Source organism: Argiope bruennichi, chromosome 8 (genome assembly GCF_947563725.1).
Source record: "Argiope bruennichi chromosome 8, qqArgBrue1.1, whole genome shotgun sequence".
Lineage (NCBI taxonomy): Eukaryota > Metazoa > Arthropoda > Arachnida > Araneae > Araneidae > Argiope > Argiope bruennichi.
In genome coordinates, this window is record NC_079158.1 from 41,468,029 (window position 1) to 41,540,117 (window position 72,089).

General features: G+C 27.3%; 1 protein-coding gene across 1 annotated transcript; it reads right to left on the reverse strand.

The window, feature by feature from the left end:
• Positions 1-16,124: 16,124 nt before the first annotated feature.
• On the reverse strand, positions 16,125-51,692 carry LOC129981862 (beta-1,3-galactosyltransferase 5-like). The gene is made up of 2 exons (XM_056092896.1): positions 51,475-51,692; positions 16,125-18,376 (listed from the first exon to the last, which is right to left on the reverse strand). The coding sequence occupies exon 2, from the start codon at positions 18,320-18,322 to the stop codon at positions 17,096-17,098; it is 1,227 nt and encodes a 408-aa protein (XP_055948871.1). The 5' UTR covers positions 18,323-18,376; positions 51,475-51,692; the 3' UTR covers positions 16,125-17,095.
• Between the last annotated feature and the right edge of the window lie 20,397 nt (positions 51,693-72,089).

Consider the following 72,089-nt stretch of genomic DNA (forward strand, 5'->3'; position numbering starts at 1 on the left):
GAATATTCTTGTACAAGATTAATTTTAAAATAAAATCCATGCTTGTATTCGAATAGAAGAAAGATATTTCGCATCATAAACTGTATTCCTACATGGAAAGTTTTCATTTTTGAATGTATGATATATAATTTTTAGGTGAGAAAGAAAGAATGTAAAAATTAGAAATTGATTGTGCATTTTAAAATTTCATATAGAGAATTATAAAAGCAAAGAAATAATAGTAATATGGTTTCTATGGTATTCTTTTGTTATCAGTAGCCAGACAATTTAATCCATCATCTCGGTATGAATGCAATAACCATGTATGAAATTTAACTTTATTAATGATGAATTCTATGAAAATAAGTATATGATATTTATTTCACGGACATATATTATGGGCATTTTACATTGGGGAAAAATTAATGTTTTCCAGAAATTATGGCTCTAGTATTGAAAATTATTGTTCTGTATAGTTTTTGCCATCTTAATGAAACCCTAATAATATTCAAAAGGAGGAAAGAGGCATTTGCATTTTGCCCTTTCATTTTAATATTATATAAAAATATTGACAGAATTATAATAGAAATAACTATTAAATTATTTAATCCATGTATTTTTATATCCATTACTTATTGTTTTATGAAAAATACACTTACTTAAGATTTATAATGCTCTAAAGAAATGTATGAATTATTATGAGATACAATAATTTTTCATTATTTGTTTATTCCAAATAATCGAAAGTGACCGAAGTGAATTCCAACATTAATTTTCATGAACACCTAAATTAATATGAATTTGATTAGAATATTTTATTTAATAATGTGTTTGTTTTAAAACTCTGCCATTTCGAAATCATTATTGAATCGTGCAATCATCAAAATCAAACTTATCGCTTCAAGTTGTTGTCTGTTAATCGTCATTAAAAGTATTCAGGAATCATTATTTGCTATACTAATCCTTTTCTATATGTATTTTATTAGTCAGATGTATTATATATTTGAATAAACATAGAAACATTTTAATATGAGCAATTTCTAAAAGTTATAGTTTTTAAGTTAGTTTTCAATGGCACACGTTTTTCTATTAGCCCTATTACTTTCCTATTATCATTTTTCATTAATATTCTGCACATTAACGTAGTAAATAAAATAATATGCAGACTTTCTACTCTAATAATATTTCGGTTATTGTATGATTTTAAACTGTTGCAATAATCGTGTCAAAATTGTTACCCAAATTTTAGATATTCCTATGAAGAGACATTGATTGTCTCTAAACAATGAAATTCAAAGCTTTATAATTTGTTCAATTCTGCGCATGTAGGATTAAATATCATTTTTTAAAAAAGGTTAATGTATCGAGAATATTTTACTAAATGTGGCTAATAGTACTGAGAAACTATATAAAACAAGCTTTTCACAAATTTTTCATCAATACATTTATTGACTCACATAACACAAATCATACTGCTTTATATTCTTTATAAAATTTTTCGAAGTATTTTCCTAACTTTAGAGGTTTGGAAATAAGCATTGAACTGTAATTAGAGTGGACATCCAATAAATACATGTCTATCTGTCTATCACAAGTTCTCTTGCCAAACTTTGAACATTTAAGACAGAAAATCGGGATCAATCTAGAATCTCTTTCTATGTCATATGTTTAATTTTATTCTGTTCATTTCAAAGGAATTTGATTCTAAAATTTATAAAATATATCTATCGTCATAATTTCTTAAAAATAATGATAATTTATTTAATGAAAAATCTATAAGTATAATAGGAAAAATAAATAATTACATCGTTATTTTGAGTTCAGATTAGCTATGCAACTATTTATATTCCCAGTTTCATCCTGCGTATTTCAAACTAATCAATACAGACTGCCACGAAATATTATTCAGACCAAAAAAAAAAAGATTTAAAATGATTTTTTTTTCAAAATTTTATAATTAATATATAATATCAGGATAAAAAATTAATTATGATGCACACAGAATGCATTTAAATCTATCTGGAAACATGATTGTAACGTTATTTATAAATAAAATCTGTAATTTGTTAAAAATTCCACATGCCTCAGTTTGTTCAGCAATCGGATGCACCGCTTAATTTTAACTATCCCTAACAATTCTTTATAAGTAACCATCAATGGTATGTTCGAAGTCTGCCAATGACCAAATATTTCGAATCATTTATAAAACTATTTATAATATTTTAATGTTTATTTTATAAAAATATCAACATCGTATCATTTCTATTTGCATCAAAAAATATAAAATATCAATTTATATACGACCCCTTACATCATTATGGGGGATACCAGTGTTTCAGTTGATCCCACAGCTTTATTTTCAGGAGGCTTCGACTTCACAAAAGAACACGTAGTGAGCGGGCGGAGATTTGTGTTGAGGGGAAGCTTTCCGTAGACTTTATTTTAGACAAGATATGTATTTTATGGGTGGAGCGTGTCCAAACATGCGCTAAGAAATCTCCTGGTACTCGTAAAGGGTATTAGAAGACCATTTAAAGAGAAACTTTTATGGAGTGCATTGAAATATGAGAAGCAGCAAGAAACATGGAGAAAGAAGCAGGCTGTTCGAAGAGAAGATGATAATATTGCGAATAAAAAGTCCAGACTGCTTCAGTTAGGTTATTGGATAATTAACCATTATTGATAGTGTAAAATTTTATATGAATTTCTCATACAGATTATGAAAGAGTTGTTTACCCTCTGTTGTAATAGACTAAAAAAATGAGGTTATAGATATAGATAGAACAAATTAATAATGAATTTATAAATGTTGATGAAGAAGTCAGTTTTTAGGGGGTTTAATTCAAGAAACTATTGTGTAACACTTGAAAGCAAATTCCTATTCAAAGACAATGATTTTATATTTATGAGTGAATTAATAGAATTCTATACGTATAGATTGAATTAATAAATAATAAATTGTTTTATATATAGATAAGAAAGATAATTTTTAATGATGTTGCTAAGAGAAGCTATAATACTATTAAACGAATTTATCTTTAGAATAAATACTATTAAATTTAGGAATGAAATAATATAATTTTTATAAGTACAAATAGAGCTCATAAATATTGAATTTTATAATAATTGATAAGGAAACAAATTTTTAATGGTTTTTAATTTAATCATAAAAATCGAAAACAAATATATCCGTAGAGACAATACTTTTAGACTTACAAATGAAATAATATAGTTTTATACATATAGATAAAATTAAAGAGTGAAAACTTTAGTTGACATATGTAAGAGGCAAGTGATTTTTGTGTGTGTGTGTGTGTGTTTAAATTCAAGAAGTTATAATACTTTAAAACAAGCTTCCTTCTAGAAAAAAAAAAGAGATTTATATTTAAGAATGAACTAATAGAATTTAGTTTTATTGATAGAAGTAATGAATAATGAATAATGAATTTAAATGTGCATCTCGGAGTGATGAGTTATATATCTATCAAAATTGGAAGTTTAAAAATATTTTGATGATTAGGCCATAAAGATATATTTACACAAAATATTTAATTGAAATTTTTACCAACTACTAATCACAGAGAATTAACTTGTTGCCAAAATCAGTTACATAATATTCATAATGTAATGAAAAGGTATGGATTTCATTCAGCAATGAAATCTGTTGGAAATTGTGCAAAATACTCTTTCATAAATTTTTCATTCTGAAAAGAATTATTCTATAAGTACTAATAGCATTAATAAGCATTTTTTTTACTTTTATTTTTTTTTAATTCTGTTTTATGCAGTTATATTTTTTGGAGTGATCCCAGAAAACGAATAAAATTTCAAAAAATCTCTCTGATTTGAATATTGGCATTATCCAAAAACTGTTGCCGAAAAGGGGTTGGCTCTGGGTCCAATGGCTCATTTTTTAGAGTGCCATCACACAAACATATTTCCTTTATTATTAGTAGAGACAGAAAATTGCAACAGTGCAAAAGTAGAGGCAATATGACGGATGTAGGCTTGACATTCATCAAGGAGTCATTGAATTGCTTCCACTGAACGTCCAAAATATATTTGATGAATCTTTAGATTCCTTCCACTAATGTTTGAAAACTAATTCCACTAATATGTGGAAATTGCACCAGTGCACAAGTAGAGGCAATATGGCGTATGTAGGCTTGCCATGCATCAAGGAGTCATTGAATTACTTCCACTGAACGTCCAAAATATATTTGATGAATCTCTAGATTCCTTCCACTAATGTTTAGAAGCTGCCACTTTTATAAAAATTTCAAGTTTAATGTTGGAAATTATCTTAATGAATAATTTTCGAACTATTGATAATCATGTCTTTCGTCTAGTTGAAATGCCATAATTATTACTCTTTGTAAGTAAAGAAATAATGTTCCGAATATCGAAGCAAAGATGTGAAAACAAAATTCTTTAGGGATGCGAAGGAAAAAATGGAATAATTTCAAGTTTGATGTTAGCAATAAGAAAATTCTCAAATTAAAACCTCATATCTTCTTCCCATTATTAATCATTTTAAATAATCTGTCACAAAATTTCGTAAATCTAGGTTTGCTATTTTTTTAAGATGGATAAATATTACTTTAAGATGGATGAGGAATTGTAATATTACATAACACAAAATGTTATACGCAATAGCTGTGATTCAAATCTGAATTTGACATTAGTTCTCTGCAATAAGTCTTTTAAAAATAGAATTCTACATAAATAACCTTAATCATTCTTTTTCTAAGAGGGATTTGTATTAAAGTGTTCAAAAATGTAAATCCAAAAGAATAAAAATAAATATCTACATAAAAAAAATATGTTATTGATCACTTTATTAAAGTTCTAAACAATTCTTATGCAACATTTGGCTTCGATTTTTTATGATTAGTTATATACCTTTTATATCTTAGGTTTCAGATTTCATAAATTTACAAGCAATTCAAAACGTAGAAATTCTTTCAACAAGCACAAATAAATATTAATTAATAAGAAAATTTGAAAACTTTTAAGCTAAACATTTGAACATTTTAGGATATTTTATAGAGGGGCCAGTATTTTTTTTTAATATTCTTCTGTCATTTTTTCCTTGTCATCAATTGAGAATCAATTCATTTAATATATATATATATATATATATATATATATATAATGTATATATGTATATATATAATGTATATATATATATTATACTTTAATATAATGTTAGAATTTTCTGTGAGTGGCTGTTTCATGTATCAAAATGTGTTGATAATCTTACTGTAATTTAATTTTTTTAAAAAAAATAAACTTATCGGTTAATCAGATTAATTTCCCATAAATAAAGGCAATTCAATTTAGCAGTTATTTTACAAGATGTTGTCAAATCAAGGAGGAAACTAATTTCATAAAATGTTGAATTGTAATATAATTATTTTATGTTTATATTTTATTTCAATTCATTATCACTTATTGATGACCAGCTGATGGCTTCCTGAGAAAATATATATATATTTTTTAATTTCATATAAATTCATTTTAAACTCATTCTCAGCAGAAAATAGTAAAATTTTGGTAGATGTATAACTCATTGAATCTGGCATAGTTTTGTTCTTTGTGCTGTATATTTTATTAATGTTCTTTCCATATCTTTATATATCGAATTACACCACATTGTTTGTAGCATTGTTTAAAAATGGAAATATTTTAAAATTTGCTTTTTTCTGAAGTTACCTAAAATATAAGGTCAAAAAAATTAAAACTTTTACAAAACACATACTTTTTTATAAAACGAACTCAACATATAAGGTCAAAAAATACCTTTGACCTTATATTTTAGGTCAAAAATACCTTTTTTGGCCTAAAATATAAGGTCGAAAAAATTAAAAACTTTACAAAACACATGCCTTTTTATAAAACGAACTCAACATCAAAAAATAAACTGAATCTCATATTTTAATCATCAAACAATTTAAAATAATTTTACGATAATGTATTAATACCAATAATGAAAGCGTTAAGAGTTTTGCTTTAATAATGAAATATTTTGTTTCAACTACGTTTACAATATATTTTAAATTCCTTAAAAATAAAAAAAATAATATTGCAAAAACTGGTATTATTGAACGTATAATGTTTTAAAAGCTTGTAAAAATTCATTTTTTCTGTATTATTTTCGAAAGTTATGAATAAAAAATATCAACATTTGGATTAATTTTAATTAATGAAAATTCTAAAATTTCAAAAAAAAACCGTTTTCAAATCCAGGTCAAACAGCCTTTACGTATGTAAAGGCTGATATACACTAACTCTTATAAGTAATTAAAAAAATTATCTGCCTAGTGAAAATGTTTAATAATATACGTATAACATTAATATTCCGAAATGTTAAAAATCATATATAATTCTTATTCAGATTGGTTTTTGTAATATGTGAAATAAGATCTCAATCACCATGAAGACATTATTTTCGGAAATAGAGAATTTGCATAATACAGACGGAAATAATATTTTATACATAATATAATATATCTATTGATGATTTTATGAAATATATATGTTTTCAAAATTCGTTGAAATAATTAACGACCATTTTAAGAAAGTAACCATATAATTTTTTATTCAGATGGAATAGAGGACTATTTCAAATACGAAAAAAAAAAAAAAAAAAACTCTCGAATTAAAAGTATTATAGTAGCGACATCTTTTGGTAAGAAGGGAAATTATTAAATCACTATTAAGTTATGAGATAATATTTTCTTGGGAACGGGAAGTTTTGTTCATGTTTCGCTTTTTTTTCCCTTGCGATTGCCTTACTTACTTTTGTTAAATCGCCAGACTTTACTTTTAGCATTTGTTATTTAAATCAGAAACCGGATGTATCATAAAGAGAACATACACTTCATTTGCTTTTTTTTAATTTGTGTTTTAAAATTTTTGATTTTTTTAAATGTTTATTAACGCTATCTTAAAAGCATGAACATAAATTTTAGAAAATCCTTGATTTTACCAAACATTCTGAATAAAAAAAAATTAAATTTCAAAAATAATTGATTGAAGTATTTCTTTTACATTTTTTTTGTTGTTATAGAATATTGTAATGAAATTTAATGTTAAAATGCACTTTGTCTTTTTTTCGTTTTATAAGCATGATTGTTAAAATTTAAATGGTCTTTCTGCATTTGTTACTTTCTGTGAACCTTTTAATTATTTTCTGCTATTTTATTACATTGAAGGAGCTTAGCAATGTTAGCGAAGAACCTCAAGAAGCAATCGCATGAATTTTTTTAAGAAACTATTATTTGATTTGAAAACAAAAGTAAATTTTCTTAAATTATATACTATGGAAACAATTTTAATTACAAGGGATTCCATACACTTTCAAATAAATATCAGTTACAAGAAATAAAACCTCGTTATATTTTCATAAGCCTTTTTTATTTCATCTTAAAATGTTTGAAATTCGCCTTAAGCACAAAGCTATATACATTTATAATCATTATCAGTGTTTTGCAAAGCCCGTATGATAACATCTAAAAATAGTTTTGATGTATTTAAAAATCTTTCAAAAAGTTTATGTAAATGTTTAAGATGCTTAAAGAAAGAATGGCACGGATTGCTTACTACACGATTACTTTTGAGAGGAGATGCAGGTGAGGAAAATAAATTCTATAAATAATATTTCGTGCTGCCATCTATTGACAAAAATATGAACAATTTATATGGAAATAAAAATTTACGAATTGTTTATACAGGAAATTTTGAGGTTAGTGGAAAATAACTTAATTCCTCTATCACAACCTCACCGTTAGTGGAATTTTTTTTTTCCTGTAGTATATTATGTCATTCGTTTATTTCAGTATGTATATAAGCCTTGCTTACTTTACTTCAGTACGTACATAAGCTTAATAAGCTTGTTGCTTAAAGTTAAAAGCTTTTATAGGATTTCCTATGTATCTTGCTAAATATCTAACTTTGCATTATTCTAATTTTTTTAAAAAAATATTTTATTCTGTGAACCGTAATTTAACAGACAATTCTGTATATAAGATACAAAATTTTAAAAATTCTTTTTAATTATATTAATAAAACTGGATTCTTAGGTGGATATTGAAATGCATCATGTGATTTGCATTATTAAAGTATGCATTATCACACCTATTTGATTATCAAAAAATGGGTCAGCTTTCTCATTTCTGTTTTTACTATTGATTTAATATATCAAGTCTATTTCTCTTATCAGACGGTGATACGTGGATGACAAGTTGCAAAATAAACGAGCAGTTTCTCTCAATCCACATAATCATAAAAGTCACGCACCGTCAAATTCCAATCTGGCAACAGAGCCTCATGGCCGTTAGTGGACGCTACGATTCCACTCTCCGTTTCTACCTTTACTATTGCGATTACAATCATTAATTTTTCCACGGATGACTATGCTTGAGAGGGTGGAATAAACATTTGTGAACCTTTGTGTTCGATTTTCACTTCAACCGTAAAGTTACCTATCATAAAATAAAACTTTGCTCATCCCTCCTGTTTGACCTTGAAAGTTTTACATAAACAGCAAACGAAGTTCTTATAATCATACTTACAAAGTGTCTTTAATATATATCATCACTCAGGACACTCAATTTGGCAGTATTATTTTTTCTTTTCTTTTTCGCCCAGACTCAATACTACTTTTTTTTCATTCATAGCACAGTACAATATGGAAAACTGATTGAGCTACTGATTGTCTTCATTTTTACTATTTAAGCTCAAACTCTGAGAGCGATTTATAATTTTGAAAACAAGACTACATGCTAAACTTATTTAAATTTTTATATTTTCGAGTTTATTTGGTCATATTTTGACAAACATATAGATCGACAGGCAATCAATAGATTGGATCCAAAATTGAAAACAAAGTTGCAATTCCAATTATGAGTCTATAAGCTTAATTTCAGGCATATAGATACTTGGTTTTTTTTAAAAAAATTATTGTAGGCATCATTATTGTATCGATACAAGATGAGGTAGACTTTTCATAGACATGTTTCATCATACATTTAGTAGAAATCAGCAAATTTTCAATTTTTTACTATTTGATGTTTTCTATTTATTTATTTATTTATAGCGTTTCTCTGTGTCAAGGTGGTCTGAAGTATTAATATATACTGAAATTTCTAAGTCTAATTGCTCACATATTGCAATAATTTATCTTTATATACTTAGCATGCAAGAGGATAAAAATTGATGCTTTTTTAATAACTGATTTTAGAAACATAAACGTTGAAACTGTGACATAGATCCCTTTTCCTTTTTTTCACTTTAAAAGATTTTCCTTTCTTTTCTGCTAAATTGGTTTTGTATGCTTTATGGTTGATGAGGAATACTTTTGTAAATGTGTGAGAATTTGGAATATCAAACGCTCGAAATGTAGTCTATTTTGCATGGTTCACAGATCCCGCATTATTCCCAGCGGTAATTTGGTCATTTACATTCATCTACTGTCTACTAGACGGGCAATTACTTCAGGACTGATATTGTTTTTTTCAGTATTACTAATCACTGTTTGAAAACAACTTCAGCGAAAATAGCAGAATCAATACATGACATTTAAAGAGAAGAATTCAGTCAACTGGATTGAATTTGAAAATTTCTTATGAACTCTGAAGATCGAACAGATTTGCAGAAAATACTTAAAACACATGAAAGTGAATCTTTAGAGTTTCCTCAGACACATCTTATAAATCTAATCACGCCCTTGTAAAGGCTTACTTCAAAGTGTGTTTCATGAAAACTGTGGGGGAGGGGGGTTAGAAATGGTATTATAATGAAGTTAAATCCTGTGATATAACAAAAATGAAATCCATTCACATCTGTCACAGTCAGAATATGGTCGTTTTATTCAGCGTCACAATTAAAATACGGCTTATTTTTATGTTTCACTTCTAAAATGAATTCAATTCATCGACATCATGAAAATGAAGTCAATTCTTGCGCTGTCGCAAGCATATGATAGACGTAGAAAATATTAAATAGGGATTTGAAAATAATTATATTAGCGTTTACTGAGTGCTATTTAAAACTAAATCAATTCATATAACATCACAGTCGTATGACAAACATAACTGCGCATGAGCCTATGTCTAATTTAGAAATACTTCTTAAATTATAGTTAAAAGGAAGTCAAGTCATGTGCGTCGCAACTAAAATTAAGACAATTCATATGTTTCATGGCCGAAATGAAGTTATTTCATGAGCATAATATCTGAATGAAGACAATTCATGTGATGTTGCTGGCACATTACACAGGCGAATGAACCTAATGTATAATTACACATACTTTTATTTTCTGTTGAAGTACCAAGTAGTTCTTTTTGTATGATATGTAGAGAGTTCAAAAATTGACATATATCACGTGAAAATTGATTGATCCCTGAAAAGATTTTATATAATTTATTTTTGATTCTGTTGATACCCTTCTACTTTTTATGCATGTCTTTTGATCTTTTGAAATGAATAACTCTGATCATATTAAATTTAGAATAATTTTCATCTACTCCTCAATGGCATGCCTCATTGCCTTTAGAAATTTCCTAACTAAAACTGAGACTTAAAGAAATCGTTAATAACACCATACTATTTTGTTATATTTCGGCTCAGTAAGTACATAATATTCCAGATTTTAATTAAAACATATCTGATTCCTAAAACTCTTGCGCTGTTAAAATATTCTTTTAGGAATTTCTTATAAGTCTTTCTTGAAACAATTTCTATGTTATTTAAAATTAACGTTATTTAAAATAGTTAAAAAATAAGCAATAACATTACATTTTATGCAATTTGGTGTCTGATGAATAATTTTATTTTTGTTAAAATCTTATAAAATCCATCTGGACAAAAGTGCTACAGTCGGGGTTGCTTTTAACAATCAGACATTGAGAAAAATGTACTTTCAAAACATAAATAGGAAAATGTATTATATTCATTGGCATTTCAGTAACACGGTATATGTACTGAATGTAAATAAGATTGTCATCAATCATATAATTAAATTATATAATTAATTCATTGTGCAAAACATTTATGCCAAAATATCCCTTTAATTGAAATCATCTCATTAATATGAACAGATGGTGATATTAATCTTCCCTTGATGTCAAGTGTCCAGTGACAAAAAAATGAAATTAGATTGGCGATTTAGCATCCATAGGTGATATTGAAGGATACCAATTAGTAGATTTTAATCAAACAGAATTTAAATTTATGATTTTTTTTCAATGTGTATGCTGATGTTACCTTATAAAATGACGCAATACTACTTTATTTTCTATCTTGCAAGATGTAGGATATATTTAACTCAATATAGCATTTGATGTGTGTGAAGTCATTAAAACTAAGTTTATTAAAACACATGTTGCTATTGCATCTATGCTGACAAAATTAGGCGAATTTATTCCAAAGAATCAAGTATTACAATTGAATTTGGGAATTTATTCATGATTTAGCGAATGGCTGCATTAGTACTATAATGCAAGTAAATAATTATCTCTCTTATGGAATCTCATTTTAATCTTTTAATTATCTTTTTCTTTTTATAATTTATTATTTACTTCAATCAAAAAATGTACCGATATATCCCGAAGATATCACAAAAGAAACTAGATACCTCGATTTTGATGAGAAAAAGTCTAATCAAGGCTAATAGTTTATTTTATTGATGTTTCTTTAAAGTCCTGCATCAGTCTTCTAATGGAACAAATAATTTTACTCTGCACGTGGAAGGAAGAGAATTTTTCGGTCTTTTAGATGGTTCAGTGGCATCAATAATGGGATGTAATTGTTTAAAATAAGAACGATTCACACGGAAATAGTGGCTTTATTTCCTTATTCTTGTACATCCTAAAGCAGGAAAACCAATAAATTCAACGGAAAAACTGTGTCTTCATGGATGTATTTTCGAATGAAAAGAATCGCTCTATCTAATCATCAAATCTAAAATAAAATGCGTCATAATTTTCCACAGTAATCTTAAAATAAGAAGGGAAGAAACTGCAATTTTACTTAATGACAATTGAATCTTTTTCTTTTTTTTAGAAATATCAGTATGACAAAAAAAATCGAAATTTAGTTTATATTTATTACTTTTTTTATAAGAAGCAAATAAAGGAAAAGTTTTACAGTAGACAAAAAATTCCAATTCGAGATTTCAACGAATCTCCACGTTTTAGACCTTTTTGTGTTAGATAAATACATTTTTAGAATTATGTCGCTCCGTTTGTCTATCAACAAACATTTAAATGAAAAATGCTCATCCGAGATAAATGATATTGCTGTGGGTTTTATGCCAAATTTATAAATTATCAAATTTTGAATGAAATTTATGCAGCCTATTTTTTTGTTCCATTATAAGTGATCGACATAACTGCAAATTGTAAAGAGCAAGATACATAAAAGCGGATTTAACATTTAAAAGGCACAAGATTTTGTACTATATCAGTCAAAAGATTGATCTGGATTTTACATGTATATAAAAGTGATAATGAAAAACTCAACAACTTGAATAAATTGCATTTGTAGACACTTTTAAAACCTAAATTTTTAGATAATTTTAAATTAAATCTGTTAACTGTTTGATTGCATTTCATCTACGCTTTTGTATGCATGGAAAGTCCATAATTCGAAACTACAACGACTTAGTTACATTGAATTTTGTATACAATTTTGTTATTAAAATTGTAGTTCTGTGACAAATTTTGGTCTCAGTCGGAAGAAAAAAAAACTATGTCAAAAATGCCTACTGGTCTTTCTTCAATATATTGCTGATCAAGACACTGAAAATAAACATCTGATTGCTCATGGTACTTAAGGCTTTGTCCGAGGTCCTCTTCTTTTATACGATGGAAGAACTCCAGGGGGGAGGGAGCACCTCGAAATAAGGATGAGATGGTGTTTGGATCTCGCCACCCAGGAGGGTACACAAAGAGGTAGGGGATCTGACTCCTTCCATCGATGACGGGTCGTACTTGATTAGGGGAAGGTTGTACCGTAGCCGGTGATGACCCTTAGGACTAAATCACAATTCCTGCCAGTGTTGCTGTTGCGGCTGTCCGGTCATTTAGTTGTACGATTTAAATCCGTGTGCCTTCGTGGCGGGTCGAAGAGTCAGATGTATGACTTTATACGATGGGAGAGGGTTATAATAAAAGTTAGCAGCATGCGAGTAAGTTAACTCACTTGGATACCTGCAGCTGATTGATAAATGATCCGCTTAATGTAGAGACAAACAAACAAACAAAAGGTTTTTCATTCACAATTTTCGTCTTTGAAATATTCATTTACAGCAAAATCACCACAATCTATATCATTTTCAGTGTTCCTGCGGAAAAAATTTATAACAGAAGTATTTGTGGGATTTATAAATTGATGACTGAAAGACTTAACGCTGCTCGAAATGCAATTTCCTCAGAAAATATTTTTACCAATAAAAAAAACTGATGGTTTTATTAATTAGAGAAAACTTCATTAAAACCTTTCTTATACTTCAGAATCTTTTAACAAACATTTGACTATTTATCGCATTTGAAATTTTAAATAAATAGAAAATCGCAGCGCGGCCACACAAATTATCCGACATCTTATAAGAATCGGAAATTTATATCATCTAAATTAATTAATTAATTTTCGGCCTAAGACTTTATTTCTGTAAACTGAATTCTGGCAAACAATCTCAATCGACGGGTCTCAAATATCATTTTCATTTCTGTGACAGTTACCAGCTGATATGGCCTGGTTGGCAATTCTACGATTAAAGCATCTTAACGTGCGTGGCACGTCTTTCCATTGCAAGTGGTAAAATGACAGCTATTTGCCCACGTACTTATAGTATTTCCCATTGGAACTGACTAGACCATAAACAAAGCTATCGTTTAAACAATATTTATATATTTAAACTTTTAAAGATTTCTATATTTCTAAAATTATGCAATGCTATAAGTATTTGTACTTTTCACAAGCAAGAGTAATTGAATAAAAGATATTTTGACGTTATGCTGTCTTTTAAATAGCACCAAAGAACGGAAATCCAAGTAAGCAACATGAGCTTATAAACGCATATGTAAATCATTGATTCTCAAATGGCTGCTCGGGTACGGTCTCGGTTTCGAAATCGGTATTCCCTGGGTAAGAGACACGATTTCGCTGAAGAACCGCTATGTAACTAAAGGGTTGGGAGCCAAATGCCCTCTCGCTAACATTGTGCAGACGCCTGGGGGAGGGAGAGGCAAATCAGGGTTTATTCTTATCATCATGCCACAATTGAAATTATGACATCCGTCCAAAATTGATTCTTGTGTTGTCTTAACGAGGCATCAATGTAACTAAGCGTAAGCTTGTTTTTAAACATTCTTAATAAATTTGACTTGTTTCTGTCCGATTTTTTTCTTCCTTGAAAAGATGGAATATTATAATCGAGTTTACACTCTCTTCTAATTTTACCAAAGTTTTGAAATTTCACTTCTATGCTTTGATTATAATATAATATTTTAACACTTTCAAAGATTTACTGACCGTTTATATACTTAAGTTTGGATTCCATTATAACGACAATTTAGTAGCGAAATTGAAAAAAATATAATTTAAGATTTTGTATTACAATTAAAACAGAAATAAATTAAAAATTAAAAAGTCGAAGTGAGTGAAATAAAAAAAAAATTCTTATTTAGGGCACAAGCGTTTATAAAATTTATTTTTATCAATTTGCTCCACCAAAGAATGTAATTTTTTATTTCATATTATTTGATTTATTTTTGAATGCAAAGTGAACGAAGTGAAAATGTTGAAATCAGAAAACTAGACTTGAAGATTTTTATGAATATTTCGATTTAAAACTTTCTTGATTTTGACAAAATAATTTTTTAATTATGCTTGTTGTTCGTGAGAACCAAAATCTCAAAAATATAATATGTTAGATGAATGGAACTTGGACCTTGTTACGTCATGGCATACAAGATCACAATTGTTATAGATGGCGCTCTTGCATGCCATGACGTAATGTTATCGTTGATTAAAAATGGATGTATAATAGAAGAAAGTAAGGATGACGTTATAGTTATTAAGGCTTTATTTTGTGCAACCGCTCTCAACGAGTTACAGCATTCGAATGTACAAGATCACAATTGTTATAGGTGGCGCTCTTGCATGCCATGACGTAAGACCTTTACATAAAGCTGTTACAGTTCAGTTATTATTATTATTTGAAATTCATCCAAGTCATCTCTCTTTGCTTATTCATTTTAGTGTCTAAAAATATAGTAATTAAAGAAGTAATTAAATAAAATTTTGCGTGGTTTTTAGCATTGGAATATTGTCAAATTCTGTGCCACATTTATTTATGAGTTGGCTCTCTGTTGGTCTGAGCGTTAGCGAGTGTGCACAATAAACTAGAGGATGTATTATATTTTTATATGAAAAGTGTTAATATTTGTGCTAATTCGTATCTGAATTAAAATCTGTCAAATGTAAAAATGTTTGTATGACAAATTATAGGTCAGTGAAGTAAATGAAAAAAGAACAGTAAATTATGTACTAATAATATTACTATTTTTTTTCTCTGAAATTATAAATTTGTAACATATTATGGACCCAATCTATCATCAAGAAATGATTTTTAAATGTAGGGTCGATAATTCTCTTAAATATACGAGGAAGCTAAATATAAAATTATTCGTCTTGCGTAAGAAGCAAGAAAAGCAGATGGAAGAAAATTCTCCCCCGTTGTGTGAGAAGTGTCTCACTTGTTACTAAAAGCAACCTTTTCTGTGGATAATTTGTTGTTCATAAGCACTCTTTGAAAATACACAGTAATTATAGATGTATGCACATAAAATAATAATTTTGTTGAAGAAAACTTACATGGGCGTGATAGAGAATTTACAAATAATAGTTGTCTGTTCGATTTTTATTGAATCAAACTAAATTTTAAATAACATTAAGAAAGCTAATTTTGGAAGTAAGTTGAATGCATAGAATATGAAATAAACATGAGTCCAGTGACATTTTTGTATAAGACCTCTTACTTGACTGCATAAGGTAAATTCGTTTTAAAAGATTCGATAGAGATCAAAGTAATTATCGCTTTGAAACACCACAGCAGGAAACAAAAGTACAATAAAAAGTTATATAATAAATATCAACACTAATTTTATTGACGAAGATGATAAGAATTGACTACCTGGTTACAATTAACATACATTGTCTCAGATATTGGTTTGATTTCACTCTTTAATTCTAAATGACATTAATCCTAAGAGATTGGATATTGTATCCTATAACTGGAAGTTTTAAACCAGATGTGATTTGAAATATATTTCATTTTGCTTATATACGAGGTATATATAAAATTTCATAAGTTTAGAATCCCTTCAGAAAATTTAAATTATCTGTAAAATGCTTTATTTTCTTAAAGCAAATATATATAATATATACTTTTAAATCCAAGAAAAATTTATATGAAAAAAGAATTTTGCTTTGCATTCAGAATTAGTAGTTCTTATATGTTGAAAGGAATTATTAGATGAATAAAAAAGATTAATAATCATTCTAGAATCAGAGAGAACGAAGATTTTTATTAAAAGCTATGCTTTCTAAACTGTTTTGTTGTAATTTATATATAAATGCATGCTGAGCTTTACATATGAAATGAGAAACAGGATATTCATATACAGATTCTTTACAAAACAAATAAATGCATTAAAATTTCAAAAGACATTTTCTAAAATTTAGATGTTATTAATAAAACGTCTATTAAATTTGTGGAGCAATCTTCAGCTTTTTGCAATCCACCACGAATTGACTGCATTATTTTTTCATCAAAAATGAGTTAATGTAGTTTCTGATATATAATAAAATATACACTTCCATTCATATGGAATAAAGAGTTTAATGACATGCAATACATCAAATCAAATTAAAATACTCTCGATTTAACCAAAGATTTTCAAGTTTTTTTTCAATGATTTCATTTTCGTAGCAAACACCCAGATTAAGGACACGTAACATTAAGAGCAAATTATGTGACATGTGTATAACAAATGAATTTTGCTTTCCGTAAGTCCTATTTTTTGCTCATTCCTTTCAGTAGCGAAAGTCAATTAACTCTCTTTCGGAGACTAGAAATCTCATTTTTAACCGAGTCAAATTCCTTATGCTTGTTGGCATAACCAAGTAATTGAGGACAGAAGAATCCTTGGGTGTTGAGTTCCACCCACATTAGGTTAAGTTCATCAGCGCCTACTTCTTGTGAAGTGATGCGACCATCTCGAAAACTACACGAAGCCTGGTGAACGTTAATCGGAGGTCGAAGGGTGATGCCAGAATGTGGTTTAATAATAATACCCGCCTTATGACGACAGAAACCAGTTAAGTAAACGTCCTCAATGAAGAAAACAGGCGTTGCCAAACTAGCTTCAAGAAGTCTGTCTCTAGCAGAGCTTGTGAACACGTAGGCCATACCAGAGCAATAGGGTGGGTAATACTGTCCAGGCAATTCGTTTTGGGAGACCTCATATTTGTGGTAACTTAATGGCAGATCTGTGCGATCTAGCAGTTCTTTGCGAAGAATTTTTCGCATTCTGTTTTCATGGCACATCAGTAATGAGTCGGCATTTCTATAGCCCTCCAAAGCTTTGAGTAAATTCGGTACATGCACCAATATATCATCATCTGTCTTCATCACAAAATCAGCCTTGGAGCAATAGTTCTTTGACCAGTGTAGTCCTGCCACGGACTTCCGACCAAGATTTCGAAACGATTCGGTTAAATTAATTTGGACTAGATCACCATATCGATATCCTTCATGTTCTATCTCTGACTGAACATCATTGTCACCTTTCCCTAGAAGGAATACTATTCTATAGTTGTAAGCATATTGCAACAATTTCAGACCCCAAGTGTTGCGTATGGCCTTTCGCTGAGCGAAATGGTCAGCACTAGAAGCTACGAATATCAGCAACGTCCTTCTGGAGGAATCAAAGTCGTTGCAAATACTTTCAGCACTGATTTCAAATGAAATATCCATAGGTACACGATCATCTCCATCGTGAACAGTTACATTCCCTGGGAGAACGATCCAACCAGGAGGAGATACACGATGACGAGGAGTTGCAAAAATTCCTTGAGACAGTTTTCGTCTCAGAAAGCTGTTGCTTTTCGTGAACGAATAACCTGCCTTGCTGGCAATAGTTCTTTCAGCATCTTCAGGAAAGATATTTTCTTTGTCAACTTTTACATGAGTATTTGAATGCAAAAGATGGAAAGTAAGGGCTGTGGATGCCAGCAGAGTGACCGCATACTTGGCATACCAAAGTCGTCTCATTTCTGAGTCAGACCAAAAGGCAGCATTCGCTAGATTATCCAAAATCCAACAATTCTGAAACGAAAAAAAGACGGATAAATAACCAATATGATAAATATAAAATTACATCTTGGGGTGAAAAAAGTACATATATTTAACTTTTAATAAATAATCTTAAGGCATTGAACAACAATAATAATAATGCTAAAAAGAAATGTAACACTTGTGTAAATTTTATGTTCCTCTGTTATGACAGGCTTTCAAAACATAACACAGCTTTAAAATAAAATATAGAAAAAATATTTTTATTGTAAATATAAGGGCTAAATTAAAAATAAATACATTAGATTTGGTTCAGTCAAGAAATCATTTGTACGGTTATACATTAATATTCTAAAATAAATTTATCATCTATTATATGTAATCTCGAATGGCCAATGTATGATTTTATGAAAATTCAAAACAAAACATGCTGTGTTGTTTGGTAATAATGATTAGCCTTCTAAAAGACATAAACCTGGTAAATAACAGGCCAAGGATTATTTCCATTCTCGCATGGTGGAAAGTTGCTACTGATTAAAATCCTACAACATCGTCTTCAGAGTTTAAATAATTTGTGCAAGCCTACCGACTCCTATAACATATGGCTAAAAATGAATATGAGAGTAATGAACGTTTCAGTAAGAAAGACTTTTGCTAAATTCAACAGAGTTATTTCTTCTTCATTTATCCAACTCTAGAAAAGATTATTCCTTTAAATGTGGATTACATAAAAAACGTTTCTCTGGCTTTTTTTTTTTTACTTGCGTATTCCCTGATTTATCATATCTACCTCATGTGTCCCGATTTCACCCCGTTATGAATAATTATTAACATCTATTCGCAGGTACAGTAATAAAACTTTAGTACAGTGATTTTTTTATGTTTGACCAGTATGCAAAAATGGTATATACTGGTAATTATACTTATATATCGAAAGAGTTCGGGATATGAAATATAATTGAATTGGAAATGCCAGTTTATTATAACAGCTTTATAACTTTACTTTTTATGTTCAAACTACCAGTCAATATCCACCGTTACATACCTCTTCTGTGTATCTCTGAGAGCATTTCATATGTCCCCGGGATTATGTGTACCACAGTTTGAGAATCGCTGATATAGAGCAATAGTGAGATTCACGAAAATTCCTACAATTCCTTCTTCATTTTATGAATTCTTGAACACTTGTCAGTAAATATGATTAAAAAAATCATTAGCGTCTCTCTTCATTAGCTGTCTAATATGTATTTTGATTCAATTTCATTTTATTTCTCTTATTACTGAATCATTAACTTTCTAACTTTACTTTTTATGTTCAAACTACCTGTTAATATCCGCCATTACATAACCTCTTCTGTGTATCTCTGAGAGCATTTCATATGTCCCCAGGATTATGTGTACCACAGTTTGAGAATCGCTGATACAGAGCAATAGTGAGATTCACGAAAGTTCTTATAATTCCTTTTTTTTATGAATTCTTGAACTCTTGTCAGTAAATATGATAAAAAAATCATTATCATCTCTCTTCATTAGCATTTGCATAATATGTATTTTAATTGAATTTCATTTTATTTCTCTTATTATTGAATCATAATCTTATTTGTTTCCCAGTTTTTAGATTGCAAAAATTTTATACATCAACTGAAGTAAATAAGATCGGCAAAATTTAGGCCTCATTTTATCACTTCTACTATTTCGATTTGAATATAAAGAAAAGTTTATAGCGTCTTATTCTTCATCTCCGAACCCAAATCTTTTAATTTCTTAACTTTGAAGCAATAAAAATTGTAATGACTTTCATGGCACCAACATACGTTTTCATTTTAAAACAAGAAATATTCTAATTCTTTTATCAACAGCTATAGTAAATTTTATGTTAGGTCCAAACAAAATACATCATAATAAAAATACTCTACAGTGCATAACCAAAAGCGAAACATCATTTACGAAAAAACTGATACTAATAAAAATTAAATTAGGCTTGGAGACTTTATCAACCATAATCTTCAGGAAGGGATATGAACAAGAGATTTTTTTGTGATTGGTCATCGATATATTAATGAATATTTAATACATCGATGAATGAATGTAGAATTTAATGAATATATCGATATTGTCATTCATATTAGTGAGAATAATATTTTTGTGTAAAAATAAAGTAGTTTTCAAGCAAATAATATTTTCACTTTTTGAATGAATGCGCAATTTTAGAAGGCCACATAAATAAAACAAAACTATATATCAAAACAGCTGTTTAATCCAAGTGCAAAAGTTCCAAGGTTTTCTTATTCATACTTAGAATGCATAATTAGGAACAAAGGTCTTTCATTTAGAAATAAGGCGTTAAAAAAGTTGAAAGGATTCTGTCATCTGATAATAAATGAATCGTTTACAGCATAATAAGTGTCTAATTTCAGTACTTTCACTGTCAGATTTTTAAATACAATGAATTACCTTCATTCTTAACACACTTAATTCTCTTTAAGTTCATATGTACTTAATTAAGTAATTTAACATTTTTCTATCAAAAGTTGATATAAGTTAATGAATGCTGAACTACATAAAAAAATTGAATTAAGTAAATGAATGTTCAAGTATTGCGATAATTAACTCACATATTAAGACAGAACAGACAAAAGAAGTCATAAACTTTGCTTTCTTATATGTGTAATAACTTTTGAACAAACGCTGTTTATTGCTCTAACGTAAATGAAAACTATATTTTTATTTGGCAATTCATGACATTTACTTTTTAAACAAACAAAAAATCAATCAGTAAGCTCCAAATCCTTTTAATACTGTAAATAATTATATTTATGCAATTAAAAACTAAATTTTATTGTAATAGTATGTTATAGAAGAAATACATAAATTTTAAATAATCACAGTGAGAAATTAAAAATGCAGACAAACACAAGAAAAAAAAATTTCATACGTAATAAATATTTCAGTATAAAAGTACAAATCAAAAACATCAATACAAAAAAAAATCATATTCAGTTTGAATGATAAAATTTTTTATATATCTTTATTGTAAGTGCTTTATAAGGAAAATTAATAGAAATTGAAATAGAACTATAAAAAACATTTTAAATTAGTTAAAATCTTCATAAATTGCCTTCTTTGCTCAATAACATTTTCAAATTATTTTCTTTATCGTTTCAAATGCTTATTTAATCTCGCATATGTTAAATGATCTTTTCTTATGATACAGATTTTAGAAAAAAAAATTATGTATTAAATTTTTTAATATAAACAGAATACGCAATCTATAAGCATAAAAGAGGGCATTATTTAACATTGATTCGACGGAAAAATTTTTGAGCCTTCGGCTACTTCAGAAAAAACATATATTTATAAAAATTAGAAATTTGAAAAAACGCCGGAAATTTATTATACTTTATAACTATATTTATTTACATTTTAATTCCCTTGAAACTTAGGAAAAAATTGTTAATTGTCTAAAATTATATTATTTATTTTATTATAAATTGTAAATTATAATTAAAATGCCTTTACTTAATCATTCCAGATTAATTGCAATTATTTTAACCAATAATCATGCAAGTAATAATTTTATGACGAAAACGATAACAAACATCACTAAATTTCAATGGTAATATCAAAATAATATCACAAAATAAGTGTAAAATGATATGCTGTAAACATAATTAAATCTATTATAATAATTCTTGGAATGCAAACTCCAAAATCGAGTAACGACAAATTTATATCACGAAAAGAGTGGTGTGCTATATTTTAACCCTTTAAAGGGCCATTTTTTTCTAGTCGTATCATATTAAAATATTTTTAGGCTTGAAATTAGAATAAGAAAAGGGATTCATTTAGCTTATTAGATAAATTTAATTTGATTAATTAATTAATTTGGTTAATTAATAATTAAGTCACAAGTCAAGACACGTCATTTTGTCTGAGTTAAAGAACTGAAGCATCTAAGTTTCTGTCTTTCTAAAAAAATTTGTCAGAACTTATGCCAACTTACCTAATTTCATACAAATATTGATAAATTTGGTGGGAAGTATATTTCCCACGGCCCTAGAAAGGGTAAAAGTGTAAGCAAATTTATTTGTAGTGCAGAGAATTATTTTTTTGCTAAATCGAAGATGTTCTATACTTTTGAGACATATTTCTGTCCATTATTTGCTATAGTTTTTGTTGTTATTTTTCAATAAAATTTTGGGCATGTTTCTTGTAATAGTATTTTGAATATAGTATTTGGAGTGCCACGCATGCACAATTATATAAACGAGGGATCACAGGAGGAATTATTTGAAGTGAGCGAAGTGTAAAGTGTCATCACAAACATATTCATTCGCCAGAAAAATAAATCCCTTCCAATTGATAAAATTGTGATAAAATTGTTAATTTCTCTATTGATGATAAAATTGTTAAATTTCAAAGCTAAGTCATTAATAACAATAAGAATAATTTTAAACAATAGATTATAAGAATTTTACTGCCACCTGACATTACTTCCAAAACCCTAGTCTTTTTTATTAAAAGAAATTTCGTTGTTGATGACATAACATGCACCGTTAACAAAAATTTCTAGTAATTAATTTTTATACCTTTATTATTTTATGGTATCATAGTGTAGATCTTTTTTCGTTCCCACATAATATTGTGTAAGGATATAGCTAAACAATCAGTTTGAAAATTTGCAGTGAATATTATTTATTTTTCCATTCGTATGCATTATCACATTAAGGCTTTTATCTTCATAGAGTAATTTCACTATGTAAGGGAATAACTATGAATTCTCAATGCAAATAACCATTAAATGCTATTTGTGCTTTCTTAAATATGCATCGCCGCTTTCATAAAAAGAAGAAAGGAAAATAGTTCCCTTGGGAAAAATAAACTTTTTCTTTAAAAAAATGAAATGAAATCTTATTTTTTTTTACAGAAAATTGTGATTAGCTTTCCTTGAAAATGGTGAATCTTATGATTTGAAGCAATCATGAAGCTTAGTCTATATTCCTCATAATAATAGCATAATAAGCGCTTCGAATTGAAATACGCATATTATGCTATAGCGATTTCGTTGAATGTTTTGAGGTCAGTAAAACAATTATTCGATTTGAAGGCCACCTTCCAAGGAAGTAATAAATGTTATTGAGCAATATATGTATTTTCTCTGACATTCAATCGCAGATCAAGAAGAAAAACATTAGCATACGCGTTTGAAAATTGAAATCCGGTTAGGTTACACATATTTTTTTATCTGATTAACACATTTTTTAACTCAGTTTAAAAAAAATTTTGCTGAAATTCGATAAAGATGGCATTATATATAATATTCAACATAAACCACTTACAATTCTCCAAAATACAACTGAAAAATTTTACACTTAAAATTAATGTTGCTACTTTTTTAATTAAGTATACCTACAACTGTCATCATTATCGATTATTATTAATAATAATCGCAGTTAGTATTAATAATAGCCGAACAATATGATAAATTAATCAATGACTTATTCTTTTTATTATCAATAATATTCGATAAATCACCTTAACCGCACACACAATATTCTGCAAGGTGATAAAAGTAGTTTTAAACATAAAATTCATTTTTGATAATAAAGACAAATACCCAGGAAAGTAATAATTATATTTTGGGATATTTCTAATCTTACTTTCCCCAGTTATGACCAGCAAATCCATAACTAAAGAACTCATGATAAAGGACAAGAGTGACATCGTTTTTTGGTCAAAGCAACCACTGACCCAAGTAATACCACAGTAAGCAGATTTAATTTAAATGCAATCAGTAGATCATCTTCTTTAAAGACTTTCAGGGTAAATTGAATCAATATGTGACTCACAAAGAGGACGATGTCTTGAAACCATCTCGATCAAGTTATTCAAGTTACATTCTATTTTAAGTCTGTCTGATTTTGTTATAATATGGTTAACTGCACAAGAAAAAAATAGGAAACTTTTCTCCACCGCCATTCTTTGTCAAAGATAAACAAATTTATCTTTTTGGCTAACTCACGGCTTGTTTAATTTAATGTCATGTTGTCGGTATACATTTAGAATTGTGCGATACCGTTTTAATATATACCGCTTACATATTTTGTATCAGGTACGCAAAGGTATCAGGCGGAAAAATAGTACAAATCCATTGCAATAGGTATTTGACGACAGTGTTTGGGCGATTAGTACCGATTGATAATTTTATCGACCTCATTCATTTTTAGTAGGTTAATATTTTATCAATCTGATGCAAAGTAAAAGCTTGTCCATGTATTCGCTATTCTGCCTCTGCGACACGATGAGCATGTGCGATATTTTTCTTCTAAATATTCATATTTCATTCCAAGTATTACTACCCTTTGCCCCAAATTACGGAAGAATCCATGTCTTCCCCTATACTAATTATAACAACGAAACTTTCCATTTCCTTATGCATCCTTCAATCAATGTCAATATTAAAGTAATGGGCATCAAAACTTCGTCACCAATGCCTCTTCCGAAGAGGAGGAGTCTCAATTTTAAATCATGTTCATATCGGTATCAGTTACCACAGTTTTGGCGCCAGTATGAGAATCGATATTTAATGAGAACTCGATTTTATTCCGATAGCAAAAAAATCATTTCTGAATTTTATCGAGTAAAATATGAGATACAATTGAGTATCGGTATCAACTTCTATCTCATACTGCAAAACCATGTATCAACCCAAACCAACATATTTAATTATAATAAAAGTGAACAAGTTCGAAAAAAAGAAAACCGAATTAATATATTCTTGTTTTAAAGTGTCATCTCTTTAACAGAAAAAATTGTGTATATCAGTATATATGCAATATATCTTGTATAATCATGATATAATGATAATACGCTATTTTCTTCTGTTATAGATATACATTTTAAAACTAGAATATATGAACTCGTTTTTCTTTGGACTTACACATTTTTAGAAATTTACCGATAAAATAATATTGGAAAGGTTTGTAGTAAAAAGGAAATGGTGAGCCTTCTCTCACATCTTTATTTATTTAAAAGTTGCCTTTCCAAAAGAAGGAGAAAGAAGTTTTACCACCTTACGTAAAAGCTTTAATGACCATATCATCAAAAAACAAAAGTAAAAAATCTTATCAATATAATTCAATAAATTTAATGAATCGTTAATTGGGTTTACTGTTAAAACAAGAAGCATATCATATCCCTTATCAACATAATCGTTTAAAGTTGATTCGGAATGAAAACATACGTTCAACATAAATGCTATAATACTTAAAATTCTGGTCCATTTACATTTTCATATATTTTAAAAAAGAAACAAAATTCGAAATAATAAATTAAATTGGAATATATATTAGCTCTTCCAAGGTATTCAAGTAATTTTAATAGTAAAATAAGCTCAGGAACGAGTATACAAAAATAATATGAAATATAATTAGAGACCAATCACTTATTAATGAATGTGAAATTAAAAAAATGAAATGTGGAGGAATTTCATCAAAACATTAAATGATTTCCCAAGGGCACTTTTAATATGCATTACGCTCGTGATAGAATTATTAAAAAAATAATTATCATCAAATTTCTTTGGCAGAATCGATGTTGATAAATTTAGGGATTGCTTTTCTAGTTATCAGTTGCGTTTAATAGAATCTTTTATTAAATTTTGATAATAAACTATCATTTGTATTTTGAACCTTATAAACACATTAAATATAATATTTTATATTTATTAAGCAGAAAAAAAAACAATCCAACATGATATAAAGGTTACAGAAACAGCAAAAATAATTTTAGAAAAATAATTGAACATGAAACATCTGCTTATTAACCTAGTTAAATTATTTTATATATCATTTTTTTGTGAAAGTTATTATATGAACATATACGGATTTCTTTTATCAAATTAATAATTACCGTTCAAAGTACCAAAAAATATTTTTTAAGTCTACAAAAATCCACTAAATCATTCAATAAAATTTATAAACTACATATCATTTTTAATATTAAATATTATTCATTAGCAAATTAATTATGATTTTATATTGAAAGAATAATTGTAAGTCCTTTTTCATTATTAAAAAATCATGATTTTTAATACCCCTAAAATTTTATAATTTTTGAATTCCTTTAACCTTATGTGAAACATGTATTTTCTTTGAAATATTCTAAACTATAAACACTTAAAAAATATTAATGCATTAAAACTGGTATTTCCATTTAATCCAATGCTCCAACATACATCTATAATGTGTGTGCGCCACTGCGAATACTTGCTGAAAAGATGTTTATACAAATATCACTTAAAGCCAGCGGGAGTAGTCTGCTTGAAACTCTTTAGAATACTCTCTATAAGGGTCAAAACCTCTTCCCTCCGCATACAATTGTAAACCTTGGGTAATGCTATTAATGCCTTGCATGGCATTGGTGAGTAATATTTAGGAAATACAGGTGGTTATCAGCGTAAATCTAATATTTTTACTGAATCTATCTGAATACACATTTTGGCGCCTTTTCCCCAACTGACTGAAACCAAAATTTGATATGGAACTACAGCTATAGTCACGAGATCACATACCGAATTTCATTGATTTAAATCATTGTCTTTAAACGCATGATAATTCACAAACCGAAAGACAATCAACTTGTTAACAAATTTGGCTTTAAATATGATAAAAATCTTCATTTTTATATACTAAATCTGCATACTAATTTTTCTGAATACTAAATCTGTGCACTAGCTCTTTATGTTTTACAGATATCGAGATCACTTGTACTTGAACAGCCAAACCTACTCTGAATGGATTTCGTTCAAAATTTTATACAAATCTACGAATTTGAACTAAAGATCACATACCAAATTTGAACTAAACATCGCATACCAAATTTGAACTAAAGATCACATACCACATCACTTGTAATTCAACAGCCAATCCTACTCTGAATGGACTACGTTCAAAATTTTATACAAATCTACAAATTTGAACTAAAGACCACATACAAAATTTGAACTATAGACCACATAAAAATTTGAACTATAGACCACATATAAAATTTGAACTATAGACCACATACAAAATTTGAACTATAGACCACATACCACATCATTTGTACTTGAACAGTCAAACCTACTCTGAATGGACTTCGTTCAAAATTTTATACAAATTTACAGATTTGAACTAAATACCATATACCAAATTTTATCCATCAAGCTGAAATCATTTGAGATGTTGAGTGCACAGAAAAAGGATGGATAGACAAACTGACATTATTCTTAAAGTATGTTTTTCGTATTTAGAGATCTGAAACATGGAGATTCATCAAAATCTCAAGTTCGAATTTTTATTTTTCTCTATAATTCGTAAACGAGAAATTGAAAAGGATTTTGTTTTTATATAATTTAAATACACAATAATTGGAAGGTGTGTTTTTTTGTGTTTTTTTGAAAAAAAGGTTTTGTAAAACTATTTTCAAATCATTATAATTCCATTTGGAGGAAGTGTGGAGCTTATTCCATATTTATATTTGCTGAAAATAATTCAAGATACTGAAAATTGTCATAAGCACTTCACAATCGAATAGTTTTCAAAATGGAATAGTCATTTTGAAGTTACTTCAATTCTCGAGGCATTGAATCTGAATAAAATAGATGCAACTTTGTCTCCGGACTTCAGCAAAATTTGCAGATTTCTATGAAATCTCCAACAAAATCCATTCAGTGAAAATCTGCATGTCCGATTCTCCAAGTATCAGTGAACATAATATCTACAAATTATAAAAATCAAGTTAAATAAAAATTTGAAACAGAATCCATTTAGAGATTGAGCGACTGTCGGTCTACTTCACTGCATGCATATAAATACGATGTTTTCAAAACGTAACAACCTAGGTAATGGGGTTTGGCGCACTGTTTTAGCATTTAAAATGAAAAATTTTGAGTCAAAACTGTGAAAGTATAGACCATCCAGTTGTCCGTAATTTTGCATTTAAATGCAATAACTAGAATTGACATGACATTCACATAAGTCAATAAAATTTAGCACGTGATCTTGAGACAACAATAGCAGTTATATATGAAATGTTCATTTCAAATGGTTCTAAGTCTAATGATCGTTTGCGAAGCCCTAACACGTATGTAGCATTGACACACTTACAATACACACACACAAACACAAATATACACATTTTCTTTTTTTTATTATTAAAAGAGACAGAGATATAAAAAAAGTTACGAGTGAAAAAGTATAATATCACACTTCCCTATGTAGTATGTAAATGATTACATTAATTCAGAAAGTTAAAACATAATATTCAACTACTACGCCGACAAAACAGCCTCTTAATTTACCCTGAAACCACACATCCTAAGATGTAAGTGCGAATTATCCTTCCATTTTGCATCAATCATTCATCGATTTTGACGCTGAAGAATCTGTAGCAAAATGAGGTTGCTGCAATTCTGTTTGACACAGTGAGTCGAAAGTGATCTCTAATTTCCCTTACACTCCATCACGTCATCTAGGATGACTTATTAGGGCGGGCAACCTGTTGCTTGGCCACTGGATACTTTCTTCGCTAATCAGTGAAGTCCGGTTGCTAATTAAATGGCATCGCCAGCAGAGCACTTTCCGTCGCCTCATGAACTTCCTTCATGGATATAGGCCAACTGCCTTCAAGGATACAGGTTTTGCACATGGCCAAGGATATATCCGTGACATTTGCTGGTATGTGGGGGTAAAAAAACCAATACCTTATTCTGAGAAGTGTTATCGTTCAGCGACACGTGTCCTCTTAGATTGACAAAGATTTGAATTCTAAATTTGAATTGAGTCAAAGACAGTATTTTCCAAACTGTTTTTTAACATCTGCATATAATATAGTAATAAAATTTTAACACAGGGATATTCTTATTTTTCCTACTTGTGGTGAATATTGATGATTATATATATTTAATAAAAATCGTGTGTGTGTGTGTGCGTGTGGACAAATTTTAGAAGTTGAGTGGCTAAATAGAAGAAACTTTTGAAATTTTTAAACTTAGATTTATTTTACTACGGGAGGTATAATTTACGTAGAAAGAATAAATGGCAAGATATATATCAATCTACATCGCGACACACGAGCAGAAGAGACTAAAATTCTTCCCTTCAGTGGTTTTATCATGAGATTTTTATAGGGATTACTTTGACACGAGTAGATTTAAGATATGGAAATTTAGGTACATTTAAAAGAATGTAAATATTAAGAATTTTAATCCATTCATTCGAAGCGTGAGAAAAGGCTAAGACTTTTTTTTTAAGTGGGAATTGAATTAGGAAACAAAATAGCATTCTTAATGAAGTTCATATTGGCTAAATTAAGATAAAAATTAGAATTTAAATTATATTGAGATATTATATATATATATATATATATATATATATATATATATATATATATATATATATATAAAGGCCCTCCGCATTTAATGGGAACTTATAGGCAACTTTGTGTAAGGATTATTGAAATATATCTGTTACTATTAGGTGTCTGTCCGCTGACTGTTCTATCCTTCTCAATAGCCACTTATACAGGTGAAAACAGAATTTAAAACATTAATATTTTTCTAAATTAAAGTTATTTTGGATTAAATTTAATTCTTTTGGTTTTTCATAATGAAACATAATTTGGCTTGGAAATGTTAATTATTGAAATATTTTGCATTCGTATTTTCTCTCTTGTGTTTAATCTATCCATGTTCACCTTTACACCTTATCCTGATTTCATTTTTCATATCTTTGAAGGATTCATACATCATAATTTGAGGATAAATCTAGTATGTAGGCATAAATCTAGGCACAGTCAAGTTTCCTACATATCCACACATATGCTCTTTCAAATGTTCATTTCTATCATTTTGCACGATTCCTTTACGCCAATTGTCGCTCCCCACTATTCTCATTATGTCTTTATTACCTCATTATTGAAAAATGGGCATTTCTTTGAAATAAAACTCATAATTTTGCAATAATTCATAGTTTGAAATTGTCTTAAAACTTTAATAAATATTTAGAAACAATACGTACATTTAGATTGCAATAATATATGATCATATTATAAAGAAACTTTTACAGGACTATCGTGAGGTCTAGATATCATAGCATTGTCTGCTTTCTTTTATGTATGTGTGTCGTGATATGTTGTACTATCACTAATATACCTTTCTTATAAATCTGAACGGGAAATGAACAGAAAGAATGATTGACATTTCTTTCCAGTTGTTTGAAACGATTGCAAATCATGGGAAAGAACAGAAAGCTACAGATTTCGAGAATCTTTAAAAATTAGGGCAATGAGCATAAGAAATTGACTCTTAAATTAGTGGTGGAACGAAAGAGTTGTTGCTTTTTCACTGTCAGCATCAACATTTAATTTTGTATTCATTTAAACAATTTTTATAAGGTTTTCATTTAGAATATATCGTGGTGGAGAATTATAATCTAATTGTATAATATTATAGATAAAAAATATAAATAGATAAATTGGCATATAAGTTTTACTAAAGTTTTAAAGCTTTGGGTTTTTCAATAATCGTTGCAAATAAAAAAAATAACTATATTCGAAAAATGAATGCACAAGATACAGCGGGCGACGTCTGTAGTGATCAGTAAAACCAAGATATCTTAAAAAGTAATATTATTCTGCAGGAATACAAGAACTCCAGATAAAACTATCCACAAAACACCATTCGTATTATTTATTCGTTTTGATTAGAAAAATATACATAACTGGAAAAAATAATAATTTATTAAAGCTTTCTTTGAAAAGTTATCGAAACTAACATATATTTTAGGAACATTAAGCATTCATTTTATAAACTATTTTTATGAATAGTGGTAACCAAAATATTCAGTAGGCTAATGGACTGAGTATTCTTAAATTCTTTGGTCTTTTGACAGAGATATGCTGCGCTCATATGGTTATTTAACTTTCAGAAATTAGTTTTTCAACGCACGTTCCACGACCTCATCTTTCATACATTCTTTTCGTGTATGCTTCAAAATGTCATTTTTCTGGACTATAGTATACTATTCGGTATCGCTTCTACATCCCAACAATATATTAAGCAAAAACTAAACAAATTTCAACATAACACAAACTTCTGCTGACTTAGTCAGGAAGTAGGCAATACACTTTCAACAGATCTCATTTTTCTTTCATGCTCAAAATGAAACGTTTGCTCTTCGTGAAACTGACAATGTTCTTTGGTAACGGCGTCTAGCTTACAGAATGAAAAAAGTCAGAACACTCAGAAAATAGAGGAAGGATTTTGGTTCAAAGAATGTAACGATCTAGAGAAAATCAGGAGGCGGAGGGACTTTGATCCTACCACCTGCTTTAGTCTTTCTTGTCCAACCATCGAAATTGATCACTACAAAGAATTTTTTATCACTAGAATCTTAGGAGTTTGAGCATATTTAGATACGAGAGATATGTTCAAGTTCATCAGTACTACTATAATACTCTAAAAGGTGTAAGCGCCTTCTATAATTCTTTAAAAATAATAGAATTATCTATAAACTTATTCTATCTTCTTCTAAATAGAAATATCAGTAAACAGTTAAGCTTAGCAGCTCTGAAATGCCAAATGTAACGTCAAGAAACCAGTTAGTTTCACAAAATGAAATATTGATTATAAAGAAATGAGCGCATAACATTCTCCGAAGAATTAGTAAAAGTTCAACTCCAAAATCACCTTAACTACCGAGGTCATCAAGATGCTAGATTTGTTTGGTTATTCACTCGAGTCTATTGTAATTTGAATCTCAAAGAGAAAATAATTGATTTTGATTCTCCGTGAACTTCTACCTGCGTATCAGTTTGCATAGTTTTATTCTTCCATAAAATATCCAGCCTTTCGAAAATACTTTCCCGATGTTGTTATTGGGCATCTACTCGAGTAGCGTGAATTCCTTTAGATGGAAAAAGAAGATTTCAACGATACTTTAACAAAAATAAATCCTTACCTCACGAAGTAACGTCCAGAATTGGGTTGTGATTAGCATAACTATCAGGAAACCTGTTAATAATGATAAAAAAATAAGTGATTTCTCAACGTACCCTTTGCTCTTTTGTAATTCCAGTTCAAAAAATATTCCTATCTTTTTTTATCTAAATTATTCTTTTGCTGAATCCCACATTTAAGAAGAGATCAGCAAAGTTTTAAAAATATGTTTTCAGCATTTTTATTGAAGAAATTAATGGCTGCTAACAATTTATAGTCTTATTTTAAATTTGCTAACTGGATGTAACATATGTAAAAACACTAATAGTTCTAATTAGCTTTTTTCAAACATCAAAGTATAATTCTAATTAACAATCGCTTTAATACAAATCTGTTTTTTGAAAATAAATGATAAAAACATTATTTTGCAAGTTACAGGAAGTCAAAATATATTAATTTTTTATAAAATAAAAGAAACGTACAAAATCGAAGATGCTACACAATTTCGTAATAAAACTTTTTTCCCCCATATCTTGTACTGTGTTCGAAATAGGAAGGCTAATTCCGTTGTTTTCCTCCAGGTGGTGCTATAATCGATCTCAAGCTACAAAACATGATCCCTTTACTATACCTAGACACCAAATTTGTGACAATAGCTGTCGCAATTCTAAAGTCAATGTGGGGTAGAAGTATTTTAATGGGTACCCTGTATATGAAGCTGAATATGCAAACGAATAGATAAATATTTAGAATTATTATAGATTGCATCAGAAGTTTTCTTCATCATACACAATCAGTTTACGAAAGCTTAGTGAGACGACATTATTTTTATTTCTATTTGTTAAAATGTAAATTCATTTATCCTGTGACTAATCACAGTTAAATGGAAAAATAGAATTACCGACAGAAATCGTTTCAAGTGGAATTTAACAGTTCAAACTTTTTAGATATTGCGCATATATGCCTTGTAATTTAACTTATTTCCTTTCCAAACAATATCTTTAAATTCAATGACTTTAATGTTTTTCCTTAAACAACAAAACATGGAGTGATTCAATCAGTCACGCGTTTTAAACCAAACTATCACTTTCTTTCGAATTTATGAATGATTCATATATAGATATTTAGAAACAGAGATAAGCAGATAGTTTAACATCAGAATCTATGTAAATATTTATCAAGATAATGATTTTCGAAACAAATTTATGGAATACTTATAGCAAATTTTCATTCAATTTCAATAATATAAAACTGTTTTTAGATTTCAATGCTATGCTTTTAGAGGGTATACTATAAGCTTCAAACGAAAGTCTTTAAAACAAATCCAATCAAACTTTGAAGTTGTTTTTAAAGGAATCGAGTAGATAAAAGCCCATTAAATTCAAAAAAGAAACAGAGGAAATAGGAATGAGGCTAAAAGTCTAACAAGATTCTAAAACTCGATAGAAAAAAAAATCAGATGTGATTTAGAAATAGAAAATTCAAGTGTTCAATTCTTTTTCTATCTGGGAATGAAAGAAGTAAAACGATATTATGTTCACCAAATTTAAAAATAAATTTAGAAACATAATTTTTAAAACCATTTTTATTGGTAGTTCAGAATAAATATTGAACTTAATTATTTTCTATTTATTTAATCCCTAACTTATAATTAATTATGAAAACAGATATAGAAATGAATATGTTTACTCTTTCCAATACTCTTGAAACAGATTTATCATAATATTTTTACAGATGGAGTCATTAGTATGATATCAAAATTGATAAAATTTATAATTCAGTTCTAAAAATATTCAAATAATAAAATTATAAGCTTCAGCCCATTAGGAAGTTGATAACAAATCGATTGTAAAGTTTTGTGTTTAAAAATATGGAATAAATTAAGTTAAAGAAGCATATTTAAAAAGCAATACTTGGAAACGTTAAAAATATAAAGCATTTAAAATTTTCAAACATCGTGGAACATTCTTATTTTTTATGTTTATTCTTGTAATAAAAAATTAAATTAGAAGAATCAAAATCAAGATTTCTCAAACCAAGCGAAATCTCTCTTTCGATGCTAAATTCGGCAAATATTATATATGATTGAAACTTCAATAAAAAAATTTTTTTAATATTTCATCGCATTTATATAAAAATTTTAAAAAAATCGATTAACACCTTCTATTGAAAAATTTGATAGTTAATTTAAATATTAACTTGTTAACTTCAACCTATTTAAACTTATACTGTGGATAAAGCCATATGGATAATAAAAGCATCTGAATTCTTAAAGTAATTATTTATTATAAATTTCTACACAACCTCTATTATAAAATAACAAACGATGTTTTATATGTGTCTACGATCCAAAGCCTATGTTTCATTTAAATCAATTTTGTTTTTCATATTTTTATATCTTTGGACAAAAATTTCTTAAATATTTTTAAAATTATGAAGTAATTTGAACAGCAGCATTATCAGATGTCATCCTCGTCCTCTAATCATAATTCAAAATTATCATATCCATTATTAATTAATCTTCTCCCCTAAAACAAGACGCTAATATAATTGAAGTAAATAAATGAAAAAAATGGAAATAATCGCTTTAATTCCTAAATGTTTCTGTTAAAGTAAATTAGCAAAAAAATATGCTTTTATAAGCTATTTACATCTTCGGATAATAACCATTACATAACTAAAAATTCTTTTAAGCCGAAAATGTGATTAAAATATACCTAATCAATTTTCCTTAAAGATTAATATGAAATCATTATTTTTTTAGAACTATGAGATTATGTAAATTTCGAAAACAAGATATGCTTAAGTATTTTTCTAGAAGATTCAATTTAGACAGATTTTTTAAAAAAAATGCCACATAAGTAAAGTAGTAAAGTCGCAGCTATTACTTGAAAGGATTAAGGTTTTTTCCCGAAGCATTTAGAAGAATTGTGCTATTGAATAGTGAAAACATCAAAATATAATTCAACTATTCAGTAATAATAGAGTTGGTAGGATTTTTAATAGCGTGAAAGTCAAATGCAATGAAACTGGTTTTCTTCAGATGAATCGCATCGAAAGAAGGCAGGTGAAATAAAAATTTTCGGCACTGATAAAAACAAATCTACATAAAATATTTTTATTTAATGTTGTAATGTTTTATTGCAACTAATACGCCTAAGGAACCATACTATTTATAATAACTTTCCTTTTTTGGCATAAATTGGAATCATAGCAATAAAGGAAAAAAATGTTAGATTAAGCCAAGATTAATATTTCAGAAGATTCCTGATAAGAATCTTAAAGCGTGTTCATGACTCAAGAGGTGGTTTATCGTATAAGAGCTGGAGGTGCTGACGTCATTCTAAGAAATCGCGAAGAGGGAGCTAAGTGCTGTGCTAAACTGAGAGTGGTGGAACAAGAGGGATGAGTCTCAAGGTAATTTTAAGTCTTTGAACTCAAATTTGCAAACTTCGATATTATATGACGCATCTAGCCCCCTCGTATAACAGTAAATACCTTCTGACAAATCTTAATACACTATGTTTCAAAAGAATGCATCTAAAATATTAATGTGTGAAACACATCATTGGGGAAGGAAGAGAGAATTAAACGGTTTTACATCTTTTCATTCAGTCTGAAGTTGGAACGATATATGACATATATTATTATGCTTTGCCAGGTTATATATTTATAGGAAGCAGAAAGTGCAAAGATTATTTAAATAAATATTTAAATTGATAAATCCTGCAAATGTCAAAAAAATTCAAACGCCATTTTTTACATTAAATCGGAAAATGAATAAATGCTTTATTATGTGGTAAATATAAAAATATTTCAAAGTCTTCTATGTAGTCTAAAAACGCATATAAAGAAGTTGATATGGGTGAAGTCACTCTAGGCTAATAAATTCATTTTCATCAATTTCCCATAATTTTCTCTTTTTGAACACGTTTATTCCTTAATTTTACTATTGAATTTTCGATTTTTTTTCCCCCGTCGCACTCTAAATTATGCAGATCTATAACTGAGAGGGTGAAGGGGAGGGTTGAAAGTTGTCCAGATGACAAATGATACTTTTGCAATTACAGTATGAATTCTTATATTTCTATTTTTATCGCTTAATAAAGCACATGACAAAAAAAAATACCAAGATATAGAAATTGTATTAAATTTATAAACGACAAGTAGAGTTCCAGGGTGAAATGCTTTGAATCTTTGTAAAAATCAGACATAAAAAAGCAAAATTATCTCATGCTGAGTTAATTTTTGCATCGAATATGTTTATCAATAGTTATGCATGCGTTGAAAATTTGAATTGAATATTTTACGAAACTGATTAATTTGTGATTGAATTATAGTAGAATCTTCCTATTTTGAATATTTTAAAAAAATAGATAACAGCTAATCGTAAGAACTTTTTTATTCAGATCTTTCATATTCATGTTCACCATGACGCAAACTTTTTTTAAGAATTTTCTATGCGTAATATTGCATGTTATAACCACCTAGCTCTTTTTCGTTTTCGTTCTCTCGACATATTTATTTATTTATTTATTTTTGTTCTTTTGCTCTAAATCACTTGTTTAATATTAAAAAAATATTATTTTATAAGCGATATAATAATCTCTACTTGATGCTTTAAATACTGGAAATTTACTTCACTTCAGTATACAGGATGGCAATATGTAATTTAAATATTTAAAGAACTTAATGATCAGCTAATCAATTAAATTAAGTAATTTTTGATTCTGCACTCATGGAGTAAACTTTAATGAGTCTTCAAAATATGCTTTTCAAGATTCTATACTTTTTAGAATTATAAATCTGGCTCTTTAACGATTAAAAACTAAAAGTAATTAAGTTTATATATATATATATATATATATATATATATATATATATATATATAATATTTTATAAAAACATTGTTTTAATTAATTCCCATATATTTTACTTATAATTAATTGTATCTGTTTTTGAAAAAGAAAAATTTTTTTTTTTATGAATTTATATTTCTTGACTTTTAAAAATCTTTATTGAATTTTAATTTCTAAATATTCAAAAAAATATGTAATATAAAACTTAATAAATTTTTACTTTCAATACTATGTCTAGGAGGAGTTGTTTAACGATATTTAATGTGTGTATTTTAAAAATGCTTAAGTAAGTGAACAAAAAAGTTACCATCTCTGTAGATAATTGTTAACTGAATTTTTTTCTTTCTTTAAAAAAATTATATAAAAAAAAACTGTGAATAAATGCATGAAGTTTGGCTCCCATATAATTCAAAGCCCTTCTTCACTCTAATCATTCGTAGAAAATAGCAATCCATTAATAAAGGGGATTGTGCCGAATGAAAAATTTCAAAAAAAGCTTTATTACAATAAATAGTATAAAAAGTCATATCCGGAAAATTTTAAATGAAGAGCATGATTGAAATAAGTAAGAAAACAATTTGATAATAATAAGCTTCTTATCTTTATTAATTAAACTAAGCTTAATTAGTTTAACATTAATATCATTAAATCGAAATAATAAATATGCCTAATTAATAATCTTTATCAATTAATTGAAGGAACTCGGTATCTTTATTAAGTAATAACGACATTTAAAGTTTATTTGTTGTTTGCAAGACTTATTTAATGTCGAAACATTTTCAGCAAAACATATTTTAGTATTTTTTTTATTTATTTATTTAATGTATTCTAATGCAGTATCTTATATGATTTTAATGTATAAAAATAAATAAAAAGGCTAAAAATTCGATGATATTTTTATTTCAAGGAATAAAGCTTGGATTGATAAATCTGCATATGTCATATAACAGTAGTATTTTATGATGAGTAGATGAAAAATTTAGTTATACAGAAATTGTCCTATAAAAATATTCTACCATAGATTTTATAGTATTTTATTTACGGTGCAATTACTTAAATTACGGCACAATAGTAAAATGATTATTCAATCATATATCACTGAAACAATCCAATCATAATTATCTTATTTTCTGAAGCTGTATTTGAAATTTCAATTTCATAGTCATTAAAAATATAAGTAATTCGTTTTCATTGACCAGTTAATATAATAATGTTTTAGTTACACTAATTCCTCAATTTTTACACTGGAAAAAAATATGTACAAATTATAAGTTTAGATTTCGTTCAATGAATTATTTAATTTTGAAAATTAAAACTTTGACATATTAACATAAATATTGAAAAAAATTAATTAACAACTTAAAAACACGTGATTTTTAAGTCAAATCCATTAGATATTTAATTACATCGGAAGTGAGAAATCTATCAGAAAAAATAGAAAAGAAAAGCGCCCTTAAAGTAACCGCAACACAAAGAGGTTATCCAAGCAGACAATTACTCCTAAGGAAAGTTGTCAGACTAAGTTTTTTCGTTGCCAGTTTTCTTCTCGAAGAACGAGGAAGACGAAGAAAAAGATTAAGAAAAGAATGAAGTCATCCGGTAAAAAGAAAAAATTAGTCAGTATTTCACTTTTAAAATACTTCGTGCGTCACTGATGAAGAATATGACAGCAGTGGAGATAATCCAATGCGAGCTAGACGCTTCCATAAAAAAAGCAGATGGTAAAAAGTTGACCTTAATCTTAAAGCAGATGATGGCTCAGTGGTTCCATGGTTGGCTAAACACAGAAGAATGAATGACCTGTCGTCTCAAAGATAAATTGAATGCAGACAACGAAAATGAAAATCAATTTGACCTATGGCGCAAAAACTCTATATGAAATGCTAAAATCAGTAGAACAGAATTTGTTTGTTATTTCCAATTTTAAGATTGATACCGATGCAGATCAATATAGTGACAATAAAAGTTTGACCTAAAAGAGCTATTGATGTTTGCTCAAAAACAATGAGATTTACTTCTTTAGAAAATCTCAGGAGATTTATAGAATTCCCAGAATAATTCATATTAACTATCTCGAAACTGTCTTAGTTCTCACAAGCAGGCATGCTCTTCTAATTCAAGTAAATATAATTAAAAATAACAGATAAATAAAAGAAACTTTCAGTTCTATAATATTTCAGCCTAAACCACCTATTATTCACTTTTTAAGCTTCATTTAGTAAATCTATACAAATAAAAATGCAAGAAAAATTATGTTAAATTTGTTATTGATTGTTTCTTAATAAAATTTATTAGCGAATTTTTAATATTTTTTTATTTAAAAAATTTCTATTTTCTAGCAAAATATTAAGATGTGATTTTTTATAAATAGTTAAAATCATTGTTTCATTATTCAAAATTAATTTATTATTAATTTGAAAATCCCTGGATATTTATAGAATTTCCAGAATAATTCGCTTGAGTTGTCTGGAAACAATCTTAGTTCTCACAATTAGACATGCTATTTTAATCTAAGTAAATGTAATTAAAATTAGAAAATACCTAAAAGAAACTCTATATTATATGATATTTCACCTTACACCATCTATAATTCATCTTTCAAACTTCATTTAGTAAAGATACATAAATGAAAATGCAAGAAAGATTATATTAAAGTTGATACTGATAGTTTCTTAATAAAATTAATTAGCAAACGTTTCATATATTATTTAATATTCTTCTAATTAAAACCTTCCGATTCTTTACCAAAATATTAGAATGTGAATTTTTTGATTAATCGTTAAAATTATTGATTTATTATTCAAAATAATTAATTATTCATAAGTAAATTAATTATTAATTTAAAAATCACAGGAAATTTATTGAACACTCCAAATAATTTGTATGAGGAATCCTGAAACCATCTTAGTTTGAATAATCAGACGTGCTCTTATAATTCAAGAAAATGTACTTAAAACAACAAATAAATAAAGATGAGTTTCAGCAATATGATTTTTGGCACTACACTGTCTATATTTCATCTTTTAAAGTATAAATTTATAAATAGTGTTAAAAAAATCAGAGAAAAATGAAATTAAAACTGATTCTAAGATCTTTTCACTTTAATTAACAAATAATTCATTAAATATTCAAAATTTCTTAAGTAAAAGTATGCTCTACTAAGATAGTAATAAGTGAAAAAAACATTGATTCATTGCTTAAACCATTGATTTATTATTCAAATAATTAGTTATTCATAATTAATTTATTATATATTTGATTAATTATTCAAAAACAAAAATGGCTATGGAAATAAGAATTACTAAATAGCATATAATTAATTAAATCTTTCTCGAAAATAACTATTTTTTAATTATATTTGTCATTTATTAATGAAGTAAAAGTAAATAATATGTAAATAAATAACTAATACATAAATGAATGAAAGTTAAATTTGATAACCAAATTTCTTGATGTTGTTACAATGTACAGAATTAGCTATTTTTTTTTACTGCATATTGAAACCTGTGTAATTTAAATGCCTTTTACGAACTATGATATTATATTCTTGTTTTTATAATGATGGGTAATTAATAATAATTAATATTCTTTTCTTGATTTACATTATATCCGATAGATTCAAGAAATTATTGCCTTTAAGAATGGAAAAAATATACCAAATTATTATACTTTCTGAAAGAAAAAATGAAATAAATATTTCTTGCGGTCATAATACAATGCAGTATAAATTTTTAATAGCCTCATCAGGAATAGGGAAATATTTCAACTTACTATTTCTGATCAGAAAGTAAAATGAAGTATTTCATTTTATTTTCAGGTTAATTCTACTATTCCTACTTTTTTCATTAATTTCTGATTCACATTTCCAATTTAAGGAAATGAAATTCGTAATGTTAAAATTCAAAGTGTTTTAGAAAATTTAATGTAATAATAAATATAGAGTTCTAATTTCACATTGTTCAAAGAATTAGCTAGAAAATAAACAAAAAAAAATTATATTCTCTTTCTCCATATTGTTAAACAGAAATATTTAAGTTCAAAAACTGAAAGTCCTATTAACCCTTTAAAGGGCCATTTTTTTCTAGTCATATTACGTTAAAATATTTTAGGCTTGAAATTAGAATAAGAAAAGGGATTCATTTAGCTTATTAGATAAATTTAATTTGATTAATTAATTAATTTCTTTAATTAATAATTAAGTAACAAATCAAGACACATCATTTTGTCTGAGATAAACAACTGGTCTAAGTTTCTACCTTTCTAAAAAAATTTGTCAGAACTTATGCCAACCTACATAATTTCATATAAAGATTGATAAATTTGGTGGGAAGCATACTTCCCACGGCCCTAGAAACGGTTAACAGATAAGAATTTCCAAACCCCTATTTTTCTCAAACAAGTTGTGCTATTCGATGAATCTACTGCTATTCAATGAAACGCAATTTATTATGAAAATCTTTCAGCAATAAAATAAAGTAATGAAAATTTAGCAATATAAATTAAATCAAACTCTTTATTCTTGTATTTGGAGCACACAATGTAAAAATACGGTATATTCATTATAAATAACATTTAAAAGCTCTTTTAGGACACGTTTCAGAAAATTATATTTGTAAAATTGTTAAAGTTTTTCAGTTATAAAATTAAAATTCTGAACAATGCATATAGTTAACGAAATAATTATTATTATTATGTAGTCATAAATCTTATTCATTTATTTATTTGCCTTTATTTATAACAAGCTAACAATTTGTATTGAAGGTACATAATGTATCTTACATTGAATTAGCTTATTATTTACACACGGTAATAAAAAAAAACAATATGCTAAAATAAAAAATAAAACTATCATAATTCTTTCAGTTGCAAAATTTGTGGTTTCTTTGAGTTTAAAGAAATCATGACGATCATTCAATTCGATAAAGTCTAAACCACAAGTCACCTCATAACTTCCAAACGAGGTTACAACTGATTTATGATGAAATTAAGAGGAAATTAGAGTAGAGTCAATAAATCATTAAAAAGAAATTATAACAGTGGCTGAAAGTTAATAGCTAAAGATGTTTTTTTTTTGGCATATTGTGGTGAGATATTTTTTGTAAAATTCAAATTTCATTTCAAAAGGCGTGACAAAGTAATGTAATTATTGAGGATTAAGATTATATTTCATTCATACAAAATGTTTGAAAAGTGAGCTCCTTATTATACAAACGAATCCAAGGTTTTTCTTTCAATCAGGTGAAAATATTCAATGAGAAAATGAAAGAAAAAAACCGTTGAAGTTCTTTGAATATTTTAGGAAATAATAGCAGATATTTATGCTAATAGCTACAGTATTTTTAACTATATTATTGTGAGATGTTTTTTACAGAATTTTTGAAAATTATTTTATTCATGCAAAATTTTTGAAAAGTGAATTTATCAAAATACAAAACAATCCCTGTATTTTCTTTCAATCAGATGAAAATATTTATTCAGCTTCGGTTGGAATTAATAGCTACGGTATTTTTTATTAAATGTATTGGTTAATAAATATTTAAAATTTCATAAAATTATATTAGGAATTAAATAAAATTTCGAAAGATCAAAGTTCTTTCTGAGTAATTGTTTTTTTTTTTTTGTAAGAGTAATTATATTTATTCAGATAAACAAAAATTTTGTAAATTGAAAAACAATCTTACTTTTTTTTTTTCGATCAGGTGAAAATATTTAGAAAGGAAAGTACAATAAAATATTGGAAGTTCATTAAATGTTTATTCTAATCTTTTTTATCTAGCAAATAAGCATATAATTATTAAGAAAGCAACAATTGCAAAAGTATATGAATTTATCTTAAGAATGCTCCATATTTTATTTTTATTTTATCTTTGAAGATATACTTATTTTACTTAGGTCTTATATTTGTATTTCGATCAAAATATGTATATCTCATAAATAATATATATATTAACCAAAGGGAACTTTCGTGGAACATATTTCTTTCTTCCATAAAGTATAACATTTACAAAAATTGTATTTTATTGAAAGTTAGGATAAATAAATTCAATAAAATCAAAAATCAACTACTGAAAAAGCAAATTTTTTTTCATCAAAACTTACTTTTAATTTTTAATTTATCATTAAAAATACTACCATATATTAAAATCAATTTATTTTTTTCAAATTTGCATCCAAATGTTGGATTTCCATAATTGTAAACTCGAAATTTAATTATTAATTTATAATGAAGGTCTCGAGATATGAAATAGGATATTTTCATTTATGATTCATCGTCGAAAGTTATCTGTACTTCTGGTGGAATTATAAATTATCCCCGTACGCAGAACTTCATTTCTGTTTGGGAGTCAAGCAATTCAGAAAGTTGTTTTGTACTGTTTAAAGCGACTAATTTATCGGCATGGGAATAAAACTAAACATGAATAAAATTAGTTTTAGAATCATAAACTTCACGTTTTATTTACGTTATTATACGTTGGATTGTAAACAAATATCAATGAGCTTAGGTCTGTATTTTTTATTCTTTTTATGTTTATTATGATTTATTATATACTTCAATTACGGACTAGATCGTCTATAGTCTTCCAACATTTATATTCCATTTTTTCTATTAGTCGATTTCTATTTGTTTCAATTTCTTTTTAAGGATCTGAGTACTCATGAACTTTTTTGCTTCATAAGATTCTGGATCTTTATTGTTTACCTTTAATATTATTATATATTTTCATCTGAAATATCCTTCAAATAATAATTGTTTTTGTTTGTTTTTTTTTAAATTATGCACTCTACCACTGTGCATGCGATTTTCTACAATATTTTTTGTCAGTTCTTTTATGACAATCAGATTTGAGATAATGTAAACAAGACAACCCGTTTAGACGGAAGCATCTTCTAATCAAAAATAAATAAACGTCGAAAATTCCAAACTTTAACTTACAGGAAGTAAGTGATAATTCGATTGTAAATTTCCTTTCTCAATAAAAAGGAAAGAAGTCAAAGTATTTAAGAAGAAAATCAGAAGTAATAAAAGAAGGAAGCAAAACTGTTAATATGCAAATTTATAAAAAAGAAGTGTTAACTATCAGCATTTATAATCTGTCTTTCAGTGATTCGGTATTATTTAAACATGTTAATAGTTAATTTCATTTCAACAGATACAATTGATTAGTAAAATTGCAACACGTCACTTAAGCTTCCGCTGGTAATAGCACGTATTTTTTCAGAACAAAGTAAAAGAGCTGACATTAAATAATTTGATTGAAAATAATGCTATCAGATTGTCTAACTTCACTTGAAAGCTCAAAATATTTTGTAAGGGAAGGGGTAACTTAATTCAGAAAGCAGTCAAAAATAGGAACTAATCGCAGTATCTGCAATCTAACCTCCGAATTTACGACTTCAAAAAAGCAATTTTGTCTCGAATGATGAGACTTGTGTATTGGAATTCAATATTATTCAAAATAAATCGGATGCAAAAATTGAGTTTTTTTTTTTTTTTTATTTAAATAGAATGATTATATTTTCTAAATAATGAAAATGAGGAAAGATTCTTTTTCATAAATTCGAATAAATCTACCCTTTTAAAATCTAGTAAAATTATTTTATAAAAAACTTAATATGTACTATTTAATAATGAGCAAAATTTGATAGGATCTCTTATACTTTTATCTAAAGAAATAATGATTATAAAATTAATTTAAATATTGTGATAAAAAAATGTAAATAAGACTACAAGAAATCTTACAAAAGCAAATTTAAAAAAGAATAAGAAAATTTATAGATGTAAATAATAATAAAACCATAATTATATTCCAGACCATCTCAGGTATTGGATAATTTAAATATTATGATAACTATTATCATATTAACTTATATTTAAATAATATAATTTTTATATAATTTTGGCGAAATTTTTGCCTTTTTAAAACCTATAGAAAAAAATGTCAGATATCAATATCGAAGAGCTATGAAACTATATCAGAAAGGACAGATTTGAAACAATCATAACAGCAATGATTTTAGAAGAAATAATATGCAAGTCATATGACAAAACCGGTAAAACAGGAAAAAAGCTTCGATGGAAATTGAAATTGTTGTCAACATCCACCAAGTGAAAAACAAAATGTAACTTGATTATAAGTTCAATGTCAAGACCATTTTACTTGTTGATCTCTTACTGCAAATATTCCAATTTCAATGCGTAGAAACTTCACGGTTTCTTCAACAGTAATTTGAAGAAAAAAATTTCAAATTTTTTTGGAGACTAATTCTTCAAGTTCATTCATTGAGACAGAAATGTGGAAAATATTCTTTCAGGCGTCAAAATTATTTTTGCTCTTGGAAAGTTAAAAGAAATTCCCTTACGTTGTTCAAGAATTTCGCTAGTTCAGCATAGTTGTAGCTTGTATTGTTCACATAAAGGGGAAAAATGAATTAACATATTGGCATTTGACGACAGAGGTTTATCAAGGCCATCATAGTATTTATTATTTGAGCATATATTTTTCAATTCATTTCAGTTTCATAACATTTCAGAAAGGACATTTTTTTCTTTTATATAACAGATTTTTGAAACAATATTTTAAAAAAAATATATTAGGATATTGGTGTTTGCAATAAATATTAAGTAATAACTCTATTTAATAAGAAGTAATGATTTTTAGATATTAAAGAAAAGTAATAAGATCTTATAAGATAAGAAATTCAAATTTTAAGACATCTCAGACTTCTAATAACTGACGTTTGAATGACAATTACGTGAAAACTTACTATTACTTACTTTTATAAATGAATTGACATCAAAATGAATAAATTAGAAATACTACTTATCTTCGATTTTTATATAGTCGATAAAAAGTTTCAGACACATCACTGAAATCGTTTTTATCTAAAATAGTAATTTTATTGCAAACGACACAAAAATGTTTGAACTGTATAGCAAAGCGTCTCAGAAAAATGCCTACACACTTTGAATAACTACTAAATAAACAATGACATAATGAAAGTTTTAGAACTCACATGAATTTATATAAATGTAGATTAAACGGAATATTAGAATAGCAAAAGGTGATAAAAATGCTAATTGATCTTTAGATCCATATTATTTTTTCAAAGGATGTTATTTGTTCATGAATTGTAACTATCTTGAATATAAGCATTCTGTTTCTTGCATTCCCACAAAAATAAATCCAGTGGTACAAAATTTCACAAATGTGGGGAGTTTAGTGGTCTTTGATCATCAGTTCAGTAAAATTCCTTTAAAATTTATAATAATCCTGGAAGTGTTCAATTCTGCTAGAAACATATTCTTCATTCTCAAACAACTTTAGGATGAATGAAATACTGAAATCTTAGAGTAAATTGAATTATATGCGTTCTCAAAGAAGAAATAATTAGTCAATAAGTAATCTAAGTATACGCCCTAACACAATAAACAATTGATAAATTCACACAGTGTATTTTTGTCAAGCAACGATTATCAGTTGCCCAGTAACTTAAATAAAGACAACCTTTCAATTACGAAAGAAAAAAAAATAATTAATTGTGAATGTAAAAATGTAAAAGACTCTAATAAATAATGTATTGCATCTATTTATTAGAGTCAAGAGACTACCTACCTAGAGATTCAACATTTTATTATATTATTTTTAAGTTATGAAATTTTGGTATATATTATAAAATGTGTATATAATAGTTATTCAAATTGTTTATAAATTCTTTGCGACGCCACCCATCTAAATTTTAATAGAATAAATAATTAATGTCTTATAAAGTTTCAAATCATTTATCTGCTCCCATAGTATTTATTTTCCATCATATGCGTTTCTTAATATCTAATGTGAGTATAATTTACTCATGATGTTACAATCTGTACAAGACTATTTTTATGTCATTTCATCCTATATAAAACTCCACTTAATGTTAAAATGGAAGCACTAAATTATCATTTTATGTCTTCTCTGATCATGTGTTGCCAGTCAGTTTATATTGTTGAGCTAGCCAGGAGATTTTAATTGCGGACCTTCGGCAATGAAATAAAATTATAACTTAACTTTTAAATTCTATGTTGCAAATATTTTTTTGGTTAGAAGAAGCTAACCTTGGCATGTAGATTTACGTCATTGCGTACAACTGATCATAAATCTTCAAGTATTCTCAGCAATGAATAATTAATAGTTAATTTAAAAGAGCTGACGTCAAGAAAATAAGATTAAATATATTTGAGCAAATTTGTAAATGAATAAAAATTTTAAAAAAATCATCCTAACAAACAAAGTTGCTTGAAAAGAGCTCTAAAAGTTACATCAACGGGCATTAATCATAGCTTTGCTCAATAGATTTCATATCTTTCTTCAATAAATGTGTATATTTTAAATCGAATATGGATGAACTAGATTTTTCAACAGAATAGATTTGAAAAATTCTAGATAATCCATTCTAATAAAAAAAAATCAAATTTATAGATTGCAGAAATTAATAGAAGAAATATACAGTAGAACCTTATATTAATCGCTCCATTCTAGGTTATCAGAAAGTGTAATTATCATTGGTATTGTTATCCACTTCTAGTGAAAAGAATACAAGCAATTTCATTTAGCCCGCCGTTGCACTATTGGGAATGACTCCAGGCATAAGTACATTTTCTAGTCTTTTCTAGATACTTTTTAAACTTGCAAATTCATCAAACTTTTAAAAAAGATTTCTTTATCGTGATTACAGGACTAGCTCCATTTTCTACTTGGCACACGAAAAAAATAATTATTACTAACATCTTCTGAAGAAATTAAATTTGCATCTAATATGGGATTTTATGCAATGGTCATTGACAGGAACTTTCTTATCTTAAGGCATGGTGAAATCAAAAGTACGTTCCAGTTGTGACATCTTAGACTCCAAATTTTTACACAAAGGCGGGATTTTTTTGTAGTATTTAACATAAACTTAAATTATTCATATAACTTATATTATAAATTAGAGAAACTCAAATAAAACGATATTAAAAAACAATCTCATCTCAACAAACTGATCTTTGACATCTTTCAATAGTGTTTTAAACAGTTGGTATTCGTAAATTACTGTAACTCTATTGTGATATATTAAAAAATATATTCTTGTAGATTTATTAAGTAACTACACTATTTTATTCTATTAGCAATAATTATTAGACTTTTAAAAAACACATCGAGTTTAGGAATTTTGTTTACCTGTCACTTATTGTTAGTTTATAATACAATTTGCAATTTATGATTATTATAAAAGAATTTCTAGAGAAATAAAATTTAAATTTAAAAAAAGTTGAAATTCTATCAAAATCAAAACGTTTAGTGTCAAATTCATCATTTATTTTGCTTAAAGCCATTCCAATAAAAATTTTATTGGACAAAAAAAAACCATGCATAAATGTAACATACAAACAGGAAGGGAAAGTAACTGAAATGTCTAATGTTATTATTTCGTTTATATCGATATATTCTATCAAAAATTATTACATTCCAATTTGATCCAAATTCCTACTGGTCAATTCACTGCTTCATTAATCAATTTATAAGCGACCCTCAAGAATATATTTTTAATCGTTTTGGTCTTTTATATTTGATTGGTTTTGTCTTTTAATTTTTTTATTGTAATATTATTATTAACAATTAGTTGTATTTATGGCACAACTAACGTTAACAAACATTCTTTTAATAAAAGAGAAAAAGTACACGTTGGTGAAGTAAAAAAAAAAAAAAAAAAACTGTGTTTTAAAGAAAAGCAATTAAAGGTACGAAAATTTGCTAAATAAATAAATACAGTAAAATTGCAGAAATTTGAAGAATAAATGACAAAAAAAAGCAGAGAGGCTGTAAAATTAAATACAGTGAAAAAAATTTTAAAAATATATAAGTCAACTTTAATTGAATGAAACAAATATACGGAAATGGGAGCTCAAAAATTACAAAAAGGCGGAAACTGACAAATTGAAATAATAAAAAAATCTAGAAAGAGAGAAAAAACACCTTTGTTTGAATTATGGAATATCCTCGGAAACATAACAATACCGTAAACGCAGTTATTCGATGTCACGACGTTACAATCGTGACCCTCATAAGGTCGGTCTTTTCATTATAGAGAAAAATAAGTCACTGTTTGAAAAGAAGGTTTCTTTTTTTCTTAAATCAGTGACTTGTTTGCCTAGAATACAAACTTCAATTGCTGACAAACAGCAATTATTTCTGCTATTGTCAAATATCTTCACAGTAGTTAATGTATTTGCCAATATTTAACAATGGGATCACATGAATTGTCATCACGTAAACAAAACTAATATATATATATATATATATATATATATATATATATATATATATATATATATATATATATATATATATATATATATATATATAATTAAATATGTACGAATTCAAAAATCCTATGGATAAAAAAAGTTTTTGGAGGCGTTCTTTAATTTAGTAATATGCAAATACGTTGAAATATTTTCTGAATGAATTGCCATTACCTAAACGAGGAGATAATTAAGTCTCAGAGTTGAAAAAAGACTGATTTTTTTTCTCTAAAAATTTGTTAGCATGAATTATAATTTGTATACAGCAATTACTGACTACTGTTATAGACTCGCATTAATTAATATATGTTTGCCAATCTTTAAGAATAGGATCACAATTTTGTCCTCACGAAACAAAACTAATAGTTTTGCTAACTAATTTGTAAAATTTCAAAATTTCTTTAAATGAAAAACCAGCATTCTTTAATTTTTTAATATATGATTAAGTTGAAAAGTTTTCTGAATGATTTATTATTATCTAAAAGATAAAACAGAAGAAGCCTTTTTTATCATTTATGTTGAGTTTTGAGAACATAAATCTAAAAATTTACAAATTTATAATTCAGTTTATTTGTTTGTTTTTCAAAAAAGGCGGTACTTTATAGTACATAATACGCTAAAAATCAAGTAAAGTTGCCGTTATTCAAAGTAATTCAATTTACATTTTACTGTTTATTGTAAATATTATTCTTTTATCTTAGTTTAATACAGAATTTGCAAAATTAAGATAAAAACTCAAATAGTTTTTATGTTATTTAATACTTAAAGGAATTCCTTCAAATAAATACAATTTTTGCCTGACTCATAAAAAATATTATTACATCGTATAAAATGAAAAAAAAAATTAAAGTGGTTATTTACATTCGTTTTATAAATTCTATGAAAATAAATTATAATTTAACATTTCTTTTAAAACATTCAACCAGTCATAACTTATTATTTGGTCCAACATTTTAAATTTAACTGTTGTTATGTATGTTATTTAACTGTTGTGTATATGGTATAAAATAACACATGATTTTTTTTTCTCTTTAGATATAACTTCTGTCTAATAAAAAAAAAGTATTTTCGAAAATATTAACGAAGAAGATAAAACAAATCATATAATTTTTCATTTCCAAAAATAGTAAATATCATATTTGTTGAGCAGAAATTACAATTCTGAAGGAAATTCTGCATCAAATAAGCGATAAGAATTCAATACATGTTTTTGCAATGACTTACAAATATTCGAAGTTAATGATATCACTGAATAAAATGATGAACAATATTTGTGATCGATATGTTTATAGATTCGTAAAAAAGTTTAACAACAACAACAACATTTTGTTAAATTTCATTTTTGGAAATAGAATAAATACTTGAGAATGGTTTAATTTACCACATATTTTTTTATTAATTATATTAGGAGAAAAAATTTTAGATTAAGTTAAGTTAAAGTATTACGATTCTCTAAGATTCCGTAAGATTTCTTTGAAAAATGAGTAACTGATATCTGGTATCTATAAATAAACATCGGGAAAAATTATTATTTGAGGCATGTTTTACAGTAAAAACTGTGCTATAGTATTTATAACACCAAAAATGTTTGAGATGTTAGTATTCCAATATCAAGAATAATCACCAAGCGGTAAGATTCACCTGAAAAAGAGTGATTGACATCTGACGTCACTTAAGCGAAGCGCGAAGTAATGTGAATTCACATCCTGTTCCAATTTCCAAGTAATTTTATAAGGCAGGCAAGGTTATTTAATAAACGGAACTAGTTTTACGATTCCTCAAAACAGCATCAAATCAACTGTTATTTCATAGATAGAACATTTTAAATAAACTTTGACAGTCACTCACTACCTTTCTTAACAATATTTATCAATATTTTCTGCTTTCATCTAATATATCATTTATAACATGCAAAAACATTATAGAAAATTATTTAGAAATTAATAAAATTTGAAGAAAGAATAATTACCTATAAATTAAATCCAGAGTTATCCACATTCTTTGTGTAAGTCCGAACACAGAAACGCGATCGCACCCGACTAACACTTCCAATCGAGCGAGAACACCGCTCCATCGTAAACATCACTGAAATGCACCGGGGCAACTTTTCTACTCGATTCGCGCGCAGCAGGCTTCTTACAATTCAACTCACCTAACATCTCGATTCGCTTCTGAGGAAAGAAAAAGCAACGATAATAACAACAAATAAATTGTACTTTTAACGATTAGAACAAAAACAAAAAGGCAGCGTCTCCTTAGGGTTGCTGCTTCATGAGAAAGTATCGAGGCGAGGAATTTGGCGATGTTTTTCGTAATTATGATTCGGTAAAAATAAATTGAGAGCCAACATTGGCAATAAATGTTAAGGTTGCAAAAACATATTTTTTATTCTGAATAACTCAATTTATGTATTCATCATTTTGATTTTAAAATAATCATTTATGAAATAATAAATAAAATTAATAAAATTTTAAAAATCATAATTTCGTCGTTCACATTTTTTCGAAAATTATTGCATTTTGAAAATAAAAAACAAGTAATTTTCATTAAAGGCTCTTAAATGAAGGCTCTTATATTGTGTAAATATTTTTTTAAATGATTGCGCTATATGTATTTAAAATGATATAAAATATTTCTCAAATTTGACCCTAAAAATTGAAAAAAAAAAACCTCTTTTGAAACTCGTTTGACTTTAAAATTTTTATGAAATATTCACACAAAAAGTTTTTCGCCGCAAATGAAACAAATTAAATCTATTTCATACTTTTACTATCAATTCAGACACAGCCTTTAAGTTTATCTAGTTTAGATTTTTCATTCGATGAATTTGAAATTTACTTCTAAGAATTTTATTACAAATTTAAATTTTGCGAATATATTTTTGAATAAATTATGAAAATGCTATAAATATATACATATAATTAACAAAAGTATGAAAAGAGTAAAAAATATATTTAAAAAATTATTATTGTTATATAGCTTGTAAGAAATGCTTAAATTAAAAAGATATTGGATTTAAGATATTTAAATTTTTATTTTATTCTATATGCAAAATTTTTATTTTGTATCCGACAAAAATATATTTAAATAAACGAAAATGTGTGTTATATTCATAATCCTAGCTAATTAATTTAGTGCTTGTCTAACCGATTGCGAAGCCTTTTGCAATAATTTATAAAAAATAAATTGCTATTTCAAATATTTCATTTATTCGCAAGTGAATAAGAAGTTTATAAAATAAGAGAAAAAAATTTTATTATATTCTAATGTTGCCGGATATTTTTTTTTATTAATTTCGGATAACTTGGTGGTTTGCACCTTATACATGTATAAACCATATGCTTCGCTTAAAATAACCATAAAATTACCTTTGAGCTAATAAATCTCTTCAAATAAATAAATTAGTTTATTTAGTATCATTTTTTTTTAATTTAGTACCAAAAATCGAATAGAATTATACTGTACGGAGAAAAAAAGCACGATTTTGGTAGATAGTGTAACTTATTTAATTTATTTTTTGTTTCACTTCTAATTTTCTTGCAGAGTTACGCAATAAAATAAAATCAAGGGGTGTTAGAACATTAATTTTATATTAGATATTGTAGATTATATTTCTTTGAGACAAGATTTTATAAGCAGCAGCTTTTAAAGTTTTTAACAACTAGTAAAATTTATGTCTACTTTTCAATAAGAATGACAATCAAATTCACTTTGATGCATTTTGTATTAAAAAAAAAAAAGTTGACAAATCAATGTTATTCTTTCTCCTTTTCTCAAAACCATATATTCTAGAGTCAATGCTAACTTTCGCGAATTATGGATGTATTATAAATAGTGAATCTTGAATATAATCATGATTTCCTTCATGGATCAGACAAATTGGAAACACAAAGGACCATAAATATTCAGTATTATATCCTTGTTTGGAAGGTCAACAAATAAAGCGAAAAGGTCAACGAAATCGGCATTGAAGTAATGATTTTCGACTTCATGCATATTATTGGTTCAATGCCTTTGTGTGAGTCAGAACATAGATTGGAGTGGAGTCAAAATATTCTTATCGAATGTCTGTTATGTGTCGAGGTTTCCGTTTTCGGCTTCTCATAAAATTTATTACCCACTAAAAGTAGGTCACAATTAGATCTTCAGTTTTTTATGGTGGTCAGTTTTGCTAGGTTATGGCATTTTTAGTATACTTGCATCTCAAAGGTGAAAATTATTTTGAAAATTAAATTACTTCTTTTGATTCGGAATGGAAATTTTGCAATATTTTTTTTTTCCTCGTCGAAATGATTTTTTATATGTATAAAAGTAATAAAAAAGCTCACTCACTGTCGAAGAATAAAAATAAATAAATATATTTGCATTTCTTACAATGTTATGAAATATTTAAATTATTGATTAAATATTTTTAAACTGAAAATAATTGCATAATAGGTATTTCTATGTTCTGAATACTCCTATGCAGATTTGAGGGATAAAATGCTATTATTTAAATATAAAAATTTTCAGATTTTATAGGAACAACTATTTTTTTATTTCATTTATTAAAAAAAATACTCATAATGAAAATAATCATTTCCTAATAAAAGTACTCATAATGAAAATAATCATTTTCTAATAAAAGTACTCATAATGAAAATAATCATTTTCTAATAAAAGTACTCATAAAGAAAATAATCATTAATTAAAGAAAATAAATTTCATCGACGAATTTCTCATTTGGTTTAAATGTTCCACAGTAGTTTTAACCACAGAAAATGTTATAAACAATTCTCCTTTATCTGAACTCTTTGAGTTAAAAGTTTTGGATTAAGATGTGGGCTTAAATATCATGTTTTTCCACTTGATTTCTCACTGAATTATTTAAGATTAAATGGTTTTAATTCCGAGTGGTTAAAGATGTTATAAAATTTCTACCTTCAAGTATTCTGATGAAAAATATATTGTATTCCAGAGAAATGCCTTAAAATAAATAAAAATTAAAAATAATATTTAATCAAATCATCTAATAAAATTAGTTATAACATTTATGAGTTTGAGTTGGATGCAGCAAAAAAAGAAACAGCAAATTATTTATTCAAGTGTAATTAATTAATTTGTAATAATATAAATTTATATTTATGTTTGCTAAATATATAATATAAAAATTAAGAAGAAACATTTTTGATACATTAAATGGTTTATTTTAAGACTTTCAACAAATTCCCTATGATGCTCTTTAGCAATATTTGCACATTGTATATTTTCTTCAATAGAATTTCTTCATAAAATTATTTTTTTACAAGTATCTAATTGATATTTCTATTGAAACATTCAGTATTATTTGTTAAAAATATCGCCGCTTAGAAAAACAGAGCACAAGTTAAAGGTTTTATAAAACATCTGTTATAGCCTAGTCGAAACCAAGAATCAAAGTCTTTAATGAAAAAAGATTTAATAATTTTGTCAGTCTGCAAGTCTTCCTTACAATAGGAATTTTCATTTCTACTCAAAATTAAATTATAACTAAAAAACATTATTTAAATTAACTTCTGAATCTTAATATTTATATTAAATTTCTTCCGTAGTTCAAGGTGTAGCATGTTTTGAACAATGTTTTCATCATATTATATTTAAAAATAATGAGGTGATATAGGAGGAAACTAAGCTTTTTTTAGTTTCAGAAAGACAGATTGATTATATAACGATAATCAACATCAAAGAAAAACAGTTCAGTGCTCACCTGTATTATCAGTGGTCCTTTGACAAGGGAAAATGCATCATATCCGGTCAGAAAAAAGAGAGAAAAAGCCTGTTTTATTTTGTTATTGACTATCTCTTTCAAAGTGTCTATAAAATCTTGCATTAAGCTTGATTTGCGACTAGGAAGTATAAACATTTGTTTGCAAATATAAAAAGAGTATTGAAGTTCTATATATTCCGATGAGATATACTTTCCCATATTCTATTATTACCCTAATCACAAAGTAATGAAACAATGAAAACTGGCAAGAACATTATTTTCTCTAGTCATTTTCCTTTTCAGTTTGTATTTTAAATCGATTTCTTTCCCACGATCTAGATTTTTCTCTTCTTTCTTTAATTGATGCACAAGTTGTAAATTTTATCTCCGATGTCCAAGAAAATACGATTTCTATTTTTGTTTTTCGAGAAATCGTTATGCGGAAGTAACCGAATAAATTAATTATGTCTGAATGGGAAAGTAATATCAATTTTTGAAATATTACATTGGACATAATTATTTTTCCTCACAAAATAGTTTATTCGAAATGATAGAAAGGAGGAGAAAGAACCCGTATGGAATTATGATTGTAATTAATATTCATCAAATATAAATTAACAAGATTTTATTTTTTTGAGTACTAGGAACATAAAAAGAAACAATAAAATTCCTTAAATTAATTTTTCCTCTAAATTGTAACATTTCTATTTTCAGAGTTACAATTCAAAAATGAAATAATCTAACTCAATGAAATTGTGTTTGAAGTCTTTATATATGTACCAAATTTTCAATAAAATTCAAAAAAGAAAAATTGTTTTTTTTTTCCATCCATATGCCAACAAATATAATAACTGAAAAATGCACGGAGCTAGATAGATAAAATCTGACAAATGATTTTATCTTTTGAATTATAATATGTACCAATTTTTTTAATAAACTGGTTGATTCTCTGTTACAGTGTATATGCTTGTGTAAATGATTGAGATAACGTAGAAATCTAGAAGTTAGATAAATAAACAAGCTTCAAAAACATATAAATTTTAGTACAGTAATACAGACTTATTAAATCTGAATTCAACGCTTTGATTTAGAACATTAAAAGCACTAAATCAAGAAAATAATTAGTAACCTTTTACATATTTCGATCCCAAAATCTTTCATTCCTATTCAAATCAAATTTATAAATATCATTCATTTACTAAACATACGTATTACCAGAATGGATCTAAACAAAAACTGAAGTGGTATTCAAAATTTAAAATTACAATTGTCTTGATCTGGATTTAACTATGCAATTTAGAAAATTGTAAGCATAAAATTAAAAGTTATAATTAATCACATTTTTCCATCATATTATGAACTTCATTAAGCAGGCATGTTATGTAATAATAACATTTAAAAACATACAGTGATAGCCCTGAATCTTTCTCTCATATTCTCCAATAAAGGTGTTGTTCCTCTCTTCCTCACATAAAGCTGTAAATCTTGGAAAGTGCCGTGAGCATCAAGAATATTTGGATATTTATTTTCACATATGAGAGTTGTCCTTTGCGATATAGTACAGAAAACCAATCTTTATGAGTTAACTGCAGGCCAATGGCAAACAATAGCTATCAAAGATCGATCTTTGACGTTAGCTAGCGTTTTTATCGAATCTAGCAGGCGATTTTTGGCGATTTATTTCAGCCATTATTCGCTGATAAGCTGCTATTAATATACAAGGACCAGAAAAGTCGGATGCTTATATTTGACACCTTTTTCTCAGACCGATCAATCCCAAAATTTGGCATAGAAATACGCTTGTTATCATGAGTTTAGATACTACATTTCATTTATTTCAGTCATCGCATTTGCATGCATGCAGAAATGTAAACTGAGAGGCTATCAACATCTTGATAGATTTGGTGGAAAATTTCAACGAATCTACATTGCTTACCTGGGAATCAAAATTTATTTACCCTTACTCAATACGTTTTCTATCTGTTGCTTTCACTTGTACTCGAACAACTGAAATGACTTACTCTGAATGAAATTCGCTCAAAATTTGATAGAAATCTATAGATTTGGTGTTAAGTTTATACACCAATTTTTTTCTTTTTCACTCAATGCGTTTCTGTGGTTATGCTGTTATTGCTTATCTTCAAAAAATCTGACATATGTCAAATCAGCTCCAGTAGGTTGTTGATCGCCAAAAAAAAAAAAAAAAAACTGTAATAATAAGGGGAGCGGATGTTAAATCTACCTTAGTCCAAGCAAGGGAGTTTCCTCCTGCAAGCAAAGGAGCAAAGACAGACTTCTATCCTTGGACACTGTCCAGGATGCTCAAGTCTTTTTGATCGACAGAAGCTGCTCACTTCCTCCTCTTTATGGTTTTGTTGACTTTTGTGGTAATTGTGTCACAAACTAACATAATTCCAAAAATGTATTTTTCAATCTGTGGAAGGTCTGAAACGTGGATATTCAGCAGAATCTCGAATTTTCTAATCTATATTTTCTGCTTCTATACTTTTTATAAGAGAAATAAAAAATATGAATACCCTTACGTTGAAGTTTCTCCCATTTTAAACATCTAAACAATTCGCATATTCACCTTTTATCTGTAGGTTTATTCAATTTTTTTTTTTGTAGTATTTCTTGTAGAAAGTGAGTGAAACAGAAACTTAAGTAATAAGCTAGAACAAGAAGTGTTTTCTAATCGTGACTAGAAGAACAAATGGAAATATTATTCTAATCTGCATACAATTTGTAGGTGAGGCAGTTTAGAGTGTAGAGTTCTTTTTTTTTCTTAATTCAGCAGAAACAAGAGAAGTAGTAGAAGAATTGAATTGACACATTGTGAAGAAAAGCGAAAAAAAATCTGATCAAAAGAAATCACATCTACTATTTATTTATTTTTTTTTATTTTGACATTGACAAAGAACTTACGAACTGGTCGGTTTTATTTTTTTATGCAAGGTTACACGGAGCTCCACCCTTATTTTCCTTATATTTATTAAATTCTTAGAAACAGAAATATAATAACTTATGATATATAATCTTCACTGACAATATCAATTACTGTTTTTTGTAATGATTTTTTAACAATTTAAACATAAAGGATACTAAATGCATTTGATTTTATATTCTTATGAATTTGCTGTAAAATAATTTATTTATTTCTTCCATTAAAGATAATGAACAATATGAAAAAAAAATATATTAACCTTCATTATATGTTAATTAAATGATACAAGTTTACTATCGTTGATTTTTTGAAGATCAAAGGAAATAATGACATATGTCTCTCCAATAAATAACTTTTCTTGAACCCCTTGCAATGAGGTAGGCTAATGGTAACGTCTACTTCGAGGCTGGAGGGTTTCAGATTCGAAATACGATCCAATGAAAACTCTCTCGAATATACGGTCTCTGTGAGCATTAAATCTGACATTGTGGGCCTCACCACTCCCTTTGAAGTAGTTTCCGAAATTTGGAGAGGGTGTGCCTGTTCAAATGTCATTCTAATTATCTGACCCGTATTCAAAATCATGAAATTCATCACCCCCCTCCCCCCCAAAAAAAATAGTATTGCTTTCAAACGGGACTTTAATATCGCTAAATTTTTATCCCCTAACCGTCGTGCCTGCGCCTTAATGGAAGTCAAATCATCATTTTTCAAACTCATAACTGAAAATCAAATTCAAAAGAAAAATTACGCATAATCCAGAAACATTCTCAAATATACTATGGACTACTAAATCAGTCGGAAGGACAATACATTTCCATAATGGTATCGATTCGAATTAGATTGCGAAAAGAACCCAAACAATTAAAAGATTAAATGTTTTTTCTATAATTTATTCTGTTTTAATGTAGATTGTACTATTTTTCATGTTTGCTCTTCAAATGAAAATACTAGCAATATATTGATGAAATTTTAAAAAATTGCCGTTTTTTTTTTCTGTGTTTGAGAAATAAAAAGCATATTCAGACATGGCATTTCTTGTTTTTATTTTCTTCTATCAAAAGAGGAAGTATTATAATCGTCAAAAAATTCAAACTCCAAATTTTGACTAATATCTATATTTCAGACCTTTTCAAATTTGAAAGACACACTTTTAATATTATGTCTGTCTGTCTATCAATTTGTAAGTGAATGCGATAACTCAAAACCGCTTTGAACTTGAAGAATCAATCAACTTTGATACGACTAAATTTGTAAATTTTTACGGTAGAACTTTGCACGAAACCATTCACAGGAAGTTTATCTCTCTAACTAGTTGGTTTCAAGTGAACTTAAATTTAATATATTACTGTAACTAATAGTTTAGTATGTAATATTTCAAACAAAATTACCAAATAAGCTTTTAATTAAATTTGCATTTTATATCTAAAAAATGCTTCCTTTTCTCAATTTTTCTTTTTTATTTGATTATTTAGATTTGTTTCTTAACAATGGAAATCAGCTTTAAGTGAATTCATTCGAAACAATTAAATAACACTTTTTCATATTTAATTACAATCTAAATATTAAAATTTCCTTTCTGAAGAGTAAAAATGCATTGGGTTATTAGTAATAGTCCCCAAATTAGCAGCAACAAAAATTCTTTGGATTTTTTTTAAAAAGTGCTGAATATTATTTATAAAAAAATAAATTGTTAAATGCATGTGAATTTTTTCTTCTAAATATCTGAGATATATAGAGTTTTTGTAATGTGAAAAATTATATTGTAATAACAGGAGGTAAAACTTGACCAATTAATTCTAATTAATAAAGCATACATAAACAAAATTAAATTTTAGTATTTAAGAAGCAACAGCAAAGTAAGGGGAAATAATAAATATTATTTGAAATTCATTTTTTATTATTAAGTCAATCAATAACTGCAAAATGAAAAAAATGGATTTTATTAACTAGTAAAAAAGAAAGAAAATGCATTTATATATGAATGATTTTATAGAATGAAACATTATTCAATTTATTTCAATAAATAAAACCTTTAAATCAAACTACTTCACTTTTCAGAAAAACGAATTAAAATTTTAAGTAAAGAAATAAATAATACAATTTAGTCTGAATTGTATACCTTGATTTTCTTTTTAGAAATATGAGTTATTACACATGAAATTTAGCTTTAAAGCCAAATAATCACTAACTGCAGTAATCAATCAATAACTGCAAAATGAACAAAAATTATCAGTAAAAAAGACAGAAAAAAAATCATCAATTTATTAATGATTTTATAGAATAAAAAATTATTTCTTTCAATAAATAAAATCCTTAAAATTAAATATTTTTATTAATTTTTCAAAAAAAGAAATCAATTTTTTTTAAATGCATAAATAATACAATTTAGTCTAGATTATTTTACCGTGATATTTTCTTACAAATATGAGATATTATCCATGAAATTCAATTTTAAATCCAAAAAAAAAAATATATCCAAAAATTTTTTTTTTGATTAAAGTTGCTGTTTTTTTAATCAATTCCGTATAAGCGATTTATTAAGAAAATAATCTTGCAATTAAAAATAAAAATTATAAATTTTGGCTATTTATTTCCATAAGTAGCCAAATAGGGCGATAAAATCATTTTTTTGTTCCACGAAAAAAAGGAAATTCCATAGGATTGAACAAGATGGGTTTTCCTCCAACCTTGGGCGCATAGCCTACATACCTGCATAGACAGCGCTACCTATCGGTAATGAACAATACACCTGTAACACAGTTTCACTCGCTTTCAATAGCAGCGTCATGCTTCGAAAATCCTCATATGATGTCCATTGGAATCTTGATAACGAAATCTCATTTTCATTATATCCAAATCCAAAACTAAAAAAAATCTTTTCATTCAGGTGAATTTCCATTGCAAACGAATGTATTATTACTTTTATGCTTTCCAAAGACAAGTTCGAATTGTTATAATTCACAGTTGATATCGCGGCTTGCTATTGTGAATGGAATATGTTTTGTTTATACCCAAAAAACAGTAAAAGCATTAGTTATAAGCATGTGTGGAAAAATGATAATAAAAATGGAGTCAAGTGCAAATGGAATGGCGTGTGGCAATGATTGACCGAGTTTTATTAAATAAGTAGTTTGCTTTCAGTTTCAAAAGAATATTCTTTTTATTAAAGTCTTTATAATGCTTGCTATTTTCTAAGGGAATTAAATTTTAATAACAGTATGCATTCATCAATGTCTGATTGTTATCTTACAGTATGCAAAATTAAGAAGAAGTTAATTATCGTCAAAAGATCCTATCTTATGATTTTGATGAATTTCTATTTGTTAGACTTGTCTGGGACCAAAGAATGTATTATATTCATTAAATGTGATTTCAAAAAAATTCGAAAAACACCATTTTGATTTTTATTTTTTTTTAGTATTTAATATCAAAACCCAAATTATTAATCTGTCTCCAATCTTGGGTAGTCTGTCTCCAATCTTGGATCTTTGTGCTATTTGCAAAACTGATTCTTCGAATCCAAATAAGCACGGTAATTCAGAAATTTAAGAAGCCAAATGAATTAAATATGGAGAATAATCTTTATACAAACAATAATTTTATATCAGATTTTAAATCAACTTCAAAATCAGATTTATTTTCTGTTCATTTCTGAGAATGTGAGTATAATAATTCAAAATCTCGCCAAACGCGAGAAATAAATTTTGATATGTGTTTGTTATATCAAAATTATAGACTATAAAAAGTTTTATATCAAATAATTGAAAAATGCGCTCTTTATGTGTTTATCCAGATAACTCAAAGCTTCAGTGAGCTAGAGAAATGAAATTCAGCTAGTGATTTTAGCACAAAATTGTAGATCTGAATTAATTTATGAATTTTAGTTTAGTTTAGTTTAGCTATATTAACGTCCCGTTTTAAAGCAACACTAGGATTATTTTGGGATGACCTAGGTCCGATGACTAGGACGATACCTGAGCTGGCATCCCCCCTTTCCACACCACACCAGTGGAAGGACGTTTGTCCCTGACGGATTTAACGTGCAACAGACCCTCTTATAATGCGGGTCTTCGGTGGAATCGGGTCTCGAATCTGAAACCCTACAGCTCACGAGAAGAAACCTTATCACCAGGCCACCACGGACTATTAATTTATGAAAAAAATAATCCGAATAGGCATTGTGTTAAAATGAATAATAGATTTTCTTCAATTAATAACGAGAATTAAATGTAAAAATATATTGTTATGCTCAAATTTACGGAAATTCCGAGAATTCATTAATCCATATTAATTTTATTCCTTTATTATTATTATATTACACTGAACCGGAGATGATCGGTCTAAACTGCACTGGCGGCTAAATCACATTGAGATAATGCAAATTTTGGGATAACCCTTCCCTCTTTTAAACTTCTAAATCAAATTTTTAATTAATTTATTTAATATAGGCAGTTTTGAAACCGCAAATATTATGGTAAAAAAATAGCAAAACTTTAATTTTGGCACACCATTGAGAGATCTAATATCATTATATAGTGTGTAAGAAAACTCATTTAAATTAAAAACTAATTTTTAACTAAATGATGAAAAATTATATTTTTTAACCTTATCTAATGACTCTAATACAAAATTTATTAAAATTGTTCCTTTGTGAATCACTTACTAAATAAATATTTAAAAAGGATCATTCCTAACTGAAAGCAAATTTTGGGAATTTAGAAAATCCTTAGAAAGATCTTCCGAAATGTTAACGATAATTGATTGTTATTAAATAATCGATAATATTATTTCATTAATTCATAACAATATTATAATAAACAAGTTCGAGTTTCCATCACTTGTAAATCAAATAAAATCACAGAATTAAAAATATCCTAAAAATAATGGGAAAATATGGACACACTTTGCCACTTAAAGTTAAGGGTTCTCTATATAGCTGCCCACTTTTCTTATTTGGTAATCCGCCTCTTATTCAAGATTATTTAAATGAAATGTTTGTTATTGTTGAAATAAGCCTTGAACAAATTTGAAAATTACAATTTGCAAATATTACGTGTTTTATTTCTTTTAAATGACTTTCTTATAAATTGATATGTTATATATTTCTAAGAATAGATTACAGTTCTGTCTCCTGATAATGAGTTTAAGTTTTATTTTTCATTACTATACCGAAAGAAACCCCTAGAAGAGCTAATTTGTGGATTTCATTTGAGTGTGGACTTCATTTTGAGTTAGGTTCAGACTGTGAGACAGCATTCAGATTTTATTCATGCCACATGAAGGGGCATAGTAAAAACTATACTTCTGTCTCGAGAAATAATTTGTGGCGGGTCTCACAATTTTGAATCAGTGGTGGATTTCTAACCTTGCGGATCTGGCAACTGTCTATGACCTCTAGCAGATCGTTTAAAAACTTCATATTCCTAATTACCAAATATATAAGCTTGCATAAATTACAAATTCTATAAATGAGAAAATATTAGGATAATGTGAACACTTTATCACATATAATTGGTTAAGTCCTTATATGTGTCCTTATTTTCACTGAATTATTAGAATATTTTTAAATGAAAGAATTGTTTCAATCATATAGTATAAAAACATGGATCTTAAGTAATCTTGAATGAAGACAGATAAATAAACCAAATATCGTAATGAGGCACACGGATAAAATCTGTGATAAGATAGCATTAGTGGAAACTGGGGTTCAGTCATCCCATCACAGGTCATGATACAATTCTTCCAGTGGGAAGCACTTCCCATCATCGGTAAAGAGCAGTCGACCATCGACTCCACGCCATTTCTGTACATACCCAGGTGCCGAGAACCAATCACCATTCCGGAAGCTTCTCATTTTCAGATCAGAAGTGTCCCTCAATGGAAGAACCAAATACCATATATTTCCGTGTATAAGCCTTTTTTTTAAATCTAAACTACGGGAGTCGGTTTGTGAATGGATTCGTTAATTTCGCAAAAACAGTTCTAAAGTTTCTATTTCTTAAGTTTAAAAAAATAATTTCAAATGAAATGAGTTATAATTTTTGTGAAAACGCGTTGTTTTATTTTCTAAATTGTTTATTATTCCTGATTCATTGCGCCGATTGAAGGATTTACGGAGAAATATCGAGTAGACATGCTATTAGAATTTTCCACGAAGGCAATCATCTATAATTTGAAAGTGTCATTATAAGAATTTCACTTATCACTCGCCTTTCAAGTCGAAAATAAAGTGACAAAGAAAATAAGACTATCTCAAATACGAAAGATCCTACATAATATATCAAATCACTATATAATAATTATGCTCATTTGAGATAGTTCTACCAAAACTGAAACTATTGTCTTTGCCGGTTACCGAATTATTTTATAGCTATTTGTTCGGAAAATATAGCATTCGTTTTATCTACATGGCAATATTCTTGCTCTCAAAACAATATGTTTCAAAGTCACAAATTTTTTTTCTTTCTGCTGAAAAGTGGGTTTTGGAATTTTGAGTAAATTTTTAGACCAAAAATGAATATGCAGCTTTTCAAAGGATCGGCTTATATTCGGCATTTGAATCCTCTTGAAATACTGTAAAAGTTTTACTATGAAATAATTGAAAATTAAAAAAAAAAAAATTACCAACTATTAAGAAATTTTTTTAGTCCAACAGATAGAGCAACTAATACGGAAATAGTGATTTTTACATTAGATTTTTATCAAAATTATTCAAAGAAGGAAACAGTTCGATATGTTCTTTGCATCCATGGATTCAAATCGAATAATTGCCCAATGTCAATTTCGGTGTTATATAAAGGATTTGTATCGCCATTTAAAGATATTGATAATTTAAAAGTTAGGAACATAGTTGCTGAATATAGAGAGACAGCTGAAATGTTGGAACAATATTTGGCGAGAACTGGAATATGGCCTTGATATTCTTTGAGCTACCAAGCGTGCTCACAATAACTTAAGTAGTTTTATTAAAAGTTTCATAGACATCTTCACAATATATCGAAACAGCCATATACCAAATGTCTTTTTAATATCATAGTATTTTTTTACGATTTTTTTTTAACAATCAAGAAAAGACTTTATCACTCTGCGCTTTAAAAAAAATACAACTTTGTTTGTTAATATATTATTTCGTTAACATTTTTCGAATTGTTGATATAATTAATGATATAATTTTAGTTCTTCAAAGACAGAAGAAATGTAGTAGTTATTTTTTTTTTCTTTATGCTCCGACGAAATTTATTTTTATTAAATTAGCTACTTTTGATCAAAAAATATTTTTCAACGATTAGAGAAAAATTATTTTGGACATCTAATAGTGGACTATAGTTGTTGGACATTGAGCAGTTTATTTATTTCAACGTGAGGAAAAGTAATAAATAAGTAGCGAATACGTTATGCTCTATGTCTCAAAGACATGATTTTCCAAAGCTTTTATAGAAAACGATAATGAAGAAATTATGGTGTTCATCAAAAATGATGTTAGCATAAAAATGCAAATGTTTATAACCCTATTTTCTTCGAATTCGAATTTTTGTTATGACTGCTATGATTATACGTTACAACCAATATAAAGAGATTTGTTCAATATCATTTCAGCAACTAGGCTAGAAAATGATAAATTAAATAAATTTTCAAAAGAAATGCGAAAAAAAGAAAAAAAAAGAATTTCCTTCTTTATAGATACCTTTCATGCATGATTAAATAGCTTAATATTAGTTATTCCATCATCTTCAAAGTCGAAATATATTCCCTTCACATTCAGATGATTATTGTAGTAGTTAATTCTTGAAGAAGACGCAATGAAATAGACGAAACTATTGAAAGGATGACAAATTATTTGTTTAAAGTGCAATTTCATGCTAAATAACTTCTGCTGTTACGGATTCATTTAGTTCATTGTGCTTCAACAGCTTATTTAAAATGTTTCAGATATTATAAATAAGCTGTTGAAAAACATATCTATGTTGCTAAAACATTATAAACCAAATATTTTTTTTAAAAAAAATTCAACCTTATTCCGTTTTTTAAACTATAAAGCAGTTGTGTTATAGCCGTCTGTAGTTTACCATTTTTTTCTATAAATGCTAATAAAGGATTGCGCTTTTTTTATTTTTTTTATAATACAAATGCATTATATTAAAGTTGAAATAAACCATCTCAGATAAAAAAAATCCTCTTTTGAATAATTTTTCCATAAATTCCATCTACTTTTTAGGCAAATGTATTACCTAATACTTTTTTCATGTGGTTGTATAAGACGAAACATTTGTACACACTCATGAATAAATCAGGTAAAAACAGTAAACCATTTTGATTCTAATAAAGAAATAGTTAAGTGAAAAAAGGAAATCCAGTAGAATTATGTAATCCTGCAATAAAATTGGAATAAGGACGCTGCCAGAATTGAGCAGGTTGTGAAACATGTTTTATGAAATTTTACATTGATTGATGTTTGTTTTATATATATGTTTTTTTGCTCTGAAGCAATTTGAGGTCAGATAAATTTAGTGGTAAAATATTTTGCGTAGCGTAAGGATAATCCTTAAACGTGTCATCTGTTCAGAATTGTAATGCGATAATAATCATAATATAACATCTCTAAGAAACGTTTTTTCGCCTAAATTTGACATTATGGCTGTATCAAGAAGTTAAAATATCATTTCACTTTTTTTTTTTTTTTTTTTTTTTGCTCATGAAAAAATAATTTAAGGACCATTTGGTAGTCTTAATTTGAAACTCAATTATTTCAAGTTTCCAAACTGTAAATATGTTGAAATTTACAGTTTGGAAATCAGATAAAATATTGACTTAAATGCTATCGATAAGTTCTAAACAGACTAAGCCAGACAAAATAAAATCTTAGTTTAAAAATAATTTTATGCAAAGTAGTAAAAAATATAATGATACTTTTAACACAATCTAGATTCTATTTAATCTCAGGATGCATTTAAAATAAAATTAAGCATATAGTATATATATAATATATATAATTACAAAGCAACATCGCATACAATTTAGAAAAGATGTTATGCATGAATAATGTTCCCAAATTTAAATGATATTTGATTTTAATTTGAATGAGTTCGAATGTATGGTTTTCGTAAAATCAATAAAAATCAACATTAAATTATTTTGAAAATGTTGAAAAAACTCAGGATTTTGGAACTTCTTAAAAAGTTGTCAGTTTTTTTTTTCCCCATATTTTGGCGTATTGCAAAGAAATATGTTTCATATTGTCAGTAAATGTGACGTAAAAAAACAAAATCTCCATAATTTTTTTTACACCCTCCCATGTTATAATTAGTCATATTTATTAAAATATTCTTGACAGACTTGCCTCTCAAACCAAAAAAAAAAAAAATCGCACTTTCAATGCTAATTGAGTTATGTAAATTTTAATAATATTTTAACCAATTTGAGACAATTTCAATGACCGCTCTAAGGAAAATCCATCACTCAAAACAGACGACCTCTGAATAGCCTGAAATAATAAAATTCGAATCCTTATAACTAAATTAATTTTAGTCTCAAAAGATTTGATTTTTTTTATTTGCTCAAAATCTTAAAGTCTCAAGAATATTTTGCTAAATATCATTAACAAAATCTGGAAAATGTATAAAAATTTATATTTCATAATTTTTTCAGCAATATATTTATTGATACGAACAATAATACAGTCTTTTATTTTTTTTAGATGATTTCACTAAATAAAAATTGATGCTTATCTCTAACTGTTTACAAATTAGTTACTGAAACACGATTAAAATGACATTCTGTTTATGCGAAGCTTTGACTATTACTCCGGCCACTGCATAAACAAACTTTTTATGATTCTCATAGGGGGTTGTTAATTAATAATAAGAAAATAATAAAAACTCGCTTTGCTAATATACGTATAAAAAATTGTCATTGAAATATTGTGAGTCATGATGAAAGCCTCAAAGGGCGAGGCGCTAATAAAAACGTTCTTAACAAATCGAAATTTTAATTACCAGTATATTCATAATACATCTCAAGCTCTACTTAATTGTTATGCATCTCTTATTTTTATTAACATTTTGGCTTAGTTCTTTGATCGTTTTGTTTTCGAAGACTCACCGTTTCATGCCTTTGACTTCCAAATTCTTTATGAAAAAATATTTCTACTTTTATGCAAACAGATGAAAAAAATTCGGTAAAAACTTCCTTTTATTTTCAATGTTTCTAATTTTAATTTTCTGATGTATTTTATCATTCATTATTATGATAACTATTTAATCTTGTGCTCATTTTTCCATTTGAAATCAGCATTACATGGTACTTTTCATATTAAACTAAAATATAATTAATATTAATCTATTATCTGATATTTAAGCTCTGAAAAATTTTGAAATTGGATTGTAATCGTGAACACTTACCTTTCAAATGTCATAGTTTACAACGTTTGACAATAAGTCTAAAATCAACTATAAATTCCATCTTAAAAAAACCATAAAATACAAAAGACATCTTATAAAAATATCATGTTACAAAGAAAGATGCAATAATATAAACATGAACATATGAAATTAAACAGAAATGTGTGAAAAACATAGTTCAATATATTTCTTTGAAAAATTTAATTACAGATAAGAAATTGAAATGGCATTATTATATATCTTTACTTTGTGTAAAGAAAGCATAAAGGAAGTATTTTAATCATCGAAAAATTCAAATTCGAGTTTTTGACAAAACTCCACGCTTAAGATGTGCTTGAGTCCGAAAAATACAGTCTCGCCACTATGTCTGTCTATCTGTGAATATGATAAAATCAACGCCTTGAGCTAGATGCCTGAAATTTGATATATGGAATTACGACCAAAGTTTTAGATTTGAATCATATTTTTAGCAATATCCATTCAGAGGAAGTCTGTCTGTCTGGATTTTCGTGTACAAGTGAATTCAATAGCTAACAATAACTTGATATACATAGAAACTCTATAAAATCGATAATGATAGACTCTGAGGAGCTAGCTAGATGAAATTTGGCACATAGTTTCAGCATCTAAAATGTAGATAATTTTAAATTTTGAATCAAATCTGTCAAAAGGTTGATCATCTGTATATCTGTACTTTTGCAGGCATATGAACCCTAACTCATAAACATAATAACTTAAATGAATGAAATTCGATATGGGAGCATGCAATTATATTCTGCAGTTTGACTGGGGATTCAATTATTGATTCTTTTGGTTTTGGGTTTCGATTGGCTGAAAAAAATGCTCTATTCGCGGGAAAAATATATATTTTGTAACTACCGTTGACCAATGCCTTTCAAGATATTCGGAGCTATAACAAAGGTTCAAATTTTATGTTGAGTAAGGGGTAAAGCATACTCTTATTTATTGGAAAGTACGAGAGAAAGTTACAAAGGAACCACTCCAGTTAGCTATATTTTAAAATTCTAAAAATACAGGTATTGTGAATCACAAAATAATTTACAAATTCGTGCTCATAACCCATCTAGAATGAGACTAATAATTTAACGAAATATGTAGTAAATTATGACATCAAGTCTTAAATTTTTGGAAAACATTTTTAATTTAATTTCATTATTTTAACAAAATATCAGAAATTATTTAACAAAATAAAGAAATATCAAGAAAGAGTAAAAGGCATTGTACCAATTTCAGCCATAAGAAAGTAAAAGTTTAAGAAAAAGAAAAAAAACGGGAGTCATCTTTCCGAAATTTTGTGGCATATCCTATAAGAAAGAGCTATCTAACCTCCCCGTATAAATAACCTGTAACAGGTTACTATGATTCGCACGCGGAAAAATCTGAATGACCGGACCGCCGCAACAGCAACACTAGCGGGAACTATTGTTGAGTCGTAAGGGCCATCACCGGTCATGGTACAACCCTTCCCTTGGGAAGTACGTCCCGTCATCGATGAAAGACACCAGATCACAGCCTTTTTCTGTACCCACAAGGGTGTCAAGAAACACCCACCACACCGGATGCTTCTCATTCTCAATTATGAGATACCCCCAATGGTAGTCCGTGTAAGTAAAACCACCTTCCTTTAGTGTAAGTACACCTTAAGTGAAATCGCGAATGCTTCGAGCACTCACATTTTTATTTTCTTTTACAGTCTCCCAAATAAGCCGTTAGGTAATTCATAATATAGTATCCGAATGTGCATTTTGGAATCATTTCTTTTTTCCACCGAGTGAACCAAAGTTGGCACAAAACTATAATTTCAGTAGCAAAATCAAATACCAAATTTTATTCTTTAAGTCATTTCGTTTTTGTGTTACTGACATTACATGTATATAAATATATAGACCGGCAGGTAGTCCTTTCGCCTGACTATTGCCCAACCATTGCCACCTAACCAACTTCGTCTTTGATAGATTTCGTACAGAACTTTGTCACTTATGCACACTTTAGATAGCAAAATTGTGTACCAACACTTTTCTATCCAGGTCTTTACATTTTGTATTTATCGAGGTCACTTTCACTCGGACAGATAGACAAATAAAATTCTTACGTATAGATTTCGCTTAAAATTTGATAAATAGGAATTTTTAAAGTAAATGTTAATGACAAACTTCAATTTTCTTTAGTCGATCTCAAATTGCGTTGACAGACAGACAAACAGACTTAATTTCAAAAAATATATTTTACGAAATCAGGTAGGTATGAAAGATAGATTTTCATCGAAATCACAAGTTTGAAAAACTTTACTACTTTAAAATTCTTTATAAACTTCACATGAAATAAATAACTGAACTTAAGTTTATAAAGTAATTAAAATACTTTATAAACTTCAAATGAAATTTTTTATAAAGATTAAAATAATATATTACTAATAAAATTCTGGAAATAAGCCTTGGACTATCTTCATCGACTGAGGCCGCCTAGTTGTAGAAACCCTTTGCGTGAATCATTATTGACTCTTTCCCAAATAACCTCGCATAACCAGATAAGAAAGGTGTTAGTGCGGAATAAAATATTTGCATAATTTACTACTGACTGCTATTATCTTTCACAAAGGTCAAAGGCCAAATCGTCCCGAAGAAATCGTGTCTGCGAGGATAAATTAAACCTGTTCTTGGCATGCACTTGTTGCACAATTTTCGGTTTCAGCGGGAAGAGAAATTTCAGAAACGAGGAAAAAGAAAACCACGTCTGACTTTGAGGCGTAGTCAAGCCAAACGCCCGGTAATAAAAGGGAGGGAAGATGAAAGAAATGAAATACTCTCTTTTTCAGACGTAGAATATGTCGAAATTATATTTTAACCACTGTTTTGAAATTGTGGTTTTTTTTTATATTACGGAACAGTACCTCAATAATTTTTTTTATTTATTACGAGATGTTAATACATATACAATATGGCATATTTTGGACAAAACGTTGTAATTAACATACAATAAATTCTATTAAATAAAATTTCTTTTATCGAATATTTGAGAAGCAAAATGTTCTAAGTTTTCAAAGACTATGAAATATTAGCAGAAATACCCTAAGTAAACTTTATAATTTATTTTAATTTTTAAATAAATGTTTAAGAAATTTCTTTCTTTTGAAATTCGTTTGCCTTCATTTTCTATATTTCCTAATTTTCTTTCTTTAAAATTTTAAACTTTCACGAATTTTACTCTAATATCCAAAAATAATTTATAATGGTGATAATGAATAAAAATGATATTTTTTAGAATTATATAAAATGAAAATATCATTTGCATCCAGAGATTTTTAAATTTCATAACATGTTGAAATATTACACTATAAAAAAATATTTTCTTAAAACGAGAACAAGAATATTGTCTTAAATTTTTATTGATGTTTTTTTTACAAAAAATGGTTAAATTTAATTAAATATTAAGATTTCAACTCACAAATAGGAAACAAATAGATAAAAATTTAAGATATATTTTTAATCAAATCA

Coding starts and splice junctions, on each gene's coding strand:
- LOC129981862 (XM_056092896.1), bottom strand. CDS start 18,322: ATGAGACGACTTTGGTATGCCAAGTATGCGGTCACTCTGCTGGCATCC.